General features: G+C 47.5%; 1 protein-coding gene across 2 annotated transcripts; it reads left to right on the top strand.

Annotated features, from left to right (window-relative positions):
- The first annotated feature begins 33,658 nt into the window (after positions 1–33,658).
- RAB4A (RAB4A, member RAS oncogene family) lies at positions 33,659–63,724 on the top strand. Of its 2 annotated transcripts, XM_036277663.1 has the most exons (8): positions 33,659–33,885; positions 45,358–45,438; positions 47,591–47,705; positions 53,965–54,027; positions 55,487–55,641; positions 56,776–56,871; positions 57,543–57,678; positions 62,075–63,724. In XM_036277663.1, the coding sequence occupies exons 1-7, from the start codon at positions 33,855–33,857 to the stop codon at positions 57,656–57,658; spliced, it is 657 nt and encodes a 218-aa protein (XP_036133556.1). In that variant the 5' UTR covers positions 33,659–33,854; the 3' UTR covers positions 57,659–57,678; positions 62,075–63,724. The 2 variants fall into 2 exon arrangements, with proteins under 2 accessions (XP_036133556.1, XP_036133557.1); XM_036277664.1 differs by lacking the exon at positions 53,965–54,027 and having other exon boundaries at positions 33,790–33,885.
- Positions 63,725–71,665: the final 7,941 nt, after the last annotated feature.

The raw sequence follows: 71,665 nt of genomic DNA, 5'->3' as shown, positions 1-71,665 counted from the left end.
GATCCTGAGGGACGCTCAGAGGTCCTGTTTTCCACTTTGTTCTCCGCTAAGAGATGATGCTGTGCCAACTTGCCCAGCAGGGGAGCTAGGTGAGTTCAGGGGACAGAGTTTACGACAGCTGCCCTTGGTGTGACTCAGTTCCTCCGTAAAGCAAATAATTGTCCCTGCTGGAGCTCGGAAGGGAAGAGAATGAAGAGGAATAACCACAAGGGTCCTGGTGTCCGCCGCGGTGTCTGGCTTTGCAGAGGGGAACTAAAGACACTGAGCTCTGATTTCTGCCCCAGCTGGAGGGAGGTGTTGAACTGGGAGGAGAGAGGATGGTGGCCATGGGGGTCAACTTGAAACCTGGAAACGGAAAACATCCTGAGGGGGTTTACAGAGCTTTAGCCTTACTCACCTGCCTTCAGGTGAGGGACTCCAGTGACCTTCTGGCCGTGTCCCCAGGGTTGTGCAAGGGACCAGCTAAGCTCTTGGCAGCACACTGGAGCACGATGTGCCAGGGACGGTCTGTTTACAAAGCACAAAGAGTAGAAGGAAGGAACAAACCATTCTTGTCCCCTGTTCAGAAAGCTCCATTGTGTTTATCCAACATGAGAGAATCGGTTTCATTAAAGACTCCCTCATCCCCAGGACGGTCGAAGTCAGATCCCTCGCGGGACCAGCCCGAGCCCCACCACTGGAGCCCAGCTCCGGGGCTCTGCTCTCGGGAGTAAAGGCTGCTGCTCACATCTAGGAGCTGGGACAGGGCTGGCCGCAGGGCCATACTCCATCCTCACAAGGAATCCCTTCTTTCACTTATCTGAGCAGTGGGAAGGGGGCCTCTGGAAACCAGCTGGAAGGGAGTTTGTTGGGGCCTCACTGTCACTGATTTATGGGGGTCTTTCAGGGCCAGAATGACACCTCCCACCTTCAACCTACCTCCCGCTCATTTATATTCTCTGGGCTTTAAATCATGGTGACAGCCCTACAGGCGCTCTTCCCAAGGGCCCTGCGCACTTCCCCACGGGCCCTGCGTGCTCCCCACGGGCCCTGCGCGCTCCCCACTGGCTCTGTGTGCTCCCACATGGGCTATGCGCACTCCCCACGGGCCCTGCGCTCTCCCCACTGGCTCTGTGCGCTCCCCACTGGCCCTGCGCCCTCCCCACTGGCCCTGTGCGCTCCCCACTGGCCCTGCGTTCTCCCCACGGGCCCTGCATGCTCCCACATGGGCCATGTGTGCTCCCCACTGGCCCTGCGCTCTCCCCACGGGCCCTGCGCTCTCCCCACGGGCCCTGCGTGCTCCTCACAGGCCCTGCGCTGCAGGCTGACCCACCTGCTCCAGAACACACCCTAGGTCCTGCGCTCTCAGGCTCTCTGCTCCATCAGCAGAGCCACAACTTTCTCTTCGCAGACTTAGAAGCTCCCTCCACTAAAAAATACTACAAAACTCAGAACAAAAGGAGCGATGTTATGACTCACCCTTACCATGTGTTAGTGCTGTTTTAAAGCAAACACCTGCTACTGTCAGCAGAATAAAGGTGAACTCACAAAGACACCTACATTCTATGTTAGACAAATCCCACCCCACCACTCAATCTGGGGGGCTGGGCATTTTCCGATAGCCCACGGCGGCTCAGTGCCCGTTATTCCCACCCCCCTTCACACGCCAGACCAACCTTTGAAGTCTATTGCCTCTTGCAAGAAAAAGGAAATAAAAGCCTTATTATTTTTGAGAGCACCTCAGCGGCTCACTCTCCAGACGGTAGCTGCAGTCCAGAGCACAGAAAGCAAGCAGGTAGAAGCAAAATCTAGGCCAGAAATGAAAAGCAGGCTCAATGGAAACTGGGGAGAGGCTTCAGGGAGCAACGGGACAAGGGCAAGGGAAACTGTGGGTGACTTCTCGGAGGTCAGAGCTGCACCCGCCACCAAAGACCAGCCGGGCAATGGTCAGGCAGCCAGTCAGCATCCACTGCGCACCCACGAGATGCTCGCCATTGTGTTTGGAATCAGACGTTGTCTCCGAGTTTATCTAGGCTCTTCCAGAAAAAGAAATCCACCCTCGTAAAGCTAATCCATCCAGGCTGACGACACGGCCTTTCCTCTCCTGCTTCTTACGACAGAGGGTTCTGTTTCTGACACAGGAGACCAGAGATGTTCTGCGACCCATTGATTCAACTCAAGGGAGAAACTCGGGAGCCTAAGACCTTGGCCAGGACGCCCACTACTTGCTGTACAAAGGACGACTGTCCCGTCACTGTCTTCTCCAAAGCTCCGAACCAGAAGTGAGGGCTGTGACTCACTCCCCAGGGCACAGTGGGGAGCCCACACTACCCGTAAAACTCGGGGCACGGGGAACACTGTTCCAGGTCCCGTAGTACTTGGTTGTCCCCTATGGAGTCTGATTTTGAGTTTGATTCTAATATGATCCAAGCAGTAGTTTGGGGGAGGGGTTCATTGTATAAAAGGGGGTCTGATTAGGACTATCTGAGTTTATATGGTTGCTGGGGAAAGTACATCTGAATCATTGATAACTCCAAAATTCTAATGATTCTCTGCGCCGTCGGAACTGGCGACGGATACGTCCTAGCCGAAGTAACTAAGTGCCCAGCTGCAGGTGGAGTGAGACCGGACCACGCAGACGCAGAGCAAGCAGGACCGGGCGTGGCTTCCCAGTGGGGGGACCGGGCCAACGTTGGACAGGACAAGGGAAAAGCAAAGGCATCACTATCAGGGGGACTGTGAACAAAGACATGAAGCGGAAAAGAAACCAACAGGTTTCTGAGGACGGTGGGATGAACCCGGTAGGCGAGGGAAGCTCGCTTGAGGGACAGGAGGAGGACGAGGCCCTCAGTGCCATCAAGGTCCCCAGAGATCTACGAGGGGAAACCACGATAACGAAAGAACTGCTTCGCAGGAGTCAGCGGGTGTCACAGAATGGAAGGACAGAGGTGCAGGGAAGTCCCTGCTGTCACCCAGACCAGCAGCCCGGGACCGCGGGGAGGGGCAGGCGTGTCAGAGGCTTGGCGCAGAAGTGGCCAACGGGTGTCTGGCTGCCAGGAGAGGGCGGGAGGGAAGGTGAGGTGGACCGAACCTGTGTCTACCTCCCACGGCAGGAGTTTCCTTCACAGCCTCGCTGTCGCCTCCAATTCTGCCTTCAGTCAGCCTGACCCTGGACTAAACTCCGAGGCAAAGCTCGGGGGCAACCAGGTGCCCTGATGGCTGTTTTCACTGGGATACATTTCAAGTGTAACAGAGACTCAAAATAGTCAGAATTAATGTGGACACTGACTTCTGTCTCCTGCACAGTCCACCAAGTGGCAGCCCAAGGCGACCAGGGCAGCCTCACGGGTCTCAGACCAGGTTCCCCCTTGGGGGTGCCCCGACATCCCTACGGCGTTGCCCTTGGTGGATTCTCCGAAGTGGTTTGCTCACCCCTCCACAGTCTAGGCAGCAGGACGGAGGAAGGGAAGAGGGGATCACATCCCTTTGTTTTAAGGATATGACCCAGAAATGACCCAATAATTTCACTCAGAGCCCTTTGGCCAGAACTTAGTATGTTGCCACAGCCAGGGACAAGGGGACCTAAGACATGGAGCCTGGTCCTGGGCGCCCCAGGTGAACACCTATCACTACTGAAGAAGGGGGCTCTGTGTCGGCCTGTAGTCCCTGTCCCTGGAGTACGTCACCCAAAGCAACGAGCCTTTTCTGGGCAGTGTGGCAGAATGGCCCAGGAGAATGGTGGCACTATTTACAGAAACCAGAGCACCGCGGAGGGGAGCCAGCCAGTGAAGAGAGATCATTCATCCGGGACTCTTCTAATGAGCCTCCCAAGGAGCACTGGCGAGGTGCCCTTAGAGACCCGGCCTGGAGCTTAGGGGACAAGACAGGTTAGAAGCCAAGGTGACAGTGATGCTCCCCAACAGGACTGAGAGGACGTGCCTTACCTGGGACCCATGGCCTTCATCACAGTTCTGCGTGTTCCTAGACTGTCTCACAGAAGGAAGTGTACATCCACTCTCCACCATTCCTGGTCCCCAGTGGCGCTGGTGACGACCTCGGGTGGGGGGAGGTGTTCCTTTTGTCTACTGAAAGGTTCTCATTGAAGTCAAACACTCGACTGATGACGACGTCTCCTCATGAAGCTGGCACCTTCTTGACGCCGGTCCTTCTGGGGTGAGTGTGCACAGTGGTGGGGGCAGGACAAGAGGAAGGGACGTGCTGCGAGTTCCCCGGTCACCTGCCGCTGCCCCAGCTGTCTTTCCTTGGCTGGCATTGGCTGTTGCGCGCACCTGGAGTGTTTAACGCCCCGTTGTCCAGCCATCCATTTTAAAGTGTTTGCATCCACAAGTAAAATCAGGGGTCAAGGGTCCTGGGCACCAGCCCCTTCACCTGGGAGGAAAGCTGGACCCCTGGCCAGTGGGAATGGAGTTGGCTCCAGGATAGAAAGTGGTCCCCCTTTCCAGGCCGCTTGGCGAAGTTCTAGCTGAACTCGGGAGCCAGCAGCCCACCCCTCTGGAAGGCAGATGGAAATGTCAACTGCACAAGAAATGTGCCCAAAGTATAGCCAAGAAAAAGAGGCAGTATTCCAACCACAAATCAGTGGGTCTCTCAGATCGCAATGGTAAGAGCAGTATGTTGACTGGTGACACTCTGAGCATCAAAAGATAAACGTTTATATTGAATTATTTCTGCCCTGGACCAAGACCAGGAATGTCATATAGGATGCTTAGATTCCCCTGGAGCACAGCGTGAACCAGCAGTAAATGCTTAATAGTTTGGGTTCCTTGCCAATTGATTAGGTACAGTTTGCAGATAAGTAGGATAATGCCCATTTTTAATAGCTTTGTGAACCAATGAGGCAAATGTAATAATAAAGAGGCAACTAATGTCTTTGCTTTCAGCACAAAAGAAGCAGACTTTTACTGATTATGTGTTACATGTAGACACTTTATATAAGCTATCTCACTTACTAGCCCAACAATCCTAGAGATGGAGTTTTTATTCCTACTCTACAGGTGGACAACCTGAAGTTCTGAGAGGTTAAGTCACTCACCTGAGGTCACACAGCTAGGAAGTTGTGGCTATGAGTCATCTTTACACTGTAACTTAATTTTAAAGAAACGTTGTTTGATACTTGCAAACAGGAAAGCTGTCACTGAAGACTGTATTGTTAATCTACTGGCCATGTATCTCTTGAAATCATTTTGTCATGTTTATAGTGATGTACTTTACTGGTAGCCAATTATTAGTTTGAATGTTTAACAATAGTACCTTTAGTAAATTATTTTACAACAGACACACACAAAAGAAAGCGATGTACTGTTGTTTAAATATAACCCATTCTGGCCTGGCCGGTGTGGCTCAGTAGATTGAGCATCGTCCCATAGACTGAGGGGTCCTGGTTCGATTCCCAGTCAGGGCACATGCCCAGGTGGCAGGCTTGATCCCCAGCAGGGGGCATGCAGGAGGCAGCTGAAAGATGTTTCTCTCTCACATCGATGTTTCTATTTCTCTCTCCCTTCCTCTCTCTTTCTAAAATATTAATAGAACATTTAAACAAATAAATATGAAAACTGCCAGAATGACTGACATTCGAGGACTGAAAATACCAACAGTCAGTGAAGATCTAACACAACCGTAACTCTCAGGCACTGCTTGGTTGGAGCATAAACTGGGTTTCTTGGAAAACTGTTTACCATTATCTATGAAAACAAAACATACACCTACATTCAGACCCATGACTCCGCTCTTAGGTGCACACCCCAAGTGAAACGGGGGCAGGTGTCTGCCCAGTACCCGGGTGCTCAGAGCCGGTTTCTTTGCAGCAGCCAAATGCTGGAAACAACCAAATGCTTTAAGGTCTTCCACGCTGTCCTACTGTTTTGTGGGAGCACTTTTATTCCCCATTCCTATTACTTCAAAGCTCGCGTTTCCAGACAGGTGAAGTACCTCACAGAACTGGGTCCCCGTGGCTGGAGGGAGGAATGGGAAGTGTTGGTGAGTCTGCACTTCGGGTAGCTGGTCACAGGATGACGGAATGAGAACGAGACGCCGGAGTTAGAGACAGAACTAATGACCTGGGAAGGTTTGCACTGTTTACATTGCAAAGGGTAACAAACCTGGATTCCCTCACTTCTGTTCCCAAGGCTCAAACAATCCAGGGACACCAACCAGGGTGTGACTTAAAGAAGGAAGCAGTCAATTCACGAAAGGGCTAGTAAATATATTAAAATGTCCGAGCTCACCAATACTTTAAAAGAAATGCAACAATACCTGGTACCATTTTTTGTTTATCAAATTAGCTAAGAGTTTTTAAATGGTTTAATATCGAGGGGTGGAAAAGTAGAAGTAAGTGGCACCTCACACACGGGGGCGAAAGGCTCTGTGGAATAAGTTATGAAATGCCTTGACCCAGACACGCCCTTTGTCCCCTTCTAGAATTATCCAAAGAACATACTAGAGGGTCCACGCAAAGATCGCAGCTCCAGGGGCCTCATCACAGGGTTATCTTAAAATCGTGGTGTATCTGTCTATTTTAAAACGCTGTGGGGAAAATAAGTATAATGTGAGCAGCTGGTCACAGTACATCGCTAAATGAAGAACAAGGTGTAACACAGTGAATACATGTGTAATGCTGGCTGGGCAAAAGTAGCTTTACAGTTGTGAGTATGTGAAACAGTTTATTAGTGCGTTCTTATTGATTAATTATTGTATTTTTCATAGGAACAACAGAAAACCTACATCTGCCCCACCCCGTATATGTATGGAAGATGCCTAGGAACACACTGGGCGTGGGGAACACTGGGAGTCTATACCAATGGTGAGAATGTGGGGTATTTATTTCCTTCCTCCTGCTGACCTAGATTGTCTAAGTTTTCTACAATGAACATTTATGACTGCTGGGGTGGGAGGGAATGGGAAGGAAAACGGGGCACATCTATAAGACTTTCAACAATAAAGATAAATCTAAAAAATAAAAAGTTGATTCACCTTTAAAAATAAAGAAAATCAATAAATGTTACTTTATTTAATAATATAAAGGAGTCAGCTGAGAACTGTATGCAGCCTTGTCATCCCTGACCCCCAGGACCTCTGCCCCCTCACAGTTCCTCCCCCAACTTCCCTGGGGCCCAGAGTAGCCCCTCCTCCTCTGCCCCCTGGGCGTGTGGGGTCCTGAAAGCCCCAAGTAGTCTCTGCACGAAGTGAGGAGCCCACCAGCGCCTGCTGCCTCGCCCCTGCTCCCTACACCGTGGGCAGGTTTTACAGTACTAACAGATCAGGTCCTGTGGGTTGAACCGGATACGTGAGCCGGCAGCCCCCTTACCACAATGTGCAGCGTTGCTTCTGCAAGAGTCATTCCGGGTTCAAAACAACTCACTTCCGGCACGGAGACGGCGAACCGCCAATGTAACACTCTCGGTAACTTGGAAGTGTCCGATCCCAGCCAGCAATGAGGATTCCGCGAAGAGCCACTCCCAAAGCTCCACTGCCCAGGGCTGCTCCTGCTACTGCCCTGGTCCCCACCCTGTGGCAGACGCCTGGAGCCTATAAATAGGAGGAAGACCTGCGATTCCCTACAAAGGAATCAACGGTGCTCACTGACCTTGACCCCTGAGACTAGAGGGCGTGGGGCCCATTCACCACTGCACTGATCACCACCTGGTCAGGGACTCTCAGTGCAACAATGACACCACGCGACCCCACGGAAGCTGTGGTCTCAGGAGGCCTTGAGCACTGACCCCCAACACCGTCCTAAGGTCAGCACCCTAACTAGGAGCAGAGGGAGCCGCCCCAAGCTGAGCTATGCCATCACCCCTACCCCAGCCCCCACCCGGTCTTGCAGGGTTGTGACATTTACCTCCAACTACTGCCCCGACCCCAAGTAGCTCCTGCAGGCCCACTCCCCCACTGGAAAACAATAAACTATTTCCTTTTTCCCCCAGGAAGGTAAAGGTGGAAATGAAAGGTGGACGGCAGCCTGAAAGTCAGAAAGGAAGGAGGCGAGGTCTGCACGGGGCTTCTCTGCCCACAGACAGCCTTTGGCGAGGTCTGCACGGGGCGTCTCTGTCCACGGACAGCCTTTGGCGAGGTCTGCACGGGGCGTCTCTGCCCACGGACAGCCTTTGGCGAGGTCCGCACGGGGCTTCTCTGCCCACAGACAGCCTTTGGCGAGGTCCGCACGGGGCTTCTCTGCCCACAGACAGCCTTTGGCGAGGTCCGCACGGGGCGTCTCTGCCCACGGACAGCCTTTGGCGAGGTCCGCACGGGGCGTCTCTGCCCACAGACAGCGTTTGGCGAGGTCCGCACGGGGCGTCTCTGCCCACGGACAGCCTTTGGCGAGGTCCGCACGGGGCGTCTCTGCCCACAGACAGCCTTTGGCGAGGTCCGCACGGGGCGTCTCTGCCCACAGACAGCGTTTGGCGAGGTCCGCACGGGGCTTCTCTGTTCACAGACAGCGTTTGGCGAGGTCCGCACGGGGCTTCTCTGCCCACAGACAGCCTTTGGCGAGGTCCGCACGGGGCTTCTCTGCCCACAGACAGCGTTTGGCGAGGTCCGCACGGGGCTTCTCTGCCCACAGACAGCGTTTGGCGAGGTCCGCACGGGGCTTCTCTGCCCACAGACAGCGTTTGGCGAGGTCCGCACGGGGCTTCTCTGCCCACAGACAGCCTTTGGCGAGGTCCGCACGGGGCTTCTCTGCCCACAGACAGCCTTTGGCGAGGTCCGCACGGGGCTTCTCTGCCCACAGACAGCCTTTGGCGAGGTCCGCACGGGGCTTCTCTGTTCACAGACAGCCTTTGGCGAGGTCCGCACGGGGCTTCTCTGTTCACAGACAGCCTTTGGCGAGGTCCGCACGGGGCTTCTCTGTTCACAGACAGCCTTTGGCGAGGTCCGCACGGGGCTTCTCTGTTCACAGACAGCCTTTGGCGAGGTCCGCACGGGGCTTCTCTGCCCACAGACAGCCTTTGGCGAGGTCCGCACGGGGCTTCTCTGCCCACAGACAGCCTTTGGCGAGGTCCGCACGGGGCTTCTCTGTTCACAGACAGCCTTTGGCGAGGTCCGCACGGGGCTTCTCTGCCCACAGACAGCCTTTGGCGAAGTCCGCACGGGGCTTCTCTGTTCACAGACAGCCTTTGGCGAGGTCCGCACGGGGCTTCTCTGCCCACAGACAGCGTTTGGCAAGGTCCGCACGGGGCGTCTCTGCCCACAGACAGCCTTTGGCGAGGTCCGCACGGGGCTTCTCTGCCCACAGACAGCGTTTGGCGAGGTCTGCACGGGGCTTCTCTGCCCACAGACAGCGTTTGGCGAGGTCTGCACAGGGCGTCTCTGCCCACAGAGAGCCTTTGGCGAGGTCTGCACGGGGCTTCTCTGCCCACGGACAGCCTTTGGCGAGGTCTGCACGGGGCTTCTCTGTTCACAGACAGCCTTTGGCGAGGTCTGCACGGGGCGTCTCTGCCCACAGACAGCGTTTGGCGAGGTCTGCACGGGGCTTCTCTGTCCTCAGACAGCCTTTGGCGAGGTCTGCACGGGGCTTCTCTGTCCTCAGACAGCCTTTGGCGAGGTCTGCACGGGGCGTCTCTGCCCACAGACAGCCTTTGGCGAGGTCTGCACGGGGCGTCTCTGCCCACGGACAGCCTTTGGCGAGGTCTGCACGGGGCGTCTCTGCCCACAGACAGCGTTTGGCGAGGTCTGCACGGGGCTTCTCTGTCCTCAGACAGCCTTTGGCGAGGTCTGCACGGGGCTTCTCTGTCCTCAGACAGCCTTTGGCGAGGTCTGCACGGGGTGTCTCTGCCCACAGACAGCCTTTGGCGAGGTCTGCACGGGGCGTCTCTGCCCACGGACAGCCTTTGGCGAGGTCTGCACGGGGCGTCTCTGCCCACAGACAGCGTTTGGCGAGGTCTGCACGGGGCTTCTCTGTCCTCAGACAGCCTTTGGCGAGGTCTGCACGGGGCTTCTCTGTCCACAGACAGCCTGTGGCGAGGTCTGCACGGGGCTTCTCTGCCCTCAGACAGCGTTTGGCGAGGTCCACACGGGGCTTCTCTGCCCACAGACAGCCTTTGGCGAGGCCCTGCAAACCCATTGCTTCGATTTACTTCCCCCACTGTCTGTTGAAGGGTCAATACGTAGGATCTTAACTTCCTTAACTGTTTGATAGTAAGTAAACCTATACTTACTTGTCATTATCCTAAGAAAACCCTGTTTTCAAAGGAAGGAAAGGAGTATTTAGCACCTGAAGAAGGAACCCATGGTTTAGCGTGGCTGATTGCGATGTGGGCCCAGGTTAAGCAGGGCCCTCGAACACTTCTCTAGACTAGGGCCTCCCTCCCCTTGAACTATTTCCCAAGAGCCTTTTTGTAAATAAAGTTTTATTGACTCAGAGACACCTTCACTTGTTAACTATTATCAACAGCTGCTTTTATGCAAAGGCAGAGTTAAGAAGTTGCCCCAAAGTGTCCATCAGCAGATGAGTAAATTAAAAAGCTATGGTACATTTGCACAGTGGAATACTACTCAGCTCTTCCCCTTTGCTACAGCATGGAGGGACCTGGAGAGCACTACGCTAAGTGAAATAAGCCAGTCAGAGAGAGACAAGTACCATAAGATTTCACTCGTATGCAGAATCTAATGAACAAAATTAACTAACAAGCAAAATAAAGACTCATAGATAGAGAGCAGGCTGACAGCTGTTGGGGGAGGGGTGTTTTAGGGTTGGGGGTTGGGTGGGGGAATAGAGGGATTGAGCAAAAAAGAAAAAAACTCTTGGACACACAACAGTGAGGTGATTGCTGGGAGGGGGAGGGAAGGGGGAGGGGGAGGAATGTATGGGGACAATAAATGGTGATGTGCAGAGACTTGACTTGAGGTGGTGAACACACAATACAGTGTATAGATGATGTGTTGTGGACTTGTACACCTGACACCTGTATAATTTTGTTAACTAGTGTCACCCCAATACATTTGTTTAAAAAGGAAATAAACAAAAAAACTTGCCACAGAGGTCGTAGGCCACAAAGTCTGAAACCTTTACTCTCTGGCCCTTCACAGAAGCAGCCGGCCAGTTCTAGATGGTGGGGCCCAGTCTGTCGCTTGGGCATAGCCCCCAGCAGATCCCTCAACACCGATCACAGAAGCAGTCCACCAGTTTCCAAGGAGGGGTGTAGAGGGATGGGGGTGCTCATTTAGGGGAGAAGTGGGTGAAAGAGGGAAAGACAACCTAAGATCTTCAGAAAATGAGAAGGCATCTCAAAAAATACATATATTCGTAGAATATGTAATTAGAGACAGAAAAGCATAATCCTCACATAAAGCGTTAGCCAGTGCCTACACCGGAGTACATGTGTTACAAGCCAGTAGGCATAATAAAAGTTACGAGAACAAGTCACCTTGCGTTTCTAGAGTGACTTTCTTCTAGCGAGTCTGAAGCACTTCCTTCCACCTTCTGCCACCTCACAACATTTCTGAGAACTGCTGTCAGACTCATTTAACACCTGAGAAAACAAATCAAGCTAAAACAAAACTGCATCTGAGGTCTCTTAACTCCAGAGGACAATATAATTTTTCATCTAATAAACCTTTTTGTGAGCAAACGGGGGTGCAATGAATAGTTACACTCAGACAGCGAGTGGAAAGCAGAATTTTCCCGGGCACACACTAATTCCCACTTTAAAATCCGTATTCCAGAGAGAAACTGGAATGAGAAAATGTTCGTGTCTATGGGTTCCATATAATACCAGCAAACTGATTTCTGGGAACTTTGGAATGTCGAAGACAGAGGAAACAGGTTGTTCAGAAACCTCTGAAGCCCAGAATCTAGGAAGTGGCTGAGATGCCCAGTTCCAGGCCTAGGGCAACAAAGCAATTAGCCCATCAACCTGTCAGGTGGACTTCCAGTGCAGGAAGAGTTCTGACATGGGAGGGGCCAGAGGCCGGGAGGCAGCACCTAGGGTCACCAAAGGCAGCCTGAAATCCCAACCAATCCTGACCGCTGAGAGGGGGCGTGGGGGGGGGGGGTTACTTAGTTGCGATAAGACTGACTGACAGCCCTCCAAGCCCTCAGTCTGAAATATTTACTGTCCAGCTCTTCATAGAAAAAGTTTGCCAACCCTTGGTCTAAAGCAAAACACTTCAAGTATTTTGGGATTTATAAGATATAAAATACATATGACAATAATAGCACAGAGGGTGGGAGGCAGAAATGCAAGTGTACTGTTGTATGGTTCTTTTTAAAATGTTTATTTATTGATTTTACTGAGAGAAAGGGAGGGAGGGGGAGAGAGAGAGAAAGAAACATCAAACATCGTCACTTATTGATGCATCATTGGTTACTTCTTGTTAGTGCCCTGACCCGCGATCGAACCCGAAATCTTGGAGTATTGGGACAATGCTCTAACTGAGCCACCCTCCAGGGCCTGTTGTTACCCTATACAAGGGAGGCCGGTGAGTTAAAGATGCATATTGCAGGCCCTGGAGCAACCACTAAAGAATGATAACAAAACAAAGAGGTATCTCTAGTAAGCCAAGAGCAGAGACCAATAGAATTGTCAAAAGCATTTAATAAATTCAAAAGAAGGCAGGACAAAAGGAAAGAAGAAACAAAGAACAGATGAGACAAATAGGGGGAAAGTGTGAAATAGCAGATTGTGACCAAGTGCATCAAAAATGACATTAAATAAATGGTCTAAACACTCCAATTAAAAGGCAGAGATTGTCAGGTAGATCTTTTAACAAAGCAAGTCTCAATGTGAGCTATCTACAAGAAACCCACTTTTTTTATATATATATATATTTTTCTTTACTGATTTTAGAGAGAGAGGAAGGGAGAGAGAGAGAGATGGAAACATGGATCAGCTGCCTCCTGCATGCACTTGACCAAGGATCAGCCACAACCTGGGCATGTGCCCTGACCGGGAACCAAACCAATAACCTCCTGGTGTAGGGGTCAACGCTCAACCACTGAGCCACACTGGCCAGAAACCCACTTACTTACTTTATTTATTTATTTATTTATTTATTTATTTATTTATTTATTTCCTCACCCGAGGACATTTTTCTACTTATCATCAGATAGAGTGGGAGGGAGGGAGGGAGAGAAGGAGGGAGAGAGGGAGAGACATAGAGAAACACCAATGTGATAGAGCAACATCGACTGGCTGCCTTTGTGTCCCATGACCCGAGGACAAACTACAACTGAGGTAGGTGCCCTTGACTGGAATCGAACCCGCGACTCATTGGACCCCAGGCCGACGCTCTAACTGCTGAGCCAAACCAGCCAGGGCAGAAACCCGTCTTAAATATAAAGACATTAATGGGTCAAAAATAAAAATAAGAGGCTGGTGCAAGATATGCCTGAGAGATGGCACGGATCTCACAAGCACAGTTGAGGTTCGATTTATAGCAGACAGAGTAAACTTACGGAGAAAGAATTTTGCCAGGGATAAAATGCACATTATGTTATGACAAATGAGTCAATTCCTCAAGAAGACGTAACAAGGCCCAATATGTGTTCCCCTAATAACAGCGCTTCAAAACCCAGGAAGCAAAGGCTGATAGAAAAGAAAAACAGACAATGCAAAGCTGTCATGGGAGAGCCTACCAATTCTCTGTCAGTAACTGAGGGAACAAGGAGACAGAAAATCAGCAAGGACACAGAAGATTTCAATAACACTATCGACCCAATTGACCCAATTGACCCTCAGAGAACACTCTGTCCAACAACAGAATACTCCTTCTTTTCGAGTGGACCGGAACGGTCTACATTCTGGCCTATAAAGCAAATCTCAATAAATTTAAAAGGATTGAATTCATACAAAGCATATTTTCTAACCGCAATAGAATTAAACTAAAAATCAATAACCGAAATAAAATTTGATGACAGCCAATGTCTCGAGCGCAGAGAAACACATTCTCATGCATTGCTGACAGGAGTGGGAATTAGCATAACCTTCCTGAAGGTGAACTTGGCTCTCTGCACCGGGAATGCACGATGTGCACCCAGCCCCTCTATTTGCAAGAATCATGCTAAGAAAGTAACCAGAGATGTGGACAAAGGCCAAAGTACCAGAAGGTTCAACGGCAGCATATTGTTAATAGCAGAGGGGGGAGGGTGGGTTCGTAAACGTAAATGTCTAATATTAGTCATTTAAATAAATTTTGATATAATCATATAGTAGAACACTATGTAGTAATTTAAAATATACTAGCATGGGAAAGTGCTTGTCATAAAATGGTAATGGAAAGAAGTTAGTAGATTATGAAATAAAACATGCAGTATATCTCAATTGTGTGTGTGTATGCACGCATATGTGTATACGTGTGATTAAGTATGTAAACGACTAAACAACATGTATCATAATGCCATCCTCAGTAATCTCCAATTATGGAATAACATACAACTACAATTTTCTTTTTTGTGTTATAAAATCCAAATTCTCTCAACTTCTTATGTATTGCTTTCAGAATCGGAAAAACAAGTTTTATTTAAGAAACATTTCTTTCCTGCCAGTCTGAGATACATTCTGTTTAAACCAAGTCCGCTGCTACATTATGCAGAGATGCACATTTTGTTTCTTTTCCGTTTAAATGAAACAAGTAACTGTTCAGCAACCTGCTAATAATAATCTCCGGGTGGGAGTGGTAGAAAATTAGGGAGGGAAAGAGAGGAGAGAGCTTCTGAGAATTAGAAGAGATGCCAACCATGCAGAGGGGGTTTCAGGCCCAGAGCAAAGGCACACACACAGGAGGCGGGTGTGGTGGGAACTGAGAGACAGACATAGAGACAACGTGAGAACAGAAAGTCTGAGAGAGAGGGAGGGAGAGAGCTCAGGCTATGGCCAGCTCTAGCCAGCGCAGGTCCCTCTTCTTCTTGTGCCTTCTCCCCGCAGCCCCAGGCAGAGCATCTTCTGATTGCGACTCACCCAGCTCTGTACCAGCAGAGCCCGTCCCTGAGGATACAGAGTCACCACAGAGGATTTGCTTGGCCTCTTTCTCAACCGTGAAGCACCTGGAACCCAGAGAGCCCACCCCACTTCACTGTGATGTAAATCAAGGTGTCCAGGAGCACTCCCAGCAGGCGCTGAGCTGGGGGAACAGACCAGATTCCTGGGCCCTAGGATCCACAGGAAGCTTCCCACGCCCTGGAGAATTAGTGAACTCTCAGAACGTTGGCGGGCCATCAGCTGGCTTAGGAGAACACAGAGCAGGGCGAGGAGCAGGAAACAGGCAGGCATGGGGAGGCTCTGGCAGAGGCTGTGATGACTTTATACCCACAGCATCTGTGAGGCTCCGCCCCTCACGAGGTGGAGCCTAACTGCTTACCTGTGGGTGTGGGCAGAATGTCCTTACTTGCCTCTAATGAACTGAATAGGGCAAAAGTAGGGATGGGGTTCAGGGCCAGCCACCCCAAGACAGATACCTCCGGGCTGCAGACCATTTTGAGCTGAAAACAATCAAGGCCTAGAAAGTTCAGGAAGAACCTCTGACCTTCTCTGAACTACTGAATAGAACTCACCACAGAAGGCCTATTCCTGAAGAATTCTCACCACGCCGTGATCTGATGATCTGACGCCATCCCAGCAAAATGTGTTTACTAAACTAGCCCTTTCATGACCCTGAAGACCGCCTTACTTCCCTCTGAGGTTCGGACCGACCCTCTTCTCCCTCAGCCAGAATGACAACTCCACCCCCTCTCGCCTCAGTGTCTTTGGTTTTGTTTTTTGTTTTTTGATTTTTTTTTATCCTCACCCGAGGACACTTTTTTTTTGTTCAGATAGAGTGGGAGGGAGAGAGAAGAAGAGAGAGAAACATCGATGTGAAAGAGACACATCGAGTGGCTGCCACCCGCACGACCGGGGACAAACTGCAACCAAGGTACGTGCCCTTAGTGGGAACCGAACCCAGGTCTCTCGGGACCGCAGGCCAACGCTCTAACCGCTGAGCCAAAACGGCCAGGGCTCGCCTCAGTGTCTTTGGAAGGTTTTGTGCCCATGTGTACTATTCAAACTGGAGTTTCTCCTGTAGACAGATCTGCCTTATGCCATTTTACTCATCCAGCCAGCAAGAGAACCAAGACGGGAAGCGGGGATTTCAGAGACCAGGTCATACAAGCCACGGTGTGCTCGCTCGCTGGCGCTCTCTCTCTTCCCCCTCTCTCCTTCCCCCTCTCTCCCTCTCTTCTTCTCTCTCTTCTTCTTCTTCTCTTTCTGTCTCTCCTTCTCTCTCTCTCTCTTCTTCTCTCTCTTCTTCTCTCTTCTTCTTCTTCTTCTTCTTCTTCTTCTTCTTCTCTCTCCCCTTCTCTCTCTCTGCTCTCTTCTCACCCCTTTCTCAGACCTCTCGCTCCAAGGACAGCATGATGCCATGTCTGTCAGCAGTCCTCGGAGAGGCCCGCAGGGTGTCAGCGACCACAGAGCAGCCCTCCCTGCCCAGTCCAGTCTTCTGATGACTGCATCCCTGGCCAACAGCTTGACCTTGAGAAACCTTGAGCCAGAACTGCCAGCTAGCCACCCCTGGACTCCCAGCCCCTGGAAACCGCGTGAGATAATGTTCATTGTTTCAAGCCCCTGCGTTTTGGGGTAAAGTGTTGCACAGCAAGATAACTAACACAAGAGAAAGAGGGAAGAAGCATGAAGGTTGGGGTGGGGACTATTTCCTCTTAGCTTGGTTTTGGATTCACTTCCTCCGCACCCCCACATCTTTGCCTGTGTGTACCCCCACATCTTTGCCTGTGCTCGGGGAAGAGGCTGAAGGGAAGAAACTCTGTGACCCACATGGGGATCCAAGAGTGTGTCTCACAACACAACCACCAGCCCACCTGCTGGAAATAAGAGCCAGGTTTGAAGCTGCAGGGACGGGGTGGGGGCGGGGTGGGGGCGGGGTGGGGGCGAGTCCATTCATTCATGTAACAAATGTATATGCAGCACCTGGCACCTGGCCAGGCTACCCACTGGAGACGCCACAGGGAGGAGCAGGAGGAACACCTCGCGCGTTCACAGAGGGGTGTGTGCAAGTCCCGGCCCCTCCTCCTGTGTCTGGTCACTAACGTACGAGGGTTCAAAGACATGCAGATTAAGGAAGGAAGTCTCCACTGCCCACCACTCCTGGGTTCAAACAGGACCCGCAGCGGTAGACAAGAGAATCTGCTTTATTTTCTAGAACAGACGTCAATCACTGTGTCTTTCTGGACACAGACAATTCCCGGGACTTAGTGAGAGGAAGCTGGCAGGAAAACTCCAGCACCCAGGCTGCTACCCTCTCTTCCCACCCCAAGCCCTGGGCACACAAGGGCCAGCCTCATCTCCTGGTTAGGAAACCCCCTCCCCAGTCCTGCCCAGCTCTGCACACCTGTTGCGGTGTTTCAGCCGAGGTGCTACTGGAAGTGAAGATGAAGCCGAACCTGGCAGGGAATTCTGCCAGCATGCTGGCTTGCCCGGCCCACCCTGGCACTGTGCACCGAAACGTCTCTGTGCCGCAGACCAGGTGCCAGGACAAGGCCAGATGCCTGTGGTAGGTCCCTCCGGCTCCCTGGATGGGCCGCCCTGCTTCCCAGGTCTGGCTCCATCCCTGTTCCCTTCACTCCCTCCCTCCAGCCTCTTCCCACTGTCTTCCTCAGCTCCTCCTCACCTGCCCGTGTGGTCTGTGGCTTCCTGGCACTGTGTGTGCTCACTTTGCTCCTGTCTTCATGGCTGATAATTCCCCAAGGGGGGCTCCTCATGCCCCAGGCCTGGCCTGTGACCTGACCTCTCACCCATGCCAGAGCCTTGCACACCCACGTGTGATTGGGGACCAGAAGTGCTGGCTTCACTGTAAAGGAGTCTGTGTACCTCAAACAACTCCCCACCGATGTGTTGTATGACAGCAGACCAGGGGACCCTTTTTTGTTCCTCTGGTTGAAGGAGAGTTTCCCTCGATTTCTCAGCAGTGACCAGCCACTGCCGGGTGCTAGTACCTCTGTTCCTTCGCCAGAATCTTCAGCCTTCTGGGAATGGCCCATCCCACTCGCCAAGCAGAGCACATTATCTGTAGCTCCCAGAAGTGACTATCTGCAGTCACTATTGTGCGGAGGCTCCTGATATTATCCCTTTGCTGTGACAGAGTTTCCTGAAGACAAGGTCACTGGTCACAGCCATGTCACTCCCACAAACCACATCCCTCTGTTCTTTTCCTCCAACCTAGCAGGATGCCATTAGGACCAGCTTCTGTGGTCAGTGGATTTAGGTCATCAAAATAATTTGTTAAACCCATTGATTCCTGGGACCTCAGATTCTATGAACAGAAGTCAACAGAGACTGTGCTGTGGGCACTTCGGATGAGAGCCAGCCTCCTGAGTAACTTGGAAACTGGTGTGGATGCAGGGTTCCTACCCCCACCTGTGAAGCAGGCAGAAAGCGAGCCCAGGTTTTGGGTCAATGCTGTCCGGCCCATATCAGGAGGCTGCCTTACTGGCGAGAGTGTCTCTCAGTGGGCTCAGGGCTGCCTGATCAGCCACTCAGGAAGTCTAAAAGCAAGACCCAAGGTGGAAGCATAAATGAAGCAAGTGCTTCTCTCCACCAAAGAGCATTGTTAGTGTACCCATTCTAAAAACAAACAGCTCCACCAAAGAGCATTGTTAGTGTATCCATTCTAAAAACAAACAGCTCCACCAAAGAGCATTGTTAGTGTATCCATTCTAAAAACAAACAGCTCCACCAAAGAGCATTGTTAGTGTATCCATTCTGAAAACAAACAAAATGTAGCGAGTGTCTGCTCTGTGTCCTGCATCACTGTGTGTTGGGGCTGCCAGAACCAGGCCCCAGATTTCCTGCCCGGACAACTCTGTGCTCGGGACAAAAGTGACAGCACTACAAAACGCCGGCTTTGTAGCAGAGAGGACATTTAAGTCGGACTTTGAAGGATGCATAGGAGTTTGCCAGGAATAGACACACGGTCTCACCGTGGAGAGATGAACGGGAGGATCAGTGCAATAGCCAGACAGAGGGGTTGCTCATGCTGAGAAGCTCTGTTTCCCCTTTTTGACAGTCAGGCTATTACTCTGACAATAAATAATGATCTGATGCTTCACCGGAGCCTCGACTTTCAGCTCCTGAAGCTTCATCTGATCCCTTGGAGATGAAAAGTGGCTGTCTTAACTCACGTCTTTTTTTCCTTTACTTTTTAACCTCTGGAGAATACTTTAACCACCATGATTCCTTGTTCTTTCTTACTCTGACGTGAAGTTGCTTAGCAGTGGAATAAGCCATTTCTCTCTTTCTCAATCTCGCCTTCTGGAAGGATTTTGGGTTTTGTAAAAACCCGACTTCTTTTGGCTGTTGTGACTCAGGGGACACGTGAAGGCACCCCGGCGGTAGAGGCGGTTTCCTGAGGACAGAGAAGCTGTGAGCCACCTACAGCTCAGTCCGAGACGGAGCGAAGCCTGCTACGAGGAGCGAGCCCTGCTGCCTGGTTCCCACGAGGCGTCCCCGCAACGGAAGTGCATCACCGCTCAATCAATGGTAATAACCCAACGCTATTCATCTCCCCCTCTCTGTCACCGACTCTGCCTCCTTCTTCCCCTCTTCAGGTGGCTTTAAATATCAGCTACACACTGAAGCCTCCAAAACTGACCTCTCTAACTGACCTCTCTGACACCCCCACCCCCGACTCCGTCCACTGCGCCCTCGACCCCCCCTTGCACTTCGCACATCCTGGTTTCTGCGGCCCTGCCGGGCAGACTGTGTTTCCAACGACGGACATATCGCTCCCGTCCCATACGCTCTTCTGCAAGGGGAGGCTGACACCCCCACTCCGATCGAGGGCTGGGTCCTTATCCCTTCCCCTTGAAATGTATGTGCAGCCCTGGCCAGTGAGCTCACTTGGTTAGAGCGTTGTCCGGATATGTCAAGGTTGCAGGTTCAGCCGGGCCGGTGTGGCTCAGTGGTTGAGCATCGACCCTGCACCAAAAGGTCGCCAGTTCGATTCCCGGTCAGGACACATGCCCAGGTGTGGGCCCGATCCCCAGTGGGGGGCATACAGGAGGCGGCCAACTAAAGTTCTCTCTCATCGATATTTCTATCTCTTTCCCTCTCCCTTCCACTCTCTCTAAAATCAATAAAAAAGAAAAAAATTTTAAATAAGTGGGACAACAATCCATATCTCTCTCTCTCTCCTTCCCTCCCCCTCTCTAAAATCAATCAATCCATCAAATGTCTTTTTTCATGAAATTCACCTTGGTTTTCGGGAGGCTCGCTCTCGGGTGCGGCCACCTGCTCTGCAGCTGCCCCGTGGGGAGCCCAGGTGTGGGAGTTCTGGCCGACAGTCCGGGGGGCCCTGTCCACAGTGGCATCAACTGCAGGCGTGAATTTCAGCCGCCCCAGCGAACACCACCTGCACCCATGTGTCCCCAGTGAGCTTGGCCATGTTGCATTTGTGAGCAGAACCAAGATGTTGGTTTTATTTTTTAGGAAATTATTTCCTTTTAATTTTTTAATATGATTTCTTTATTGCACTTTGACAGAGAGAAGAAGGGAGAGGGAGAGAGAGACAGAAACATCGATGAGAGAGAACATCGATTGGCCGCCTCCTGCACATCCCCGACTGGGGATCAGGCCCGCAACCTGGGCATGTGCTCTGACCGGGAATCAAACCAGCGACCTCTTGGTGCATGGGTCGATGCTCAACTACTGAGCCACACTGGCCGAGCCAAGATGTTGATGTTTTAAGCCACTAAATTTGGGGTGGTCTGTCACTCAGCAGCAGATAACCGGAACACCCCCAAACCTGCTCCTCCCGCCCTGTTCTGCTGGGATAACAGGACCACGTTATCTGTCGCTCAGGTCAAAGCCCAGACGCATTGTCCTCTCCCATCCCACATCTCATCTCTCGGGGAATCCAGTTGATTCCACCTTCAGAATCTACCCAGAACTCACCACTTCCCTTACTTCCCGCCTCATACAAGCCTGAAGCATCTCACATGGTCACAGCAGCCGCACCACTGCCCCGCCCTCTGTCTCCTGCGCCCCAGCCATAAGCCTCTCGCCTCTTGTGAGTACTGCTCTCGGTGGGCGGCCCTGTGCCGGGGAGGGCGGCCCTGTGCCGGGGAGGGGGGCCCTGTGCCGGGGAGGGGGGCCCTGTGCCGGGGAGGGAGGCCCAGCTGCCCTGCGCCCACAAGCCCTGTGCTGGGCCCTGGGCCTTGCTCATTGGCTGTGCTGTGGCCCCGCCTCCCTGCCACTCTTCCAGGCGCTCAGCTCTGTCTCAGGGTCTTTGCCCGGCTCAGCCCCTCCTGCAGGGCTCTCCCCAGACGGCCACAGGGCTCGCTGCCCTCCCGGGGTCCCTGCTCTAACGTCTCCTTGTGGAAGGACCCACCGCTCCCCGCAAGAGGGCCCCAGCTCTCCTGCCCTCCCCCACGCCGGACACCATCTGTCCCTCCACTGCGCACACCACCCTGACTGTGATGTCTCCTGATTGATCTGTTCTGTCTCCTTCCACAGGCAAGTACGCCTCGCTCGCTGCGGTCCCAGGAACCAGAGCGGACGCGGAGTTAACGGGCCCATAGTGAATGTTTTCTAGCCAGACGGATGCAAATGGGTGAGCGACTCCGAAACCAGCGCCGAGGGCACTGCCCATTCGGACGAAAGACTCGGCAGAACCCACCTCTGTTTCTGCTCCCCTAGCCTGGGGTTTTCCCACCACTTTGAAAGGAAATCCCCCGACAAGCTAGCAACAGGAAACATACGGTGCTGAAGGGTTTTCCTCACTGCTGGACGCACCCAGTGGTAGAGTAAAACTCCTAGAAAACAGCCTGCGGCTGCCACCTCCGGGCGCCCTGACGTTGCTTGGACAGTGGGTCTAAACAGCAAGCGCCCAGTCCGACTGAAGTCACCTGCGAGGGGACAGGGCACGCTGACGCCGCCTGGACTTTCTGCGGCTCTGCAAACCGCTTCCCACTCATTGCAAACTACCTGTGATTCTGTGTTCACAAAGAAAGGTCACAAGTTACCATGACAGCGTCTCTCATCCCAGACCACTGTCCTTTTCACAGCAGGCAGACTTCTTCAATCGCAGCATTTTCATCTTCAGAGCCTCAGTTTCCCTAAAGGGGAGCTAATAGCTCCCATAGCTGGGGAGGCACAGAGAAGGTCCGAGGCTTCTCCTCGGGGTGCTGGGCTGTTAAACAGTGGGAAGCAGCAGGGTATTTTCGGGTGTGGCGTGACCCTTCCACCCCGGGCTTCTTAGAGAGCGCCCAGATGCTAAGCCCGAGACTGCCGCAGATCCTGGCTGCACCTAGTCAGAAGCTGGGTCGCTTACGTGCTGGTTGGGTGTTCTTGCAAAAAGGCCATCCATTCATTCATTCACTCACTCTCTCAGCAAACGCGCATGGAACACCCATCCTGTGCCAAGTGCCAGGGAGACAAAGGGAAGAGAGACATGCCCGCCACCTGCCCGCACAGATTTCAGTCTAGTGGTAGGAGACGGGCGAGTCGGCGAGAGCCTCCGACACAGCCTGGCGCCTGGTATGGAACACGTGAAGGGCCACAAGACAGGCCTGGTGGGGCCGCCAGCCGGGAGCGGGCGTCCGCAGAAAGCTTCAGGGAGGAAGCTCACCCTTAGTCCTGAAGAAGGAACAGGACGCCAGACCACAAGGACGAGAGAGGAAGGCTGAGAGGAAGGCTGCAGAAGAGAGAAAAAGATGAGAGGAAGGGACTTTCGGAAAGAGAAAGCCCCTGTGCGGAACACACAGCATGTCGCAAAGTCCGGGTCCCACTGAAGCTCCGAGTGGGCGGGGTGTGTCCAGCAGCAGCCAGGACCGGCCAGAGGAGAGGGTGGGGAGCCTGGCAGGGGCCACTGGCTTGAAAGTCAGAAGGGACTGGGCTCCATCAGAACTCAGCCTCACTTGGGCGGGGGGGCTTGGACCAGCTACATCTCGTCTCCAAGACTTTCCTTATCTCCTGAACATGAATCATAAAACCTACTCCTCACCGTTCTGAGGATTAGAAAGAGTATGAAGAGTGCCTATGACACAGAGATGCTCAATATGATGTTGGCGTTGTTCGTTGTTCGTTGTTCGAAGTAAGCTGGGGTCAGATTACGACAGGCTTGGGAGTTTTTATCCTATGGACAAGCGGGTCATGAAAGGGCTTTAAACAGGGAAATACACAACTAGATTTGTGCTTTACAGAGGTCCCTGTGGAGCAGGGGTACTTAACCTAGGAGCCTCTTGAAATTGTACCGAGGACATTCTGGGTAGATGCTTTGCTGGAGGGAGGGTCCCTAGCTCTCTTTAGATCTCGGGGAATCTGTGTTTCCATACTGGTCAAGACCACTGCTGGAGGGAAGGCGGCGGGGAGGCAGACAGGCAAGGAGGGTGAAAGAAATGGGGAGGGGCCATATCCTGAAAATGCTCAAGCTGACCTGTGGAGAGGACCACCCAGTAAGGAACTGAGGCCTCCAGCCAACAGCCATGAGTGAGCTCTCTTGGAAGTGGGTCCCCTGGTCCTAGTCTAAACTTCAGATAATACAGCCCCAGCCAACATTTTTTTTTTTTTTTTTTTTTTTATCCTCACCCGAGGACATTTTTCCATTTTTTGTACAGATAGAGTGGGAGGGAGAGAGAGAGAGAAACATCGACATGAAGGGACACATCGAGTGGCTGCCACCCGCACGACCGACCAGGGCCAGGGACAAACTGCAACCGAGGTACATGCCCTTAGCGGGAACCGAACCCAGGTCTCTCCGGACCGCAGGCCGACGCTCTAACCGCTGAGCCAAACCGGCCAGGGCCCAGCCAACTTTTTTTAAGAGTTGTTTTTACTGATTTGAGAGAGAGATGAATGGAGAGAGAGACAGACCTCAGTTGGCTGCCTCCTACACAGCCCAGGGATGGAGCCCAAAGCCTGGACATGTGCCCTGACCGGGAATCAAACCAGCAACCTCTGGGTACGTGGGACAACACTCAGCCAACTGGGCGCACCGGCCAGGGCTCCCAGTCAGCTTCTTGACTGCAACCTCCAGATTCCTGACCCACAGAAATTGTGTGACATATTAACTGTCTTCTGTTTTCAGGCACTAAGTTTTGGGGTGATCAGCAGTAAATGACTGATCCCTTTAACTTATTCTAACTCTATCCCTGGGCATCACTACCTTTGGCTCATTTGAGAATCAAGCTTTAACGACATTCTCCTTTACGAGATTTCCACAGGTGGGCCCATGCAACCTAACTCCCGAGCGCAGCTCAGCCCCACTCTGCACCTCCCCCAGCTCCCTGACCTAACAACGTGACATTTGCACAGCACTCCGCAGTATACAGTGCGCCCTGCAGTGTACAGTGCGCCCCGCAGTGTACATTGTGCTCCGCAGTGTACAAAGTGCGCCCCGCAGTGTACAGTGTGCCCCACAGTGTACAAAGTGCGCCCCACAGTGTACATTGTGCTCTGCAGTGTACAGTGCACCCCGCAGTGTACACTGTGCTCCGCAGTGTACAAAGTGCACCCTGCAGTGTACAGTGCACTCCACAGTGTACAGTGCACTCCACAGTGTACAGTGTGCTCTGCAGTGTACAAAGTGTGCTCCACAGTGTACAGTGTGCTCTGCAGTGTACAAAGTGTGCTCCGCAGTGTACAGTGTGCTCTGCAGTGTACAAAGTGTGCTCCGCAGTGTACAGTGTGCTCTGCAGTGTACAAAGTGTGCTCCGCAGTGTACAAGGTGTGCTCCGCAGTGTACAGTGTGCTCCGCAGTGTACAAAGTGTGCTCCACAGTTTACAAAGTGCGCTCCGCAGTGTACAAAGTGCACCCTGCAGTGTACAGTGCACTCCGCAGTGTACAGTGTGCTCCGCAGTGTACAAAGTGCACCCTGCAGTGTACAGTGCACTCCGCAGTATACAGTGTGCTCCGCAGTGTACAAGGTGTGCTCCGCAGTGTACAGTGTGCTCCGCATACAAAGTGCGCTCCGCAGTGTACAAGGTGTGCTCCGCAGTGTACAGTGTGCTCCGCAGTGTACAAAGTGTGCTCCGCAGTGTACATTGTGCTCCGCAGTGTACAGTGTGCTCCGTAGTGTACAAAGTGCGCTCACGTACCTGCTCACACGTCATCCTCACAGGAGCTGTGGGGCAGGGAACACTCTGCTGCCTCCACTGTTTAGTCAGTAAAATCAAGGCTCAGGGAAACTGAAGCGCTTCATCCCAGGCCTCTCAGTAGTGAGTAGCAGCTGGGACTCGACATCCAGACTCTCTGGGTCGGTTTGCTGAGGCCGCCATCACAAAGTCGCACAAACCGAATGGCTTAAAACAGTAGTTTATTCTCACCACTTCCGGAGGCTTGACGTCCAAGCTCAAGGTGTCAGCAAACTGGGCCCCTTCTGGAGGCTCTGAGGGAGGATCTGCTTTTCCCCTCGCCCAGCTTCTGGTGTTACTGGCAATCCCGAACGTTCCTTGGCCTGTAGCTGGACCTAACCTCTGCCTGGTCCTCACAGGGAGCTGCTCCCTGTGTCTGTCTCTTCTTACAAGGCACCAGGCATGTTGGATTGAGAGTCCACTCCAGCGACCTGATCTTAGCTTCATTCCCTCCAAAAAGACCTCATCTTCAATAAGTCATATTCACAGACACCAGGCACTAGGACTTCAACATATCCTTTGGCAGGGACACAAATTCACCTACAACACGTTCATAAATGGATTCTTGGGCCTGTTCTAGCTGGTCTGTTTCCTTTTTCCACAAAGCGCCGCGTGGAGAGTACATCAACATGCCCACCAGGGGGCACCACTTGACCAGAGAATAACACAAATACCTGTGGTTTTATTAAATTCCGTAATGAATTCCTTCCTTAACTTTATTTCTTGAATGAGGATCTTACAATTTGATAGCCCAGAGAGAGTCAAGGATTTTCTGCTTTTCCAGCCACAGATTTCTGAGCAACTTTAAAACTCACCGCGCGCGCGCGCACACACACACACACACACACACACACACACACTCAGCAATAGGGTTGGAGTAGCCCTGTGCTGGTAGATTCTTCAGGAAGATGGGCCTCAGAGTCCTGACCACAGAGCACTCTGTTGGGAAGCCGGGAGACCCAAATCAGAGGGGCCAGGCGCTCACGCTGGATCAGGTTTAAGTGAGATCACACATCAAAAACTGAGTTGAAAGAATAGGATCGCTGGCCCTCCGACTCTGGATCACCCTTCCGTCTCTGGGGTAATTTTCAACTCAAAACAAAGCTACCCAAGAAGAAAAGTGGGTCTTAGGCCACACGCCCTTGCTGGCTGCATCACTCCACCCCCCTTCCCTCTCAGACACGGGTCCCACAAACATGCCCCCAAATCCGGTGCGTGTCGGTTCCCAAAGAGCCCGCAACTTCCAAAACCACGCCTCTCACAAAGCTTCCAGTTCCCTTGAGGGTAGTGGTAAGGAAAGTCCCTTCATTACGCAAATGCACCGTGAAGCTTTTAGGCTGAGTAAGAGAGGATGGAGAGAACACTCAGAAGCATCCTCAGTATAACATCGCTGAGTCTGCCCCCCCCCCCCTTGACTCACCTGTTCCTTGGAATCCTGACTCTTCACCTTAATAGATTGTGGACTCATCTGAGATGCTTCAGAGACTCAACATATTCTCCATGGTTATCTTCAGTGTTTCCTTACAGGAGGTACCAGCACCCATCCATCCACCCATCCACTCATTCCACAAAACTTTGGGGCACCTAAAATGTGGCTAGGCAGGTGCTACAGGAAAAAATAAAAAGGAGAACAATGAAGGGAAGGTGCCCCCCTCCCCCCGCCCCGGAGAATTTACCTTCCAGTGTCAGAGGTCTCTAAGCTCCTTGCCCAGCTAACACTAAACTGTTGCTAAATTATGGGGATGGGGAGTGTAAGAGAGAAAGAAATCAAATACATTGTGCTTCAAGGAAAACATCAACCATCTCAACAGAGAGGATCAAGGGAAAGTCCTGAGTTCAGAGCCTCCCTGATCAGGTTAGAGGCTGCAGGGGGGATGGTGAGACTCGGGAAGGGGGTGGGGACTGCCAGCCACCCTTGCCCATCAGCTTTTGCAGGTTTCTCTTGTCTGCTGAGTGTTGGCTGCTTCCACCACAGAAAACTCTGGCTGACAAAATAATGAATGACTCTTAAAGGGGAGAGGAGTGTCCCACCAACAAATATGTATAGCTTAACAATCCATAGTATATTTCTAACCCATCCATGCTAACTGGTAAGGTGCCAGAGAGTATCTCTGAGCAAAATGTCTTCCGCACTCAGACATGAAGATCCTGCTGCTCACTGCATGTAACCTCCTACCCATTCTCTGCTCCTCTCCACTCCCTTTCCACAAGCTGGTGCCTGGGACCTTTAGTGATAGAACCACTCCCCAGCCCACACCAGGATTTCTCTAGATGTGAAGACCACCCGTATCAGAATCACCTGAGGCGCTTGTTTAAAAACACTTGGGCCCAGCAGGTGTGGCTCAGTGGCTGAGCATCAACCCAGGCACCAGGAGGTCACCAGTTCAATTCCCAGTCAGAGCACATCCCCAGGTTGTGGGCCAAATCCCCAGTGCAGGGGTGTGCAGGAGGCAGCTAATTGATGTTCTCTCTCATCGATGTTTCTGTCTCTCTCTCCCTCTCCCTTCCTCTCTCTCTAAAATCAATAAAGAAAAAAATAAAAGTAAGAAAATAAACATGGATTCCTGGGCACTCACCCAGGCTAGGGACCCAGAAGCCTGTTTCTAACAGGCCCGCGGGGGCTCATGTATGCTCTCCAGTCTGAGCACTGCAGACATCTATCTGCACCTCACTTCTAAGATGACAGCGCCCGCACCAAGGGCGGCGTTGGTGCAGTACTGTGTCCGCGCTTCTGCGGGGCATGGGGTGGATAGTGTTATGTGTTGACTTGTACCTCCCCCACCAAACTCATATGTCGAAGTCCTAACCCCAGTATCTCAGAAAAGGGACTTATTTAGAAATAAGGTTGTTGCAGATGTAATTAGTCAAGATGAGGTCATTAGGGCAGGCCTTAATCCAATATGACTAAGTGCCCTTATAATAAAAGCCCTGGCTGGTTTGGCTCAGCAGTAGAGCATTGGCCTGCAGACTGAAGGGTCGTGGGTTCAATTCCTAGTCAAGGGTACGTACCTGGGTTGCAGGTTCAATGCCCCGCCCTGCAGGAGGCAACCAGTCAACGTGTCTCTCTCCCCTCCCCTCCCTCTTCCCCTTTTCTCCCACTCTGTCTAAAAATCAGTGGGGAAATATCTACAGCTGAGGATTAACAACAAAAAAATTTTAATAAAATAAAAAGGAGCCCTGGCCGGTTTGGTTCAGTGGTTAGAGAGTCAGCCTGCGGTCCGGAGAGACCCAGGTTCGGTTCCCGCTAAGGACACATACCTCAGTTTGTCCCTGGCCTGTTGGGTCGTGTGGGTGGCAACCACTCAATGTGTCCTTTTCACGTCGATGTTTCTCTCTCTCTCCCCCTCCCACTCTATCTGAACAAAATATTGAAAAGTTAATTAATTAATTAATTAAATGAAAAGGAACAACGTGAACAGAGATGCACACCTGGGAGAACGCCGTGTGAAGGTGCAGGTGAAGGTAATACCTGTAGGAATGCCAGACGTTGCCCGCAAACCTCCAGAGGGTAGGAGAGGGGCAGGGCACAGATGCCCTCCCAGCCCTCAGAAGGAACCAACCCTGCTGACACCTTGCTCCTGCCCGCGTAGCCTGCAGGACTGGGAGACAGTGGGCTCCTGGTGTGCAAGCCACCCAGTCTGCGGCGCTTGCTTTCAGCAGCCATGCAGACTGATGGAGGAAGGCCTGCCAGCCCGGACGACGCCCTTTCAGGGAAAGGAAGAGAAATTTCAATGACTCTGAGCTAAATCTCTCTCCTGTAAAGTCACAGGGAGCATCAGTAAACCCAGCGAGCTCCTTCTCTCATAAAGGCACACTTCTCCAAGCTGATGGCTGGAGATGGTACGCCTACTGTTGGGCCCAAATAAAGAGCTGACAGAACACAGACAGAGGAGGTTGAAAGAGGAAGAAGACAGGCGGAACGTCTGGAGATGGAGGATATTGTGGGTGTTCTCTGCAGTGGGAAAATCCCCTCCCCAGGCTCATGGGACATAGTATGTTAACCAATAACATGATAACCAATAACCTCCATCAAAACTTCCTAAAATCAGCCGAAAGAGGATTGCAAAAGGGCACGGAGGGACTTTTGAGGGTGACATAAAACTTCTACATCATGATGATTATAATTGTTATACAACTGTGCAATTTGTCAAAACTCATTGAACTGTATACTTAAAACTGGTGAATTTGGTTGCATGTAAATTATACCTCAATAAAGCTGATCACAGTAAAAAAAAAAAAAAAAAAGAAAGAAAGAAAGAGAAAAATCAGCCCACAAATACAAATCTGGTTAAATGTGTTTGGTTTGGTGGTGATCAGGGAGAAAATTTAAAAAGAAAGGGAAAAAAAAAACAGGCTAAAAATAGACCATTTGATTTAAAACACAGTGTGGAAAAAAATAAAAAAATAATGTTATGGTAATATTATGGCCTGCTATATAATTAAATGAGAAGAAAACACACACATATATTTTAGTATCCTCAGTCAGGTAGTTAATCTGACATAATAAAAAGAAAAGAGGAACCAGAAAATCCTCTTTTTTTCTAAATACAGAACAAAAATTAAAAGGACCGATGAATAATCCCTGAGTATAAATGCTATTAAGTGTAGAAATACGCTGTTAAGTGTTCCCATTTGAACTACTGGGAGATTTGCTGGGAATTTCAGATAACAAGATGAAAGGGAGGCATTACTGTCACTGAATGAACAGGGCCCTGTACCCACAGCTCTAACCTTGACCTAAAATGATATACATGGAGCATTGGCAGCATCGTCCTGTTAGGTAGACAAGAGCTGGTATGTTCTAGGAATAAATCCAAAGCCCCAAGTTCAGTCTTGAAGACCTGGGGTTAAGGTCAGGGTTATTCTCTAGCTCAGAGCAAGCCTGAGCCTCTGCTGAACTTGCAGGAATCGCTCCTATGATCACTTTCTCACTGTCATCTGCATACTGACTGAGCACCAGAGTGCTGTAAAGAACTGCGGTTTGGTTTGGTGCCATCCTGGAGGCAAGGGAGGAGGAGAGCTACTTTGTCCGGGGAGGAGAGGTGCAAGGGAAATGCCGAGAAGCACCCAGAACAGAGCTTGGCTCAAAAGGGCATTATTTTCTCTAGTTTCTCTTCTGTTAAACGATTTGCTGCCCTTTGAAGTCACACCTCTGTGTTTTAGATGTTTTATACTGATTTTTTTTTTCTCATACACATTATAGATGAGAAACAGAGGTGTCTAGCTTAGTTTGGCTTTAGAGAAAAAAAAAACCCACCATTGAGCTATACTAACTATGAGAACTGGGGCAAAATATGTCAGCCATCCAGACCTTTGTTCCTTCATCTATAAAATGGGATGACTCCTACCTCTCGAATCTATTGTAAGGATTAAGGTTTATACTACAGGTAAAGTACTTAGCTCCATACCTAGTGTTTATTAAGGACTCAATAAATTACACTAGTATTAGATGATACTTTTAAATTGTTTTATTACAGTCTTTCTACAATTACATGGTGGCATATAAAAGATCAACTTTTAAATTTCTTATAAATCAACAAGTTTAAAATTAAGTTCATAACATTAAATTAAATCCATACTTAATAGAGAGCTGCTGAGTTTTATTTCATTCATTCACTCATTCAACAACTATTTAATTACTGAGGGTTTACTATGTGCCAAATATTACTTTAGGCATGGGGATAGAGCAGAGAATAAGACAGACGCAACCCTTTCCCTTATAGAGTTTATCATCTAGAAGGGGAGCAGACATCATACAAATAATCAATATATGTGTTCGGTGGTGTTGAATGCTATGGGGGAGGGGGCCCCAAAGCAGTGGTTGTGCTGGGGAGAAGAGGGATTGCTGTTCTATATCTGAAAGAAAAGACCTCACTGAAGAGGTGCCATGTAAGCAGAAATCATGAAGGCTGTGAGGACACTACATGTAGACATCTGGGGCAAGACCATTCCAAGCAGATGAAAAAGCATGTGCAAAGGCCCTGAGGCCTAAACCTGCTTGATGTGTTTAAGACACAAGAAGGCCGCCCTGGCCAGTTTGGCTCAGCGGTTAGAACGTCAACCTGCGGTCCTGAGAGACCCGGGTTCGGTTCCCGCTAAGGGCGCGTGCCTTGGTTGCAGTTTGTCCCCGGCCCTGGTCGGTCGTGCGGTGGCAGCCACTCGATGTGTTCCTTTCACGTTAATGTCTCTCTCTCTCTCTCTCTGTTCCTCTCTCTCCCTCCCACTCTACCTGAACAAAAAAATGAGAAAATGTCCTCGGGTGAGGATAAAAAAAAAAAAAAAAAAAGACACAAGAAGGCCTATATGACTAGAGCCAAGAGAGTAAGGGGAGGAGGGAAGGAGAGAAGTTAGAGGGGGCAGATTATGGAGGATCTTATAGGTCATAGTGAGATGAGGCATTTTGAGCAGACAAGTAGCATGATGAGACTTATATTACACTCAACCCACCTCCAACACTGGCTGCTTTAAGAGAAATGTTCCTTTTGTTATGGTAGATTTACATATTAACTGGATCACTCTAGCAGCTGTGTTGAGAACAGACTGCAGAAAGATAAGGATAGAAGCTGAAAGGTCAGTTAGTTAGGGAGGAAGCGGGCAGGCTTGGACCAAGCAGGTAAAAGTGGTTAGATTCTGGATGTGTTGAAGGTAGAGCCAACAGGGATTGCTGAGGGATCAAATGTCATCCTGAGTGATGAGAGAAGTGAAGAAGCCCCCCCCCAACTACCTTACCCCCCACCTCAGCAATATTTTGTTCCAAGCAAACTGCCATTTACTGAGATAGGAAAAATTGCAGAAGACACAGGTTTCTTTGAGCTATCTGGATGTTTGGTTTTTATTTTATAAGTATTACGAAGTGTAGCAGCATTCAAGTGGAGATATCTATTAAGTAAGCAACTGTATACAGAAACCTGGGCAAGAGCTGGTTCTGTGATTTAGAAGCAAGAATATTTATTTGTTATTAAGATCAGAATTTAGAACCCATCAGCTTTAGATGGTATTTGGACATGCACAGACTGAGTTCCGTGGTCAGAGGTAGGAAGCAGCAGCAGGACTCTCTGAGCTGGGAGTAGGGAGGCAGAGAGGTAACCAGAGCCCTCAGGGCCCAGGAAGTAGAGAACAGAGCTGTGCAGAGAGCACCACTATTTCCTCTTCAAGTTGACAAGTTTGGCTTTTATATTTGCAAATTAAATTATTTCTTTGGGCAGCTTTTCCAAAACAAATAGTCTTTTCCAGAGGTCTATCTAAGTCTTTGTTTTCCACGAAGAATAGAAAACTGCTCTCGGCTTTGAAATAGCAGCTTAATTTTTATTTCCATCACCCTGTCCAGGTTTCAGAGATCTCGAGGTCCAGTTTCAGTCAATAACCCAAGCAAGCGACCACTGTAACCCAGTGATACCTCTCTTATCCACAGAAGTTTCTGGTAGGGAAAAACAAACCAACTTAGAGCTAAAGAATGGGATCCCTGTCTTTCTTCCGAAATAGTTTTAATCAGAATCAGTCTGCTATGCTCAGGAGTGTGAGCCAAACCCAAGGTGCAGAAAGCCAAATAAGAAAGCAATCAAGTATCTGAGCTATTGAACAAGAAATATACATGAAATAATTCCAGACAATTACAAGTCTCACAATATTTCAGCATGGGGCCTGTTCTGTGACTTAGAAGCAAGAATATTTATTTGTTATTAAGATCAGAAATAAAAATGTAGAGCCAAGTAGCCACTGAGGGAGAGGAGAAATGGCCTATATGTGGAGGATGGAACCAAATGAACTTGGTGAAAAAAAATGTACATACTGGCATTTCCCTCACCGTCCAAGTCGCTTGGGCGCTTAGCCAAGGCATATTTTTAGTATTCTGCCGTGTTTTGTGAACAAGATTGGGTCTTATGAGAAATAACATGACCCTGATTGTGTTCAGATGAAGCAAACTCCCAACCAAAACTTTCTTCCCAATAATAGTTTATCTCTACATTTCCAACACAAGAGGATTCTGAATTCAGTTTTGAAATCCTAACCTTAGAAATGCATCCCCAGCTGAGGGCCAGGGTGCCTCTGCCCACAAGCCACGTTCCCCTAAAGGGGGACGCAGAGGGACCACTGTCTGCAGTCCTCCGGGGACACGTCTGCACAGGGACACGGTCTGATCCTGCCGTTTTCCCAGACTCCAGCTCAGCCCGACCCGAGAGGCCCTGGCAGGTGCAGAGCGAAAGGTGAGCCGGCCGCGGCCCACCGGGCTGGCCTCCAGCTGGACACGTGTGCTGCCTCCTGGTTACACGTTAACCACGGTCCCGGCTTGATCTCACAGCCGAAGGAACGTCTTTTCCTGTCGCACGTGACAGCGACAGCCTCCCTGCTGAGGCGGGTCCATTAGGCGAGAGGACTGTCTTCCGCCCCAGGGCCAGGCACTCGGCCGCCTCTGCCCAGAAGCTGCACCCCTGCCCCCAGCCCACAGCACCCGCGGGGCAGCTCCGCCCACCCTGAGCCCCGCGCCGCCCGGCTGGGTGCGCATGCGCGACCGTGGGCGGGGCCTCGCGCGCCCCCTCCGGACAGTCCTCCTCCTCTTCCTCCTCCTCCTCCGGGGCCGGTCCCGTCGGCGCGGGGCGGAGTGCGCCTGCGCGGAGCCGGCAGTCCGGCGGGGCAGCAGCCGCGGGGTGGCTGGCGGTTGCCGTGGGGACCGCGGGCCCCTCCCTCCTCCGGTCCCCGCCCCACGCCGTTCCCCCGAGACGCGGCCGACGACCCCGGCCCTCCCCTCCCGCAGCCCCGGCCGGAGCTGCAGCCGCGACCGCAGGAGGCGGCGCCGCTCCCAAGATGTCGCAGACGGCCATGTCCGAGACCTACGGTACGCGGCCGGGCGGGCGGGGCGCGGGCCGAGCCGGGGCGGGCGCGACCTGCCTCCAAGTTTCTGGTCTCGGCTTACGCCCGGGGCTTTTCCTCCCTCTGCTCTCGGGGGCTCGGGGGTGGGGGCAGTTCGAGCCTCAGTTTCTCCCGCGGCATTGTCCCCAGCGAGGGATGTGAAGGACTTCGGGCGTCGCCTGTATGGCAGCGGGAGCCGCAGACCTTCCAGTCCGACCTGCCCGGTCTGGGGTCCCTCTCTTTGCACCTGATGGGAGGGGAGGTGGCGGCGGAGTGACCCGGTTCCTCCCCGGCCGCGCGCGCGCGCTCTCCCTCCCCCTCTCCTCTCTCTCCGGGATTTGAGCCCTTTCTAGTTGTATGATGACTGTTTATAAATGTCTTTTGAAGACCGTAAACACCTTGGAGACATAGTCCTGTGTTTGATTTTTGCTTCCCCTATGAGCACGCACACCTGGAGGTGCCCACAAATATATATATATTTTAGTAAATGAAAGCCTTCCCGATACATATGCAGTGTTTTTCTGTTTTTGTTTTAGTCCTGCGTGCTAAAAACAAACCACTTGGTAGACCTGCACGCCCCAGTCTCTAAGCGCTCTTTCAGATGTGTGCATCTAGACTGAGTTGGAGTTTTACAGCCCCAGGGATGGGCTCAGATTCAAGAGTGTATTCCTCCAGCCCAGTCAGTCGTGTCTCCGATGGTGCTGGCACACTGCTCTTTGCCCGGGAGTGTGTGCAGGGGCACGTGAACCCGCATGCTGGAGGGCACCCACAGCAGGCACTGCTCTGGTTTCATGGAGCTTACTGTCTAGTGGAGGATACAGTGTTAATCCAACTATGACACTAATGAATGGTTAAAAACCCTGGCAGGAGTCCTGAAGGAATGTGTGGTCCATGAAAGTATGTTACAAAGAAACCTAACCCAGACTGGGGGCCGGGAGACAGTATCCCTGAGCACAGCAGAACAGTACATGCCCAGGCCCTGAGGGAGATGGAGTTCCAATAAGGGGAGTGTGCTTTTGGCTCCACAGCCCCTGGGAGAAAGGTGAGGGTGAGGCAGAGAGGATCTTGAGGTCCCAAAAGGTCACAGTGCATTTGCTCCTTGTTGAGCCACTCCTGTGATTGGTTCATGCTTGGTGACACTGGGGTGGCAGGGTGTCTGTTTTCTAGAAGGCTTTGGAGATCCTCCACCAAGTTGCTGGCTTCGTAAGGACCGGTGTTGTCAAAGGTGCAAATGCCATAGTATGTTGCATCTACATGGTCTGGTTTTCTCTATGGAGAATCACAGTCTGATTTTGCAATTTTTGGTTATACTTTTGCTTATTTTATTTTATTTTATTTTCAAGTGGTCATTACTCCACCTCTTTTTTTCTTTAACCTTGATGAGGTTAACAGGGAGGGGTAGAAAGTCCAAATAAGTAAACCAAGAGGGGACTGTGAATTAGTAAGAAATGACTGGAAGAGTTCAGGAAATAGAGCTTTTATGTTTCATTTGTCATATGTGAAATGGTAACCTGGATAAAATGTAGCATAACTTTGGCATCTCTACTTCCCTTCACACAGTTAATTGCACTTTTCAGCATCACAGTAACTGAGTAAATTCTGGTCATGAGGCTTTGATCATTAAGATTCTTACTTCATGGTAGCTTCCAAATATGTTTTTACGTTTTACCAACTGAATTTAACCTTTTCCTCTAATAGGGGAAACCACTACTAAAAAAACTAGTTTTAGAAAGAGCAAGTGTGGCAGTTGAAAGTGTCAACCTAAAATTAGAAATCACCCCAAACCAAGACCTAAAGCTGTCACCTTCCCTTCTCATTGACCATATTTGCACAGCATTGTTCCCCAAAAGTAAAACATCAAGGGCATTCCAGACATTTACCTCTTCAGTAGCTGGTAAATATATATATATATATTTGCCTAACCTTTAAACTCCTTTCTACTCTGGGCTCATTTTCTCTCATCTGGAAAAGAAGGCTCTGTGTACCTTAACTGTGATAAAATGAAAAATAAAGAGCCAGTGCTTACGATGTACTGTTAATGAGTTGTATCTACCTGCTTTTCAGCATGTTAAAGCAATATTCCACCTTTCATAGACTAGTGTTCAAAATTTTGGTGCTTGAAACCACTAACCACATGAAAACTATATAATTCATATACTATTGTAATACAAAATTGCGATCTTAAATACCTAGGTTTCAGATTGAAACCCTCATTCTGAATAGTCCTAAACTGAAACAGTGTTTCCCAAATATTGTTAGATTCACAACATTCTTTTTTTTAAATATATTGTTATGGATTTTTTAGAGAGAGAGGAGGAAAGAAACACCTATGTGAGAGCCTGGCTCTGCTGCCTCCTGCATGCCCCCTACTGGGGATTGAGCCCACAGCCCTGACTGGGAATCGAACTGGGACCTCTCAGTCCATAGGACAACGCTCAGTCCACTGGGCCACACCCGCCAGGCGTATTCACAACATTCTTTTTTTTTAATCCTCTCCCACATGTTTTTCCATTTATCTTCAGATAGAGTGGGAGGGAGGGAGAGAGAGACATCAATGTGAGAGAGACACATCAACTGGCTGCCTCCCCCATGACACCCGGACCAGGGCTGGGGACTGAACTGCAACAAGGTATGTGCCCTGAGCAGAATCAAACTCGAGACTTTTTGGTCCACAGGACGACGCTCTGACTGCAGAGCCAAACTGGCCAGGGCAATATTCACAACACTCTTAAAGCCATGGCCAGTTAGCCCTGGCTTGTGACTTCCTAAGGAACCCCAACCATCTGAGACTTGGGAGATCACATATTGACTTTAAAGTCATTTCTGATACCAAGATTTGTGAGACAGAATAACAAATTAGATAAGTAATACCAAGCAATGATGTTCAGAAAAAAGTGATTACTGGGGTATTGAACCTTACAAAAGAATTCTGTTATGGGTAACTCTATAGAAAGGGGCCCAAAGGGTGAGACATTTCCAAAAGACTGTTGGTAATATGATCAATAACAGAAGAGGTATTGCCATTGTTATAGCTAGAAGTTCACATTTATGCTTACATGAAATTGTGTTGGTGATCTTTGCTCTGGATATTTCTTTGGAATGAGAAGAGAGCTGTTTTTTCTTGATTTTCTTCTCTTAACCCATCATAGAGATTGATCTGGTTGATGTTATAGATTCCCCCCCCCCCCCGCCCCTCCTAATAACTCCATTAGAATACTTGCTGGTGGAAATAGTTTGAGGGGAAACCCTTGAATACTCTGCATCCTGTTACACTTGCCTTTGAACGTCACTGTTTTCTCTGCCAGTCTAGTCTTGGTAATGGACTGTGTTCCTTTTGTTTGAAGAACACTTGACTTTTGCTCCTCCTTAGCCGTGAATATGGATTAAAGCTAAAGTGATGTGCAGGGTACTGTTGTTTAAAGGCCAGATGCAACCCTGGCTGGTTTGGCTCAGCAGTTAGAGCATCAGCCTGCGGTCCAGAGAGACCTGGGGTCGGTTCCCGCTAAGGGCTGTACCTCGGTTGCAGTTTGTCCCCGGCCCTGGTTGGGTCATGCAGGTGGCAACCACTTGATGTGTCCCTTTCATGTGATGTTTCTCTCTCTCTCTTTCTCTCTCTCCCTCCCACTCTATCTGAACAAAAAATGAAAAAAATAAAAATAAAAGCCAGATGCAGTCAGGCAGGTTGAAGGGAAGGGATAGTGTAGGATCACCCGACATGCAAGGTTAACCCTGTGTGTCTGCACAGTTTCTCCCTCGGTAATCCCCGTCACAGCTTTCAAAACAAAAATAATCTGTGTTGGGAGAAATCGGGCCAATACACATATCCCTGATAGTGATGGATAGTGATAGAGAAAAAAGCCAAATGCAGTCCTACACTGTTCCAATGGTGAACTCTTATATGACAGTACTCAGTGGTCTTCGTCTTATAATTCTTGCTACTTCTCTTCTATGCTGTGTTTTTGGCACTTAAGTCTAAAAAGCAGCTGACAATATTCAGATATGGGGAAAGGCCAATATTCATAAAGTGCTAATAAATTATGAATGAGAGAATATATTTTAGAGGGAGGTTTGTCATTTTCAAATGAATTTTTAATCATGCACAAAAGAAATTGGGGGCTTAAAAACAAAGCTTCTCTCTTTGTTATAATTAAAAATATTATATGTAGTGTCCTCGGTTTGAATATTATTACTGTTGTAAACTGTTTACACTGGTTATTCCAGGAATCCTCACCAAACACAGACCACATCTTGGCACTGCCTGTGGGGAGTTTGCAGATCTGTTCTTCAATTCAAGCAGCTCTCGAATGTGACAAAGCAAGTCCTCTCAAGACCAGATAGTAAGCTCTTTGAGAGCAGGGGCCTGCTTAGGTGGCTTTCTGTGGGCTGTGCTGTGTGCAGTTCCTGAGCCAGCCTCCGGGTCGCCGGAAGAGCCAGATTGGATTCCATTTGAGAAGTGGTGTTTTCCTCTCAGTTACAGAACGTGCAGCAATTGCCAGGATGAATGGAAAACCCCACTTTAACACATAGGGGAAACTTTCCTTTGTGGCGGAAGTCTAACAGCTCTTTACATTGTAATAATATAAATGCAGCTCTAATGAAGACCTCTCTCACAGACAGCATTGTCCACATTAAATAGGTCACACAAGGCATCCTTGAGAGAAATAATCCAAATCTGAAATCAGTTCACGTGCATCAGAGCAGAGATTCGCAAAGGTCCTTTGCTTTCCGGAGCTGTAGGGCTCAGCTGCTGCCCAGCTGAGCATAATTTTGTACCTGCAGAGAGAACATGATGATCAAATGGAAGCTGGTCAGCCGTGGAGGTAAAAGATCAAAAAAACAGGCTCTGGTGTATCCATCAAGCACCCCTGTGGGGACTGGTGCCAAGCCTAGGCAGAGCCTGGGGCCCCCGGGGGCCGCATATTGTGGTGGCAGATTTTATCAGGTGATCTGAATCTGTGGTCACTAAACATTCAAATGCTGACATTTGGTAGTGAAGTAAATATTTGCTGAATGAACTCTCCTAGTTCTAAATCCATACTTAACAACCTTCTGATTAATTGACTGTATTTGAGCAAGAATAAATATTATGCTTAACAGAAAGTTTCTGTTTAATAGCTAATCAGTTATTAGCTCTTTTGATCATTTAATCAGGTAGAATGCTTCCAACTGCAATTGGCAGAAAACCCAACCGAAAATCCTGTAGGTAACATAAAAATGAATTTTTTCAAATAAGCATAGATGAGGCCTCAGGGCTGGTTGATTCAGAAGCCCCACTGTGTCAGCAGGGAACTAAATTCTTCCCATCTCTCCTCTGGTAGGATTCTCCTTATCTCCTTAGTCAAAGTCCCTGCTCTTTGTAATCTGGGTATGCTTCTGTTTGCAGCCATAGAAAAGAGTAGTGCTTGCGTGCATTTGTGAAATAAGTCCTTCCGACTTCTCTGATTGGGCCATGGTAGGTCAGGTGCCTGCCCTGATCCAGTAATGCCTTACTCTGATTGGTTGAAGCCTGGATTCCTAATCCAGTCTCTGGCAGGGAGGAGGGGCCTGGGAATGACCATGATTGGTTTAAAATAACTAGCGCCTGTCCTCAAGCTGGGCTGGTGTTTGTTATTCAGTAGTAAAGTTAATTTTCCCTACTTAGTTTACCCAAGAACGGTGTCATTTCTAGCTATCATGTGACTGAAGAAGCTTTCAAGTCAGTCGCCTTGAATATGTACTGATCAAAGATTCTAATGATATTGACCTGTTGTTTCCATTGTGGTACCAGGAAATCTTCCCTTATTCAAAAACCATGGGTGTGTCCAGGCAGAATAATTCTAACCTCTAGATAAGGTTGCACTGAGGGTCATCTGCACAAAGTTCTCTGTGTCCAGTGTCTCTAACCTTCACGACAGTGCAAGGTCAGCAGTGGGACCCACCTGTGAGGAACCTGAGAGTCAGGTGCTCTGCCCAAGGTCTATGTCCCTAAATAGCTGACTTTTGCTGAAGACTGGTTTCTAATCATCTGATATTTTTCCTATCATCTCGTTTAATTCTTCTCATGAAAAATTAAATGCATTAGTAGCATATACCCATTTTAGATGCTTTATTTTGGAATATGATCTTTCCCCACCTTCAAGCTTAATTCATGCTGATGAAACCTTCATCAGGTGAATGTAATTATCATAAATTGGATGCAAAAAAAATTTGTGATTTTGAGCTCACAAATTAACATTCAATATAATAAAACAACATCAAATCTAATTAAAGTAGACAATTATTTAACTAGTTAAAGTTAGTTACATAACCCAACTGGGCATTTTCCCTTCGTTAATTACTTTGTAATATGTAAAGCCTTCTTGGAGCTGTTAAGTAAGCACTGTGTATACCTGACATATAAAACATTTGCTCGTGCAATGTGATGTCATTCAACTTCGAGCGAGGAAAGAAGAAGAAAGAAAAATCCCACAGATTATAGAAACAAGATAAGTTAGTAGAACCAATGCAGATTCTACCATCCCCATGAATATGGGGGTATGGTGTGCGAGTCTCACTGTTGTAAAAATCTAGCAAACCTCAGGTACCCCGAGGACAACACGAGGCTGTTCCCCGGCCTCCAGTCTTGCGGTTGATGCACGGGGCCCCTGCCTCCTAGAGCTGACCTACAAGGAGGTGTGTTAAGTCCAGACCCCCTTGTTTTCACGGAAACTCCTCATCGAGTTGGGTACTTCTCACCTACATGGAATACTTCATCTCCCATTGTGCTGCCTGTTTGATGAGTGTTAACCAGACGTGTATCTCCAGACAGAAGGTGTGGACAGCTTGGCGTCTACCCTGAAGCCCTTTCTTCCCGAAGCACACCTTTTGGTGGGCCCTTCAGTTTAGGACTGTGCATAGTAGACTATTTTTTATACAACTTTTAATTTTGAGATAATTATAGATTCAGACAGTTTTCAGGGAAAATAGAGATCTTGTGTACCCTTTACCCTGTTTCCCCAATGGTAACATCTCACAAAACAATCGTTAGATCTCACACCCAGGATCCTGACGTTTCCACAGCTGCAGACAGGACATTCCCGTCACCCCCTACCTCGCCCTGATGCCTTCAGAGGCACACACTCCAGCTTCCTGCCCGCCGCCTTAGCTCCACTCACCTGTTCTCCACGTCGATCATTCTTTCATTTCATGCGTGTGGTATAAATGGACTCCTACAATGTGCAGTCTCTTGGGATTGATTTTTCACTCAGTATAATTCTCTGGAGAGTCATCCAGGTTGTTGCACATGTCAAGTTTATTGCTTTTTATTGTTGACTAGTATTCCTTGGTTAGCCATTTACCTGTGGAAGAACATCTAGATTGCTTCCAGTTTGTGGTTTTTTTGTTGTTGTTTTGGGGGTTTTGTGGGGCTTTTTGGCTTTTATGACTAAAGCTACTATAAACATGCATGCATGTACAGTTTTGTGTAAACACAAGTCTTTGTGTTTTGCTTGTTTTTTTCTGGGATAAATGCCTGGGAGTGCAACAGCTGAGAGTTTTATGTTTTGTTTTAAAGAAATTTCCAAACTATTTTCCGGATAGCTCTGCCATCGTTTGCTTCCCCCAGCAGTGTGCACATGCCCATTTCTCTGCACCCTCCCCAGCATCTGGTGGGATCACTGTTCTCTGCTAGCCATCTGAGGTATGTGTGTTGACACCTCATTAGGGCTTTAATTTGCATCTCCCTAATTATTGTCTAATGATGTTAAAAATATGTTCATGTGCTTATTTGCCATTTGTATATCCTTTTCGGTGAAATGTCTCTTCATGTTTTATGTCGAAGATTGTTAATTTTTGTACTGTGGACTTTTGAGAGTTTTTAAACATGGATAAAGTATAGCTGCTACTAGTCCTTTGATGAATATATTTGGCAAATATTTTCCCAGTCTGTAGTTTCTCTGTTCATTATCTTAGCTAAGTTTTCTGCAATGCAAAAGTTTTCCATTTTGATGAAGTCCATTTTATCAGTTTTTCCTTGGATTGGGGTGTGTGCGTGCATGTGTGAAATCTAAGAACTCCTTGATTAACCATAGATTCTGAAGATTTTATATTTTTTTCTAAAAGTGTTAAAGTATTATGTTTTATCTTTAAGTCAGTGATCTATTTTGAATTAATTTTGCATAAGATATGAGAGTTAGGGTCAAGGTCATTTTTTTCCATATGGATGTTCATTTGCTTCAGTACCACTTGTTAAAAGGCTAAATTTCTTCCATTAATTTGTTTTGCATTTCCGACGTTGGTTGGACATATCGGTGTCTGTTTATTAGTTCTCCCTTCTGTGCCAGTGGTGTGGCTCTGTCCCCTGGAGCTCCACACAGTTGCAGTTGCTGTGGCCACATGAGTCCTCCAGCCAGGTGCACTGATTCCTTCCACTTCGTTCTTATTTTTCAAAATTGTTTCAGCTGTTCTAGTTCCTTGGTCTTTCTATATAACTTTTAGAATGATCTTGTCTGTGTCTACCAAAAAGTCTTGCTAGGATTCTAATAGGAATTCTATTTAACACGTGTATCATTTTGGGGAGAATTGACATCTTAAACTAAGTCGAGCCTTCCAATCCATGAACATAATTTTTTGGTACCCACATGTTTGTTGTTAGCATATAGAAATACAATTGATTTTTGTATTTTAATATCTTGACCTTGCTGAACTCACTCATTGGTGGGGGGGGGAGGGGGGCTTTGTTTTTTCTTTTCTTTCTTTTTTTTTTTTTGGTTCCTTGGATTTTCTATTAGACAATCATATCTGCCAATAAGAAGAATTTTATTTCTCCCTTTTTGATCTGGATTCCTTTGTTTCTTTTTCATGCCTATTGTGCTGGCTAGAACTCCTGTATGATACTCAGAGTGGTGAGGGTACATCCCTACTTTGTTCTAATCTTAGGGGTGAAGCAGTCTTTCACCATCAAGACTAGCTGTACACTAACTCCTGTAGCCTTTATAAACACTTTACATTTAGGCTACACTAAATTTATAAGAAATATTTTCTTAATTCAGTGATGAATTACCCTTAGCTTACTGTAAATTTTTACAGCTCTGTTATTTGATACATGAACATTTAGGACTCCTGTCTTATTGGTGGATTTACCCTTTTGCCTTCTATAATGACCCTTTCTGTTTCTGGTAATTTTCTTTGAGGTCTGTTTTGTCTGATATTAATAATGCTTTCCTTTAATTAAAGTTTGCATGGTACACCTTTTTCCATTCTTTCACTTCCAGCCTGCGTATGGCATTATAATTGTAGTGAGTTTTTGTAGATAGCATGTAGTTAGTGGGGTCTAATCTAATCTGCTCATCTTTACCCTCTAATTGGTATATTTATAGTTTGCATTAATTATTAATTACTAGGACTTTTGTCTTCTTATTTTTTGTTTTCTGCTGTTTCTCATTTCTCTTTTTTTTTTTCCAGTTTTTCTGTAGTTTAAGTGTACATTTTTTAGAATTCCATTTGATTGTCCTATAATGTTCTTTAGTGTATTTCTTTGTATAGTTTTGTTAGTGGTTGCTCTAGGTATTACATTACATATACATATCACATTTACTGGTGTGATTAAAAACTAATGTTGTTATGTATTGTGTGTGTAGTAAAATATATATAACATAAGATTTGTCCTTTTAACCAATTTTAAGTCTACAGTTCTGTGGCGTTAAAGTGCTTTCATGTTGTTGCACAACCATCACCACCACTTGTCTCAGAATTTTTTCATCTTTCCAAACTGATACTCATATCCATTAAAACACTAATTCTCCTTTTTCCTTCCCCCAGCCCCTGGCACCCACCATCCTACTTTCTGTTTCCATGAGTTTGATGACTCCAGTGGAATCATACAATATTTGTCCTTTTGTTACTGGCTTATTTCCACTTAGCATAATGTCCTCAAGATTCATCCATGGTATAGCGTGTGCTGAGTAATATTATATGGTATGTTATACCATGTTTTGTTGATCCATTTGTCCACTGATGGATACGTGGGCTGCTCCCATCCTTGACTATGAAGAGTGCTGCTATGAGCATGGATGCAGCGTGCTTCTAAAACATGCAATGAGAAGCATAAAGCTGTTGGTATTTTTAAATGCCATCAATTCTAATAGCACTATTTTATAAGCTTAATTGCCTGTAATCACTTAAAAATCATGAGAGGTTGTGCCCTGGCCAGTTTGGCTCAGTGGTTAGAGCGTCGGCCTGCGGTCCGGAGAGACCCAGGTTCGGTTCCCGCTGAGGGCATGTACCTCGGTTGCAGTTTGTCCCCGGCCCTGGTTGGTCGTGCGGGTGGCAACCACTCGATGTGTCCCTCCACATCGATGTTTCTCTCTCTCTCTCTCTCTCTCTCTCTCTTCCTCTCTCTCCCCCCCCGCTCTGTCTGAACAAAAAATGCAAAAATGTCCTCAGGTGAGGATTAAAAAAAAAAATCATGAGAGGTTGAATAGACTTAATCTTTGAGTGATGATGAATGTACTTCTTAAGAAACAAGTCTAAGCCAAGCATCAGCGAAGAAATGGACTATTTGGGCTCTGCTGGAGGAGAGAGGGAGGCAGGGCTAGAGAGTACTTGGTCTGGGTCTGGAAAAGAGTGTGGGGTGGCCAGGGAGGGAACCAGATGTACAGAGCAGGGCCCCAAAATGAGTCTAGCAGCGTGAGGGTTAGTGGTGGGTCTGGATCAAATGCAAGGGTGGGAGAGGAGTTGGTGCTCTACAGCTCCTAGGCTGAGCAGAACCGAAGTTCTTTGCTAATAGCAAAAGCAAAATGGATCACCAAGGCAGCATGAGGCTGCTGAGGCTTCATCACACTAATTAACAAATTCCGTTCTGAAAATCCTTCATTTCCACTTGATGGAAAATAATATCCCAAATTAAATATATTACTCTATGTAAAGAAGAAATGAAGAGCTCTCTCTGTACCGGGTGAGACAAATTTCAGACTTAGAATATGGACCCAAACTTGGCTTAAGCCATTCTTCCCATGGGGTACAGATGAGGAAGTGAAAACAAGGCCACAGGAATCTCCCAGGGAAGCCACACCTGCAGAACCGCAAGCAGGACGTGGACTTCTCGAAGCCTCAGGTCTACCAGGGTTTTCTTTCCTACAGAAAACACTTGAGATCTCTAGGCCAGTTTTGCTTATCATTGCATATTCGTATTTCAGAGTGGCTGGCAAAGGGACACATTTTATTTATTATAAGAGTAGTTTTCAAACTTCCAAAAACAAAGGAAATTGTCCCAAAGGCATGGTCTTTAAAAAAAAAAAAGCACTGAATTAGCATGTAAGCCAAATATCCAAAAGGTGAAAAGGTGAGCCTACATGTTTACTATTGTTTTCACAAAATACTGTTGCCTCTTTTTTGTCTTACTAACAACTAAGATTTCATTCAATTTTATGATCATAATCTGAGAAAAAATGTATAGCACCTGTTTTAAAGTTATTTTTCATGGTCTTTTTATGTTTTTCAGATTTTTTGTTCAAGTTCTTGGTCATTGGAAATGCGGGAACTGGCAAGTCTTGCCTGCTTCATCAGTTTATTGAAAAAAAATGTAAGTGCCCTCAAACAGTCCGTGGTCCGTGCATGTCTTCTGAGAGCCCTCTCTTGCTCAGCCTGTTTATAGCCAAACTTCTGGATGTATTCTTCAGGAAAAAGGTCATAGTTTAGAGTGTTTGCAAATAACATTAAAAGTTTGTTATTAAACTTTTGTAACATGACTGAGTTTTTATCACGTTAGCATTTCAGTTTTACCGTGGTTCATTTTTCAATATATGGTTACTCATACTGTACATTTTCTACTAAAGTACAATATGATGATGTGGGAAACAGCAGAGGTATTTCATTTCCTGGCAGGGAGGGGCCCATAATTCCTAGTAGTACATTTTGGGCAAACCAATAACATCTGGTCCTCAGTGGCCTTGTATTATAGTTAAGGCAGTTATTGTCATCAGTTCTGGTTTCCAGGTAAAGAAACAGAGGTTTAGAGAAGTTGGTATGTGCTCTTGGGATGGGCATCTAATAACTGGCCAGCTGGTACCAGGGCTTCTGACCACAGTCCATCTTTGCCAATGACTTGCACTGTTTGGGTGAGGGAGGTGGAATGTTTTATTCCAGACTATTTAAAAAGCTGTAAGTTTGAAATGCCTTTATAAACAGTGCTTTTGTAATAATGATTAGAAAGAATTTGGGGGAATGACCTGTCTATTCAGTGGGAGTCAGGTAAAGGTATGAAAGAATTAATTTCATTTATTGAAGTGCTTCTTAAGCAAATGAGTGCAGAGTGGGCAAAAGTAGGTTTACAATTGTGATTACGTGAAACAGTTTATTCTTGCGTTATTATTTGTTGATTACTGTATTATTTCCCATACAAACCACTGTAAACCTACTTTTGCCCCACCTTGTATGAGATAGATATCTTAGGTGATGGGTAAAATGGAAGGAAGAGGCAGCATAAGATGTCCTGGGAAAAAGAATAAAATTCTAGAAATCTATTCTACTTCCGTTTTCATGAGCCAGTGCATGACCCCCGAAGGGCCGAGTCACAGGGCCAGTGTTGACTGACTGGCACTGTGCAGGCCAGGTCTCCTCACCAATGCTGAGACTTGGCATCGTAATGTCTGAAAAATGCCCCGTAGGACCTTGGGTCAGGGGCCCAGCCTCCTCTCCCTGGATGGTCGTCCTCCTAACTCCTGACACGGCTAGTCAGCATGGTCTGCAGCAAGGACACACGTTTTCACCATATTTCTCCTGCGGCCGTGTCGAAATCAGGATACCCTTCGCCTTTAGTCATCACCTTTGAAGGCTTTCTCTGAGGTTTCTGGTAGCTTAAGTCTAGCGGCATGTCCACTAGTTCCCTACGGACTGGGCATGAGACCTGCTGGTGTTCGGTAATACCTTTTATCCCCACACGGCCAGGAGACAGGAACACACTGTCACGTGGCACCCTGATTTCGGGTGCACTTACATTGTGTCTCGCAGTTGTAAAACTACACCAGCAGTGGACTGTGGGCCATGGCAGCTTCTCGCTTACCCTTTCAGCATCCCAGCTTCTTGCAGCCAGCTTACAGCAGGTGTATTTATAAACAACGTGTTTCGCCTGCTTCCCTGTCCATTCAGACAGCGTGTGGATTTCTCTAACAAGCCCATTCCAGACGATTGCCACACGGTACCAAAATCCATGGGAACTCAACAGCGACAGCATGCAGTTTGGTTTTGGGGGTTTCTCTTTTGTTCTGTTTACTCTCCTTTTCCTCTTAGTCAGTGATCTCCATTAAGTTGGGGGGGGGAGCACTTTCTATTCCCTTTAATTTCTTTAGAATATTTATCCATTCAAGTAGCTGAAACTCTCACTCCCTCGTTATTGACAGAGTGGCAGATCCGAGCCCCTGGGCAGTGATTCCCTGAGGTGGCGCCAGGTGGCCACTGCAGTCCACCGTGAGCGCCTCACCAGCTCTTCATTCAGCCAGCTCCACGCTTAGGCTGTAAAATGCATGGTTTGTTTCAGGGGTTTTGAGAAAAAGCTTTATTGTCTCTTTGAGAATAGGGACTGTGTGTGTTGTGTTTAAAATAGGGACTGTTGGAGAAATGAATGGCTACAGTAAAATGACATTTTCCATTGATTAACCCTTGATTGTAGTGTTGCTTATTTAAGCCTGTTTCCTTAATGTTCTAAAATTAAATGTCTTGTTCTTTTCCTTTTTCAGTCAAAGATGACTCAAATCATACAATAGGAGTGGAATTTGGTTCAAAGATAATAAATGTTGGTGGTAAATATGTGAAGTTACAGATCTGGGATACAGCAGGCCAAGAACGATTCAGGTAGCTTTTTCTCTAACATAGTAAAAACATTGGAAAATTGCATTTGAAAAATCAATCACGGTATTCTGTTAATATATGTGGCCCCCAAACTCCCTCACACACATGTTAGAAACTTCTCCCCTGGAGACTTTAAGACAAGCTAAAAGTCTGTTTTGAGTGACTGTGTCCTAATTTCAAGGCTGATTTGTTCATGGACAGTGAGGCCGTTGGGGTGTGGCATTGCATGTTCTACAGAAACTTGTAGGCACAGAGTCAATTAATAGCACAGGCAATTTTTCTCTATATTTTGCTTCTTAAAAAGAAATTTAAAAGAATTTTTAAAAATCTCTTTAGAACCCTGGCCGGTTTGGCTCAGTGGCTAGAGTGTCAACCCATGGACCGGAGAGACCCAGGTTCGGTTCCTGCTAAGGGCACGTACCTTAGTTGCAATTTGTCCCCTGCCCCGGTTGGGGTCATGTGGGTGGCAACCAGTCGATGTGTCTCTCTCACATCAGTGTTTCTCTCTCTCTCTTCTTCCCACTCTATCTGAAGATAAATGCAAACATATCCTCAGGTGAGGATTAAAAAAAAAAAAAAAAAACCTCTTCAGAGGTTTTGTTTTACATCAACTAGTGTTCTGATGGTTGATACACATTCCACAGAATATTCTCTCCTCCATGATCGGATTGCATAATGATCGGAGTGGTGACCCTACATCTCTGTAGACTAGGTTACGTGTTTCATATTCTGTAGCTCCTAAAGCAAAGGTGGATTAATATTTTAATTATATTATTTGAGCCCTGGCCAGTTTGGCTCAAGGGATAGAGCATCGGCCCGTGGACCAAAGAGTTGCAGGTTCAATTCCAGCCAAGGGCATGTACCTCGCTTACAGTTCATCCCCGGCCCAGCCCCGGTTGGGGTCGTGTGGGTGGCAACCAATCCATGTATCTCTCACATTGATGTTTCTCTCTCTCTCTCCCTCTCTCTCTCTCTCTCTCTCTCTACCTCCCTCTCTCCCTCTCACTCTATCTGAAGATAAATGTAAAAATGTCCTCGGGTGAGGATAAAAAATAAAAATTATGTTGTTTGAACACATTCACAAAGTCAAAACAGAATATTCTCTGTTTCAAAATTTGGTTAAATAAAATTAACTCCCACTACAAGCATTTCACTTAATTATAAACATGACTTTAGTCAGGTATGTTTTATATTTTAAATGCTCAGTAATTTTTCACTTTAAAGAATACTGTAACCATTTTTAGTCATTAAATATGACTTTTATGTCTTCTCAACCCCAAAGCCCCACTGAAATTACTATAAAATAATTGAGATAGTATTAACTAAAATAAAATAAAATGATTTTTAAGGGAGAGTGCTTAATTGTGATTCAGACATTTGAAAAGACAACGTTCAGGGCGGGAACGCGGGGGGCTGACGTAAGGCAGAGGGGCTGCGTCTGGGTCAGTGCTGTCGGCGAGGCCGTGGGGCAGGTGGCACTTCGTCCTGATGAACCCCAGAGAGGGCGGGTGCGTGCGGGGAGAGGGCCGTCTCTGAGGGGACACCTAGACCCAAGGTCAGAAGGCACACAGAGGGCAGGGACTAGGCAAGGACCGAAAAGAGGGAAAGTAAGTGCAGTCTGGGCACCCGAGTCTCTCTTCCCACCTCTTCCTAGCTGCCGGCAGCCAGGCGTTGTGTTTCCGGACGGAGAAACGATTCTTCTCTGCAGAAAGATGAAAGCCCCGAAAGGAAGGCCTAAAGATACCAACATTCGGTTCCCCCAATAAAACAGCCCATCTGTCCAGCCACCTTAGAGGGAGTCTCCAGTCTTGCTTTTGAATATAAATGATCAACCAAGGATCACCAGGCATTTGAAGAATGTCTCTAACTAAAAGAAAGAGCCCAGCCCTGGCCTGTTTGATTCAGCGGTTAGAGCATCGGCGCATGGACCAAAGTCCAGGGTTCGATTCCGGTCAAGGGCACGTACCTCGGTTGCAGTTCGTCCCTGGCCCTGGTTGGGTCATGTGGGAGGCACCTAGTCGATGTCTCTCTTTCACGTCGATGTTTCTCTCTCTGTCTCCTTTCCTCCCTTCCTCCCTCCCACTCTATCTGAAGATAAATGGAAAAATATCCTTGAGTGGGGATTTAAAAAAAGAAAGAGACCAAAATAAAGAAAATAGGAATTTTCAGGGGACTAGGAAAAAAAACAGTAAAAAACTACAGTATCATCAGAAATAGCAGAGATTACACTCAAGTAATGCGAACAAAATTATATTTTAAAAAGAACAGTGAAAGTACAGTAAAACCTCCATATAATGGACTAATTTGGGTGGGGGAATGTTTATTAAAGCTCAAAGTCCACTATAATAAAATAGGTTTTCCAAAAGGATATGTTAAAAAATTGACAAGTTAGTTTACCTGTTTTACTTATGTAGATAATGTTTGTGTGGTTAAAATTAAGTATGTGTGAAAAGTTTACTTTCACAGAGAAGCCATCTATATGTAGTACAGTCATTTTCAGTGTATACTGAATAGGGCTCGTCAATGCGTGCATTCACTCGAGTACACAAATGCACACGGCCGGTGGGGCTCAGCGCACGCGGGAACACTGGCCCGCATGAGCTAAGACTGCTGCCGAGAGTCACCACCGCCACAGAACCAGTCACCACGTGCCGATCATTCCCTGAACAGTGTTTACAGGCGGCAGTGACTCTTGGATTTAAATATGTAGACTATGGTTGTAGCCCAATAGGGCGTTAATTTCAACGTATGACATCCGGACCCGAAATGTCCGTTAAATCCAAAGTCTATTAAATCGAGGTCCGCAAAATCGAGGGTTTACTGTACTAGAAATAGAATAGTGCTCTTCCCGAAAGTTAAACAAGAAATTTGAGATGAAAAGGGGAGAGACACCATTAAGAAAATACAGAATTCATCCAGGAATTCCGATGTCCGGCTGTGAGGAACAACCAGTCAACAAAAACTTCCCACTGAAGGAATGAGTTCCAGGTGTACTGGCCTGCCTGACGCCCGGTGCCAGTGACTGGGGAACCTCCAGACGGCGTCATGGGAGATTTCAGAGCACAAGCGAAGTGAAAATACGAAAAGATTCCCGGAGAAAAAGACAGTCTCAGTCAAGGCCTAGGACGGGAACGGCGCTGGGCTACGCGACACAACGATTGGCAGCTCGACAGTCTTAGAGCCTTACCCTCAAAGCTCAGCAGAAAAACTCTTGCAACGTAAAATTCTCAACTTTACCAAACAATCAATTATGTGTGAAAGTAAAACCAGAATTCCTTCAAACATGCAAGAAGGGGGGTGGAGGTTATCTTAGAAACTTCAGGAGCTTATTCTTGACCAACACAAGTGAGCCCAGAAAGAGGAAGAGGAAGTCAAGCCAACAGGGACCGTCCTGGGAGGGCACAGGAGTGTCTTTTGGAATCCTCACGGACGATGCGGCTGACCAGCAGGGTGGGGTGGGGTGGTGCATACCTGAGTTAAAGATTCTTTATCAAAGCGGGAACGTGATAAGCTCTAACGTTAATCATTCAAATCGTTTCTTAAACATTTTTAGAGCTACAGAAGCAAACGCCAGAAAAATGAAAACCATAAGCTTCCTGAAAGGAAGGATTTTCATATTTTGCGCTTGTTTCTCCAGAGCCCAGGGTCGTGCCTAGCACATAGGTGTTCAACATGATTAAGCCATTAATCAGCCCAAGAACAACAAATCAGTCCTGAAGGAGGACTCATCTGGGGGCAGGATTCAGAATGAGGCAGGAGACAGCGGTGACTTTTCAGCCTGTTAGCAACATTTTACTTTCAGACTGCGCACTTGTATTACTTTCGTTTCAATAACTTCTGCAAAAATTGAATACGTCAGAAAAGTAGTCTTCAAGGCTTCAATTTGTATACTTGAATAATTTATGTAAGAAGCCATATGTCCAGATATAACATAAAATATGTTTTAAAATAAATTATTGAGAAACATGTGAATGTGATGTATCTTGCGGAGGACTCGTAGATGCTTCTAGAAGCCAGGTGCCTGCTGAAGCTGAGCTCCACGAGTGGCCCCGTCCTCCTCCTCCTGGCCGCCACGTCGTGCGTGTGTGGCCTCAGTGACAGCAGTCTGGGTGGAACGAGGAGCTGCTCCCACACACCTGCCTTTGGAGTTCAAGAGCTAAAAAGCAAATTTTAAAATTACTGCCTTTTCAGAATGTGAAAGTAATAAAGGGTAGTTCTGAGGTCTTCGGAAGTTTCCTAGTCTCCCCCACCTCCCCTGAGGGAGCCAGTGGTCATTTCTGTGGTGTCTGTGTTCTGACACCAAACGAGTGTGGTCTATCCAAATATTCTGACGCCAACTGTGTCCAACAATTCAATTCGATTCTGACACTGTCTGGAGTTGGCTTCAGACCCCGCAGATGAGGGCTCAGTCCACAAGACTGCCCCACTTCCGACCCCACTCAAAATAGGACGCCCAGGCACATGGCAGATTCGGGGGGTTGCTTGGCCCCTCCCCCAGCTTCAGAATTAACTGGAATGACTCACAGAACTGAGGAACGCACCGTCACCTGCTTATTATAGAAGAGACCATTCCGAAGCCGCGGAACGGAAGCAGTGCACAGGGCAAGGGAGTGGGAGGGAGTGCTGGGTTCCGGGCCCTCGGGGCACCCCCTCCCTGCTCCTCCCTGTGTTCACAACCTCGGAAGCTTCCTGAACCCAGCGCTTAGGGTTGTGGTGGGGGTGTCACAGATTAAATCACTGCCCTTGGACACTGAGCACAGCAGGCCTGGAAGCCTTGGTGAGGAGCTAGGTGGCCCTGGAGAGTGGGCTGAGGGACTCAGGTGGCGGTGGGGACACCAGCACTAGGCAGCCGCAGAGGTCCCGGCAAAGAGCAGGTGGTTGGGTCCGGGTGGGCGGGAAGTCGTGCGCAGTGTGGTCACTTAGGGCCTGCAGTCCAGTATGGAGGTGGGTGGGAGGGAGTCACGTTTATCCAGAATCGGGCAGTGTGAACACTGCCCACCGTTCCCACCAGGATGATCTGGAGGCCGAGAACCAGAGTCTGTCTTACAGACGTTAGTGCCACGTGTTCACTAGGCAGTCACATGGGGACGTTGGGTCTTACAGTAGCCTGAGCGAAGGTTGAATCTGCGTCAAGAGCTTTCACAGAAGGGAACACGGAGGGCCCAGCCCCGGGGATCCAGTACCCCAGGGCAGGTTCTGCAGAGCCAGCCGGCCTTGGCGGAGAGGCAGCACTGCGGAGGGGCCGGGCCGGGGCTGCAGAGGCGGGGCGGCGGGCAGAGCCAGGAAGAGGATGAGGACGAGAACGCCCTGGGTTCAGAGGGCGAGGTTTGGGGCCTCAGCAGACTGTCCCAGTGGAGCAGCGGAGGTGGACGCCAGGTCAGGGGTGACAAGAAGGAGGTGCTGGTGGAGTCGGCTCCTGAGATCTGCATGTGGGAAGAGCGATGGGCTGGTCGCTGAGAGGACGGTGTCCTCTCTTGTTGTTTAAGATGGAAGGTGCCAGAACAAATTCTGTTTTGCTAATGGGAAAAAGGGGACGCGAGGGAGCTTGATAATGCAGGGAGAAAGTGTGTTACCAAAAGAGCAAAGTCCCCGAGAACGTGACAGGGAGGTGTGCCCAGCATGGGCCGAGATGGGCGAAGGAGCAGGGCCTCCTGTTAGTAATGGGGAGGGCACAGGGCTCTGCGTTCGTGGTTCCAGGCACCTGTGCATCGGGACTGGGACGATCGGACCCTGGCGGAGGCGGAGCAGGAGGCCCAGCGCCACTTCGGGTTGTGGTGGCCCCTTTCTGCCTTCGGGAGACTCAGCCCCCTTGTAAGTCAGGTGTTAAGTCCTGTGGAAGAGTCACCCACCGCCCTGTCATTCCTGTGACCTCAGTTCAGACAGAAGGGCTCCTCATTCATGTATCTAGATGTCTTGGAATCATGTCTCCTCTTTTGTTTTAATGCTCAACGGAGGATATTTTTGCCTCTCAGAGTGGGAAGGAGGGAGGGAGGGAAACATTCATGTGAGAGGGACACATCCACTGGCCGCCTCCCGCACGACCCCGACCAGGGCTGGGACCAACCGCACCCGAAGTCTATGCCCTTGACCGAAATCGGACCCGTGAGCTCTGGTCCGCGGGCCAGCGCTCTAACCGCTGAGCCAAACCGGCCAGGGCGAATCGTGCCCCAGAGCACGTGGCTGTGCTGTGGTTCAGAAGCTCGGCGTAGAGCAGGGGGGGCGCGGAGCCCGACCGGGAAGTAAAGCAGTGCACCTCTTCCAGGTCCGTGACCAGGAGTTACTACAGAGGCGCCGCCGGGGCTCTCCTCGTCTACGACATCACCAGGTAACGCAGCCCCCGCGGAGCAGCAGCGGGCACCCCCGGAAGTCCGACCTGGGCCGGGCGCACCTGTGCGTGGTGTGTGCCGTGGCCGGGAGTCAGGAAGGCCCTCAGCCCTTCCGTTAGGTGTCGTGGAGGTTTTGAGCCAGCCCCTGCCACGACCTGACCGTATAAAGGCATATGTGCTCCAGGGTTTACACAGGTGGCATTAGGTTTCTTAACACGGTGCTTTGACACTTGCCTTAAGGCTCACAAAGCGAAGCTTCACATGTGCTAAATTATAAGAAATAATTGACATGGATCGAGGTTGAGGGTGCAGACTATGGGCTTAGCCAGGCTGCGGATCCCAGTCTGGGTGGGTAGCAGAGTGACATCTCAGGCCAGGTGCCCCGGCAGTCTGGACTTTAGTTTCCTTGGCCAAAATGGGGTAGTGGTAGTCACGTGATACTCGTGGGGTTACTGGGCAGTTAAATTAGTTCATATAAAGCTCTTGGCACATCATAAGAATCTAAGTCTTCACTGTGCTATGTGTAGCTGTCTTCCACATATCGTAACTAAATGACATTAAAATTCAGTCCCTTGGTCTCCCGCACCCCATTTCAAGCTCAGGAGCCATGCTGGTGCAGAACTTGCCTGTCCTGGCACAACGTCCTATCCAGCAGCATTGGCCGGGGTGTTTGCGAGCACTGCCTCCGAAACCTGTCCTAAACCGTACCCCCTGGGGCCCTTTGGGTAGGAACTTGTCCCACTGGAGGGTGTTACTCTGCTTGCGTGACATACACCTTGTCTGTGTGTGGGAATGAGGGTTCCGGCAAAAATGGGCACAACTGTGGGCCCCACCCCACCACACTTAGCAGGTGGAGAAAGTGTGGGGTCACGAGGCCATCTGGGTGCCGGGAGAAGTCTGTCCCTAGACATGCGAGGGCGGGAAGCAGCAGGTCTGAGGGTTGGTCCTGGGCTCAGAAAAGGCCTGGTCAAGTCCCTGCTCAGGCACTGGCTGCGCTCTGACTTTGGCCAACTTCATTGATCTCTCTGGGCCTCAGGTTTCTCACGGAGAAGGGGTGCAGCAGCAGAGTCTGTGTAAAGGATCAGTGTGATGACTCCTGTAAGCAGTACCATGAACTGCACCGCTGTGTTAAATGGTGGCGATTAGCTGTTACATCTTGCTTACCAGCGAGTTTCACATACTGTGAGCTCAATAAATATTTGTAAAATATTTTGCACCTTGATTGGGCAAACAGAAAACAACAGAATATCTGACTTGCTGTCTCATTTTCCTGGAAATAAAACAAAACAAACCCTGTGAGTCTGGTGTACACTTGGGGTGTTCAGGTTGCCTGAGTTACCTTAAAGGTTGCTGGCATTACCCTAACGTTTAAAAGCAGTATAAGTAGTGTGAATGACCAGAAAGAGTTGCTAGTTTTATAAAATACATGTATTATTTTCACAATCTTATATTATGCAGCCGAGAAACGTACAATGCGCTTACTAATTGGTTAACAGATGCCAGAATGCTAGCAAGTCAGAACATTGTGATCATCCTCTGTGGGAACAAGAAGGACCTGGATGCAGATCGTGAAGTTACTTTCTTAGAAGCCTCCAGATTTGCTCAAGAAAATGGCAAGTGACCTTTGACCTATTGCTGCTTTTCTAATGGCAGATTGGAGGATAATAACATTGCTTCAGCCTAAAATAGCAACTGGAGTTTTAAGATTAAACTATATTTAGGAAATGTAGCTCTTCAAATTGTTTATTATAGACAGACTTATTTAGCATATTTTTACAATATTGTATTCTGCCTGTAAAAGTTACTATAATGGTCAAAGCAAACATATTCATATTCTATAATGGCTTTTCAGTCTAGGATCTTTATTCTTATAGATCTTGGTTTAAAGTGAAATTGATCACAAAATTCCTAAAGGCTTTAATCGATGATGCCATCTTTTTTAAGGAGTTCGAAGTTAAGATGGTGAAATATTAGATCTAAATAAAAAGAAGCAGTAGAAGTATATTGGGCTTATTGGCTTTATCTTAGTCACATTAGATTTAAGTCATTTAATCACAGACGCCTTTGAAACGTCTCTGAATTTCCATGTAGAATACATGAGATCTGTGCATAAAATTAATGGTTGCTTATAGATAACAAAATGATAGGAATTCAGACATTTTAAATAATTTTTAGAACCAATCAAAAACTAAAATATTCTAATACCCATTTTCAGTTCGACTCTAGAACTGTCAGGTTATATTCTTACACATTGACTGGCTTTCTGCTAGGAAAATAAACATGAGAGAGAAAAGCCATCATGAGTTTGTAAAGGAACTATTTAGAAATACAGAAGCTTAGAACGTTGAGGCTCAGAAAGAATTTAGATGTCATTTAAATGCACCTCATTTTTACAAGTGAGGAAACGGGCCCCAGAGGTTGAGGTTCGCCTGCAAGAACACGGAGAACCGGGCTTCCTGCTGTCCTAGTGACCGCTCTGTAGCGCAGAGTGAGCTCATATACGACCTCTGCGTGGTCGGAGTGACGGGCTGCACGCTAGTACTTTTCAGAAAAGGCTAGGCTTCTTTTAACATTTAAAAATATATATTGACATTTATTGATTTTATATGTACAGAGATACATGGTTTTAAGTAATAAATTACATTTCACCTGCTACTCTAGGATAATACTAAACAAGCTGTTAGTAATTAAATAATTATGACCGTCTTCTAAATATGGCTTTGACTTTTGTTTGATGTCAATTTTAGAGCTGATGTTTTTGGAAACAAGCGCCCTAACGGGGGAGAATGTAGAAGAGGCCTTTGTACAATGTGCAAGAAAAATACTTAACAAAATCGAATCAGGTAAACTTCATTTATTGGACCAGTCTACTTTGGACATTTGGGCTGTTGCCAGTATTTTGCTGTCACAAATAATGCTGCAGTAAATAACCTTTTGTAAATCATTTCACATGTGTGAATGTGTGTAGAATACAGTCCCAGTAGTGGAATTGCCGGGTCAGAGAGCACAGGCTCGTGGAATACAGGTGAAGGCTGCCCCGGTCCTCCTGGCTGGGTTGTAGCCGTTTGTCATCCCCCAGTGATGCATGAAAGTGCCTCCTTCACGGAGCCCGCCCACGGGGTGTACTGTCATACTCGGGTGTACTTTTACCAGTCTGATAAGTGAACAGTGATGTCTTGGTAGTTTAATTTTACATTAATTTACCTTAGTATACATAAAATATTCACATAATTCCTGTCAAAAAGTACAAAAGAAACGATGCAGTGAGAGTCACCCTCCATTACCACCCCGCTCCTGTCCCCTAGGCGTCTACAACTCCTTGGAGTCACTCATTGTTATCAGAGATACTTATGCCCATGCAAGCAAACATATATGTATTTTTCCTCTTTATTAAAAGCAGTGGTGTATATACACAGTGCTCTGCAGATTTTTTGTGTTTTTTTTTTTTACTTAATATATTTTAGGGATCACAAAAACATGAAAACTTTTTTTAAAAAGCTTGCTTGTCCCTCAGGTGAACTGGACCCAGAAAGAATGGGCTCAGGTATTCAATATGGAGATGCTGCCTTGAGACAGCTGCGGTCGCCACGTCGCACACAGGCCCCAAGTGCTCAGGAGTGTGGTTGTTAGAGCAGTACGGGAGTGCAGAGGTAAGGTGCTCACGCCACAGTGTCTCTGCTGGCCCTTCAACCTCGTACTCTGTCCGAAACCTGGCGTTCCACACATGCTTTATGTAAACTGCTTTTTGCAGCTACATTATGAAAAGGAGAAGTGATTGCATAATTAAATGCTAGATATTCTCAATAGTAGAATACCCATTCTTGTCAAGCTCACATGGAATATTCACCAAGGTAGACCCCATTCTGGGATATAAAACACATATTAACACATTTAAAAGAACACAAATCATACAGTGTCTTCTTAGACCACAATGGATAAACTAGAAATCAATAATAGAAGGATAACTGGGAAATCCAAAATACATGGAAATTAGATTAAACAGCATACTTCTAAATAACTCATGGGTTAAAGAAGAGATCTTAATTTCTAAATTTTAAAATATTTTAAACTAAATGAAAATCAAAACATAAAATCAAAGTTTGGGGGGGGATGCAGCAAAAGCAGTGCGTAGAGGGAAATTTATAGCATTGAATGCATATATTAGAAAAGAAGAAAGATCTAGATACACCATAGAAAACTAGAAAAAAATCCACAGTAGACAGAAGGAAAGAAATAATAAGAATTAGAACAGAAATTAAAACTAAGAACTCAGTAGAGAAAAATTAACAAAACCAAAGCCTCTAACCAGGCTAAGAAGGAAAAAAAAGAATGCAAAGTATGAATATCAAAAGTGATAGAAGGAACATCACTAAGCAGATCCTGTGAAATTAAGATAATAAAGGAACACTATGAACAACTTTAAATCCTAGATGAAATAGACCAATACCTTGAAAGATATAATTTGTCAAAACTCATACAAGAAGGAATGGACAATTTGAATAGGTCTATATCTATTAAAGAAGTTGAACCAATAATTAATAACCTTCCAAAACAAAGCATCAGGCCCAGATGGGTTCACTGGTGAATTCTACCAAACATTTAAGGAAGAAACTATACTGGTTTTCTATAGTCTCTTTCATAAAATACATCTTAACTTATTCTATGAAGCCAGCATTACCCTAATTCCAAAACCAGACAAAGACATATACAAGAATATTACAGACTAATATCTCTCATGAACATAGATGCACAAATCCTCAAAAAAAAAAAAAAAAAAAAAAAAATATATATATATATATATATATATATATATATATATATATATATATATATTAGCAAATCAAATCCAACAATGTATGAGAAGAATTACACACCACCTTTAAGTGGGATTTATCCCAGGTATGAAAGGCTGGTTCAACATTCCAAAATAAATTAATGTAATCTGTCATATCTATAGGCTACAGAAGAAAAAACACATAATCATGTCAAAAGAGGCAGAAAAATCATTTGGCAAATTTCAACACCTATTCATGATGCAAACTTCCAGTAAACTAGGAATAGAGGGGAACTTCCTCAACTCGATAAATAATATCTACAAAAAAACCCTACTACTAACATCATACTCAATGGTGAGAAACTTGAAGCTTTCCAACTAATATTGGGTACAAGGTGAAGATGTCCCCTCCCACCACTCCGTTTCAACTTCATACTGAATATTCTAGCTAATGCTATAAGACAAGAAAAGGAAATAAATGGTATATAAGTTGGAAAGGAAGAAATTACTGTCTTTGTTCACAGATGATATAATTATCTACATAGAAAACCAAAAAGAACCCATAAACTCCTAGATTAAATAACACAGTTGCAGGATACAAGGTTAATATTTAAAAGTCAGTCACCCTTCTATATACCAGAATGAACAAGTACAAGTTGAAGTTAAAAACACAGTACCATTTACATTCGCATCCCCCAAAAGGACGCTAGTTAGGTATAACTAACAAAATACATACAAGAGCTATATGAGGAAAATCAAACAGATTCTAATATCTTTATGGAGTAGCAAAAGACCCAGAGTAGCCAACACAGTATTGAAGGGGAAGAGCAAAGTTGGTGGAATGTCACTACCCAACTTCAAGACAGTACAATAATCGTCAAGACAGTGTGGTATTGATGAAAGAATAGACTAATGGATCAATGGAATAGAAGACAGAAATAGACACACATAACTAGTCAACTAATCTTCAACAAAGGAGCAAAGGCAACAATGGAACAAAGATCGTTTTTTTCAAGAAATGGTGCTGAAACAACTGGCTGTTCACATATAAAAGGAAAAAAATGAATCTAAATACAGATCTTCCACCCTTCATAGAAATTCACTCAACACGGATCATAGACCAAAATGTAAAATGAGAAAACTTCTACAAGGTGAAATAGGAGAAAACCTAGATGACCTTGGGTATGATGATGACTTTTTAGATAAAACACCAATTAATAAACTGGACTCCACTGAAATTAAAAATCTGTTCTAAAAAAAAAAAAATCTGCTATATAAAAGACAATGTCAAGAGAATGAATTGGCCCTGGCCGGTTTTGCTCAGTGCTTAGAGCATCAGCCCGTGGACCAGAGAGTCCCGGGTTCGGTTCCTTCTGAGGGCACGTAACTTGGTTGCGGTTTGGCCCGGCCCCGGTTAGGGTCGTATGGGTGGCAACCACTCAGTGTGTCTCTCTCATATCGATGTTTCTCTCTCTCTTCCCCGCTCTCTCCCTCCCGCTCTTTCTGAATATAAATGGAAAAAAAAAAAAAAATGTCCTTGGGTGAGGATAAAAAAAAAAAAGAATGAGAAGACAAGCCACAGACTGGGAATAAATAGTTCCAAGAGATATATCTAATAAAGGACTGTTATCCAAAATATACCAAGAACTCTTCAAACTCAACAATAAGAAAACAAGCAACCCAATTTAAAAATGGGCCAAAGATCTTAGCAAACACCTCACCAAAGAAGATATACAAAGACGATAAGTATATGAAAAGATGCTTTCAACCATATGTCACAAGGGAAATGCAAATGAAAACAACCAGACACCACTAGGACAAACCTATTAGAACAGTCCAAATCCAAGACACTGACACCACCGAGTGGTGGTGAGGATGTGGAGCAGCAGGAACTCTCATTCCCTGCTGGTGGGGTGCAAAATGGTACAGACACGTGGAAGACAGTTTGGAATTTTCTTACAAACTAAATATACTCTTACTATGTCATTTGGCGGTCTTACTCCTTAATATATACCTGAGGAGTTGAAAACTTACATCTGCACCAGAGCCTGCGCACAGACGTTTATAGCAGCTATATTCGTTATTACCGAAACTTGGAAGCAGTCAAGATGTCCTTCAAGTAGGAGATAAACAAGCTGCGGCACGTCCAGACAACGAACTATTATTCAGCACTAAAAAGAAATGAGCTATGAAGCCATGAAAAGACATATAGGAACCTTCAATGCCTGTCACTAAGTAAAAGAAGCCAATCTGAAAAGGCTACATACTGTATGATTCCAACAGTATGACATTTGGTAAAAGGCAAAATTATGGAGACAGTAAAAAGGTCAGGGGTTGTGGGTAGAGAGGGCTGAAGAGGCAGAGCACAGGATTTGTAGGGCAGTAAAATACTCTGTATGATATTATAATGATGGACACATGTCATTATATACTTGTCCAAACCCATAGAATGTAGAACACCAAGAGTGATGTAAACAGTGGACTGTGGCAATATATATATATATAGGTTCATCAACAACATACCACTCTGGTGGGGGTGTTGATATGGGGAGCTGTGCATGTATGAGGGCAGGGGGCATATAGGAAATCTGGGTACTTTTCCCTCAATTTTGCTGGGAACCTAAAACTGCTCTAAAAAAAAAAATAAAGGCTTAGTAAATTACAAAATCCCAAAGCGACCATTAACTAAAATAACACGATAAGGAGTTTTGGTTAATAAGCCAACATAGGAATTAAAATGGAATACAATGAATAATGTAAATAACCCAAAAAAGGCAGAAAAAGAGAGGAAAAGGGAGTAAAGAACAGATTAGACCAATAGAAAACAAATAGCAAAATGATAGATTAAACCCAACTTTACCGATTAAAAATAGTTAGATATTCTACTTGAAAGAATTTAAAGTACGGGAAATCCTCGCACACTTGCTCAGGAAGAAAGGAAGGGCGGTCGTCGATGGGAGTGACGGAGACAGATTCTTCTGCCTGATGTCAGTGGGGAGTCTTTCTTGGACTGATTGAAGTCTAAATGAATGTGCCTGTTGCTACAGTAGGAGGCTCATTTCTAAAGTTTGCAAGTGGAGATTTTAACTTGTTAAAGCTTCCGTGTTTTCCCATTTATTACAGCGGACTTTTTACATATAGCAACATTATCTAATGGGCTTAAGTTGAAATAAAAGTTGGAAGTATTCCCTATTCCCTTTGGAGTTTTAAGCTAGATTTGTTTGTACATTTATAGATATGCATATTTCTAACTTGTTCTCAATCATTTTTAGGTGCTCATACAGTCGGATCTGGGACACAACTGTTGGAGCTCAAGGAAGTTTTTTACCACCATCTTTTTCTACTTTATACAGAAGTAGATCTTTGTGCGGAAAGAAAAATGATTTGGGTGTTAGATAAGCTAGTAAACGTGGCACAGCAAACCACGTGGTAAATCTAATTCAGTGGACAATACCTTTAGATGTATACATATATGTCATTTCTGTTCCATAGTTTCCCTTCACCTGGGGTAGGTCCTGGCTGTGCGCTGTATATACTCTAGCCTACTAGGACTCTGCAGCATGGTACCTGATGTATGATATAATAGAATGTTACACTAAATGTGGTCCAATATTTTATTTTTTTTAATCACATGAACTGAAATCTGCTGGTTGTGCGGTGCGTTGATCGTCGTGTTGGTCGTGTTGCGCAGCTGGCCGTACGTGTGACCTGCCCCTCTAACTCGGGCGTTGGTGGCAGAGCAGTGCCCACTCCATTCCACTCGCCCCTGCCCACGAGATGTTCACGGGACCCACACTGGAAACTGGCTCAGTGGTTACTCACATACCAAAATAAAATCCAAATGGAGTTTTTCTACGAACCTGACTCTGTCCAGCACTCTGTTGATTTTAAAGCATCTTCATCCAGATCAGTTCAGGAAGGGAAGCCTGAATACCTCAGTTCAGGCACCGTGATCAACACTGAGGACTCTGGGACCTGTAACCACACTTCCCGGGCAGCTGATTCTGCTCAGTTGTTGGGAAGTGTGACAGAGCCCGTCACCTGGGGCTGCATACCTGTTCCCGGTTCGCTGATCTGTCTGGTCTTCCTGCTAGAAAACACTGTTTGCTACTCTGCTTTTTCTGGGATTCGGTATTATAGCATCACTGCCTCTTTTTAAGCCTTTTATCATTTTGTGTTCCTTTAAAGGAAACCCACTAAATCAAGTGAATATTAAAGGAATACCACTAAGAAATCCTGTATAGCTTTTGCTGAATACTTAAATGCCTTAGTACAGTTATTAAGTCAACACATTTTTAATTCAGGTGAGGTTTACTGAAGTATAATGTATATTGTATTGCAAAGACTTGTTTTAATATTTTAAAGTGTTGATGCAAAAAAATATATAAATAGAACGTTTCTTTAAAGTTGAAATACATCATTAAGGCTGAAAAGTTTAAAAGCATTCTTCACCTCATGTGTTCTTCCGCTCAGCTTTTAGTTACAGGCTGATTGGTAAATGTCCTTTTACCGAGCAGCTTGCGTTGTTCTACATCATTCAACAGAGCACAGCAGTGCCACCGGCTCTGGGAAGTAACTTGGATAAAAATATCAGTATGTATCTGTTTTAGATATTTTAACTTTGCTTTTAAAAAGCCTTGAACATTTTACTTTGAAAAGATAGAATATGAAGCAAAATCTCAGACTGGACTGTTTCTTGGACCGACCTCGCTGGAAGAATGTCTCATTTCTGATCGTGTTGCAGGCTGCTCATTTGAACAGCTTCTTGCATGGGCTAGGAGCATGTCCGTTCCACCACATCTGTTTATTCAAAAGCAAGAATTTTTTAAAATAAGATAAATGTTAAGTTGGTTTACAAATGAGCCTGTTAACTAAACCATACGCATTGCATATAAATTCCACATCCTTTGACCAATAAAAGTTGCTGGAGAACCAAACCATGGTGGGTCTTAATGAAAGCCTTTAGGGAAAATAAAGGGAAGAGGATTTGGTATTGGTCAGTGCAGTGTTTCCCAACACACCAACCAATTCTCTAGTTTTCCAGTCACCAGCTGGGTGTCCTACACTTACTCAGCTCTGACACGATCCACTGGAGACAGTACCAGATCCCACAGGTTGCGGGCTTAGTCTGCCCCACACACACTTTAGGTGCCAATCACAAGTCCAGGTCGTCACCCATGCTTCTGACCAACTGGCCATAAATCTGAGGTTCCCACAACCCCTGCTTTGGGATCCATTGATTTGTTACAGCAGCTCACGGAAACCAGTTTCAGGAAGACAAGTAGCCCGGTGAGCTGTCAGCCATCAGTCTTCAAGATTAAAAAATACTCATTACTGCTGGAAAATAGTGTGATCAGGGAATCTGTCTGCATTTATGTTCTTTTCAGTAGCTTTATTACGGAGGTTTTCACACATGCACAAGTATGAAGAAAACAATGAGCCAGCTTCCACATGGTCTACATTAGGCCAGCCTTTCGTCCACCTTTGTCCCAGTTACCTAGGCCACAGCATTTGGGAACATCCAAAGCATCTATCTCATCCAAAAGGAATTCAGTATGCATCTCTGACAATGCTGTTTTAAAATATTTTTTCTCTATTGATTTTAGAGAAAGAAAGGGAGAGAGAGAGAGAGAAACACCGATGAGAGAGAACATTGATTGGCCACCTCCTGTATGCCCCTCATTGGGATCAGGCCCACAACCTGACCAGGAATTGAACCAGTGACCTCTTGGTGCCTGGGTCAACACTCAACCACTGAGCCTCACTGACCAGGCTCTGACAATATTTCTTCAAATTTTATATAGTCTCCACACCATTGGGAATTTCTTTAAAAATACTATTGCAAAGCCAAGAATGGTTATATATTTATTCTTAATTTGCAATTATATAAAGTTAGTTTTCTGGCATGTGTTGAAAAGCAAAATGCACGTTTTTTATACAGTATTATTGGAGATTTCCCAGCATGTTGCTAATGGTACCAGAGTGCTGTCCCTTAGCCCAGGCAACAGTCGTACCTTCAGCAGGGACAGCAGGGCCGCCAGCCTGCTACCACGGCCAGGGCAGCTTCCGGGTGTCACCCCTGCCAGTGTAACAACAGGAGGGATACATAGTATCAGTCATCTCAAAGTGTCTACAGCCCATAGGAACAAGGTATTTAATTTGGAGCCGTGCATCTCTGGGACGTAGGCCAACCAAGTAGGAGGTGGGTTGAGCCGCATCGTACACTTGCAAAAACCTGTGTGCTCCTTCGTGGGAGAGGATGTTATCCCTGCACTCCTGTGGGGAACGAGGGAAACAGATAAGCCTGTTCTCTCATTGCTCCTTTCTCTAACTTTGTGATGTCGTGTGTAAGTTTTATTTTAAAGAGGACTAGCATTAAGGAAATAAACTTGCACCCTGCCAGTGAGGCTCAGGGTATTAAGCGTAGTCCCATGGACTGAGAGGTCCCGGTTGGATTCCCAGTCAGGGCACATGCCGGTTGGGGGTTCTATCCCCAGTAGGGGGCGTGCAGGAGGCAGCTGATCGATGATTCTCACATCAATGTTTCCACCTCTATTCCTTCTCTCTCTAAAAGAGAGAAGTCCTCTGCAGCTACAAGAGTACAATACGCCAGCCTAGGTGCCCAAGGCTGACCCCCACTGCACTGACACCCTGTGGCTGGCCCCTCCAGCTGTGCACTGGCAGGCTGCCGGCCTGACCCTTCACTGGCCTACCCGTAGCCACGGAAGTGCACGCTGACAGCCAAGCCCCATGGCTGCTTATGGGCCTGGATCTGGCTTATCTCCAGTCACTGGTCTGCCCCACAGATGCCCCCGTCCTCCTGGCTATGCACCTGCACACCCCCAGCCTAACCCTCCATCACCAACCTCCACTGTTGTGTGCATGCCCTCGGGGAGACTGTGCAGACATGGTAGAGCACACCCACAGCCAGGACCCCCGTAGCTTCTGTGGGCCCACAGTTGACCCAGGGGCTTGCCAGCTTTTTCCCCACTGCTACAAGTGTGTCTGCAACCAGTTCCTGCCATACACAGGCACCTGCATCTGGCCTCCATAGCCAAGTGTGTGCTCCGGCACCCATTGTTGCCTGCCCTGGTCCCTAGCCACTGGGGACCCCAACAGTGCTTACCAAGGACAACAGAGTTGATGCTGTGGACCTCGGTGGCCTGAACCAATGAAACATGCACACACACATACACACACACACACACACAGAACTGGAGCCACCACGCACCCCTGCACTTGGCACTCTGCACTACTGCCCTGGGATCAGAGCACACTCCAGCGGGCCCCACCCGCAGGTGGAGGTCTTTCCTTACCAAAGTCAGTCCATAAAGTCTGGAAGAGGTGACTGCTGCTTAGTGCACTGCTTCTCAAGGCTACAGGGATCACAGAGAATCAGGAAAATAGGACGCAACCAAAGGAGCACAGTCAACTTCCAGAAACAGACCTCAAAAAAGTGGAGATACATGAATTGCTGACAAAGAATTCAAAATAATTGTTCTAAAGATGCTCAGAATGCTACAAGAGAACAAGATTTAATTAAATCAGGAAAACAATATAACTGCCCTCTCTGGTTTGCTCAGTGGTTAGAGCGTTGGCCCATGGACCAATGAGTCACTAATTCGATTCCGGTCAAGGGCACATACCTCTGTTGTGGTTCGTCCCTGGCCCTGGTTGGGGTCTTGCGCGAGGCAACCAGTCGATGTGTCCCTCTCACGTCAATGTTTCTCTCTCTCTCTCCACCTCTCCTCCCCACTCTATCTGAAGATAAACAGAAAAATATCCTCAGGTGAGGATTAAAAAGAAAAGAAAACAATATAAGAACAAAATGAGAAGTTCAACAAGAAATAGAAAACATAAAAAAGAACGAAAGAAATTTTGGAGCTGAAGAATACAATGGTTGAACTGAAGAATTCAAAAGAGAGCTTCAACAGCAGACTGGATTGAGCAGAAGAAAGAACCCGTGAGCTTTAACACATCATTTGAAATTATGCAGCCAGTGAAGCAAAAAGAAAAGAATGCAAAGGAAAGAAGAAAGCCTACAGGACTCATGGTGCACAGCTGAGAAACAGTCTACGCATCACTGGAGCCCCAGAAGGAGAAGATGGGGAAAGGAGGCAGAAAGCTTATTGAAAGAAATAGGTGGGGAACTTCCCAATCCTGGGGAGACATTTTGTCATTCAAGTTCATGAAGCTAAGACTCCCCCTTAATTTCAATCCAAAACTCCAAGACACATTATTATAAGATGGTCTAAAACCATATCTCCTAGAGAAAGCCTGCTCCCTTTGTGAATGTTGCCTTCAGTACAGTTACCACATTACATTCCTGGGTTAAGAACTGTAATGTTTAGGCTGCCGATTTTGTGGTTTGGATAAGTATTTCTTGGGCATTCTGTCTGTGCACCCTTAGCTTCTTGGGGCTTCATGGACAGCCTGTGGGCAAGCAGGCACCCCGACGGCTGTGTTCGGCATCCTCACCGACCTGTCCCCGTGAAAACGAAGCTCTAGTCCTGAGGACTGTGAGAAGCAACTGAGGGCATAACTGTCAATCAACTTCTGCTCTCCGGCCTCGGCGTGCTCAGCTGTCCAAGTATCCGTTGTGAGACGGGGCGAAAAGTGTCACACTCTGTTACAGTTGACACATCCCCATGTTGAACCAGAAGCCAGAGCTACTGTCCTCAGGTCTGGAAAACTTCACACCTGCTGCCTTTTCAGAGGACACGTCTAGGAATGGCAAACAGTGGTGTTCCTGCCAGTGTTCTATTGTTTGTGTTGTTTATGCACGTTTTTACCTGGTGTTTCAGACTCTCGGCCTCTGTGAGCCACGAGAACTAGTTTTTGCACTTGGAGAAGTGTGGCTGCTGAGCACTCCTTAGCTTGTTCACGGTCTCGATCAACGTTTAGAATTTAACCCCCATTTTTCTTCTTTAAAAATCATAGTTTATTGGAGAAATTGCTAGGGAATTTTTGGCTTAACAAGCTCCTCATTTTTAGCAGTCAATTGAAATGTCCGGAATGAAAACTTGAAAGGGCATACGGCCTTTTTTACAACTTAGAGATGTTCTCACATGTAACATCAGATTTAACCTTCAAAGCAATCTTTGCAGTGGTACAGAGCAGATCTTAGGCCCATTTCACAACCGAGGGGCCCCAGCCTCAGAGGCGGCGTCTGGCTGCCCCCAGGAGGTGGACAGCAGGCCCCTGGGCAGCCCACGCTCCCACGCACAGAGCACTGGGCTTTCTGTTGGCTGAGATGCTTTTTTCCTTCAAAATTATGTAAACTTCAAACGCTTGTGTTTATTGGAATTTTAAGGACCATAAACCATTCTCATTTTAACTTTTTGAAAATGTTTAGTGCTTAATAGTTAGAGGTGGGGATAAGTTGATTTAATCACTGTGAGACTATGTTTCGATTTTTTTTAAACTTGCAAGTTGCTTTCTTATCCCTGCCATCAGTAAACTGAAAATAAAACCGAAAGTGCAGGACTGGACATACGTGCTAGCTGGTTTCCAGAATGCTTGCCCCCATTTCTTGTCCTTGGCCTTTAAAACTGTTCGGTACCCAAGTTGCTTGTGAGCTCAACATTTCTCTCCAACGCTAAGCGTGTGCCTGTGACACCTGTGCTGCCCTCTGCTGGTGGGGAGGTTGTTGCCTTGGGAGGGAGTTTGCACCCCTTGCCCACAGCATTTAATGCTCACGATGGCAGCACTGCTGGGCTGTGTGCCAGTGAACTGCTGACCCAGGCTGGCCCTTGCCTGTGTGGCTTCGCATCTCAATTTACTCGGTCCTTGAGCAAGAACAGAAGAACATATTTATTACTTAGCAGGATTTTTTTTCCCATTTAACCTGTAGCATCAGATTACCTTCCTCTGGCCATCCTCTTTGTATCTCCAGGAGTGATTTCAGCTCGAAACGCTAGCCTGTTGCTTCCGACTTTTATCTGGTTGCCTTGGGGGACAATCCAGGCCCCGTCTTGAGGCCAAGCCTGGTGTTTGTTCACAGGGCTTGTCCGTTGAGACGTCAGGTGTGCCCATCACGGGGGACACTGCACCACAGGGCACTCAGCAGGCCGTGAAGCGAAGGTCAAGTCCGACGGCCGGCTTTCTGGACAGCTCAGCAGATGCACTGGAAGCCTGAGTGTTGGGATCGCCCACAGGGAGCACGGCCTGGGGCTCAGCGGGCAGCCGTGTGCCCTCCTGGGGAGGGGGCCCCAGCAAGGTGAGCTACTGCAGGGCCTTGGGGCAGGAAGCAACACTTGGTCCCAACTCCCTGGGTTCCTGCTCAAAGACCAGAGAGCAGCACAAACACAGGACACCCCACCCCCGCCCCGTTCTCCCGAAATCCTTAAGCCACCAACTAGGGAAAGAGAAACGGACTCGGTGCTCATCACCGAGGTCAGAGAAACGGTCAGAGATCGTTCCTGGCAGTGGGTGTCTCCACAAAGGAGTCCCTCTCAGCTGGTCTGGACCCCCTTTTCTCGCCACCCAGGCCAGTGTTTGATGTAAATTGAAACCATACAGCCCTGGCTGGTGTGGCTCAGCGGTTAGAGCGTCGGCCCGCAGAACAATGAACTGCAGATTCGATTCTGGTCACGAGCCTGGACCTCAGCTGCAGTTCGTCCTCCGCCCTGGTCAGAGTCCAGCGGGAGGCAACCAGGCGATGTGTCCCTCTCCTGTCAATGTCTCTCTCCCCCTCCCCCTTCCTCCTTCCCACTCTATCTGAAGATGAGGATTAAAATAAACAAACAAATAGAAACCACACACACAGCAAGGTCCCACGCCCCGGCGTTGGCTCAGCTCCCGCGGGCCACCCACCAGAAAGCGGAGCAGTTAGCCTGGGAGCAGGGGGCTTCCTTTGCCTTCGAGCTTCAAGACTGCCCTGAACTTGCCTTTCTCCTCCTCCCTGTGGTCGAGCTCCTTACCAAAGGCAGGTGGGCGGTTGCGCCCCATCTGCCAGGTGTGCCCCATCTGCCAGGTGTGCCCAACACGGCCCTCGTGGGCGTGGCAGCCAATGCTCAGGAGCGGGGCTGCCAAGTCAAAGGGGCGACCTTGCTCAGACAGGCGAGCCTTCCGGAGAAATGGGCCCGTTCACAATCCCACCGACAGAGCAGGGGGCCCGAGCGCAAATCCACAACACTGGTTTATTTCTCAAATTAAGGTTTCCATTTCGTCTTTATTAAATTTGAACTTTTGCCAATGCTGTGGCAGTCATGAAGGAAGCGTCCTTTTATTCTGTGAGCAGCAGCCCCGGGCTGGGGAGCCCCGCTGTTCGGAGCAGAGCCACGGGACCCCTGGGGACACGGGATCCCTGGGGACACGGGACCCCTGGGGACACGGTCCCCGCGGGAGGAAAGGGGAGCCGCCTGGCGGGGCATCGGGCAGCCACGGCAGGAAGCCGGCAGCCCTGGCCTACTGGGGCACGAGCCCTGGTCCTTCTGAGAAACCCTGATGCGTTTCAGCCCTGTTGTTGGTTTAACAGACTTATGTTAACATTTCACTCTTTAGAAAGGGTTAGTCTTTTTAGAGAAATTTCAGGATTTATACCTCACTACTCAAAAATCTCAGCATTTTAAATATGGTCCCGTTCAAAGCACCCTCCCAGCCAGGTTCAAGACCTGACCAGGCGGAGCAACCCGGTGCCCACCCCCACGCCCCCAGCCCGGACTCCAGAGGGGCCACCGTAGACGAGCCCCCAGGTGGTTCTGCAATCAGCCTGGCTTGAGAATCGCACAGCTTAGAATCTTCAGGGGAGGACATGTGTTTGAAGAGCGTGTTTTCTCTAGGATTTTAAAAACACCTAATACAGTGTTGCGGTTCAAAAATCAAAGCAGTATGAGAGGTCAACACGGGAGCCCCCTTCCCCCATCACTCCGTTCCTTCCCCACCCCACGGGTAACCACCCAGTGTCAGGGTGTAGAACAGTTTTATTTCTTCCCGTTCTCAAACAAAAGGGGACGTATTACACACACTATCTTTTTTCCATCTACACTGCATCTTGGGGCTCTTGGCACATTTCAGTACATTGAGAGTTTTCTTATTTTATTTTTTGTTAACCCTCACCCAAGGATATTTTTTTCATTGATTTTTAGAGAGAGTGGAAGGGAGGGAGGGAGGGAGGGAGGAGAGAAAGAGGGAGGTGGAGAGAGAAACATCTGTGAGGCACCTGCCCTGACTGGGCTGCGGATTGAACCAGGTACGTGCCTTTGACCAGGAATCAAACCTGTGACCCTTCAGATGGCGGACCGACGCTCTAACCACTGACCAACATCTGTCAGGGCTAGAGAGCTTTCTCCTTATCAAAAGGCTGCACAGTGTCCCATTGTGTGAATATGCAGTTGTCTTTAACTAGTTTCTTATTCATAAACAATTGAGTTAACTCTCTGGGGTTTTGTTTTTTTGTTGTTTTTTTTGAGGTAATTTCAAAATATTTTATTAATTACAGCATTGTTGATGTTTCTGTTTTCACCCACAGTCTCCTTTCCTCGTTTATCAGAAAAAAGTCTTAACATTCCTTCCAGTTTACTCCCTTTCTGAGGCATAGACAAGACCCATTTAGAAAATTTAATGGAAGGGGGCTAAAATCCAGCAAGAACTGTGCAAGACTTTTTTAAGATGTTTTTTTAATTGATTTTAGAGAGAGAGAGAGGAAAAGAGAGAGAACATCAATTTGTGGTCCCACTATTGATGCATTCATTCGTTGATTCCTACTTGTGTCCTGACTGGGGATCAAACCCGCAACCTTGACATATGGGGACGATGTTCTAACCAATGGAGCTACCCGGCCAAGGACGTGTGAGACCTTTTGATGAAAACTTTAATGAAATAAATATAAGACCGACTCAAATGGAGACTTTACAGTAGAA

This window comes from Molossus molossus, unplaced genomic scaffold (genome assembly GCF_014108415.1).
Source record: "Molossus molossus isolate mMolMol1 unplaced genomic scaffold, mMolMol1.p scaffold_m16_p_23, whole genome shotgun sequence".
Taxonomy (NCBI): Eukaryota; Metazoa; Chordata; class Mammalia; order Chiroptera; family Molossidae; genus Molossus; species Molossus molossus.
Note: the sequence above shows the minus strand (reverse complement) of the source record. Positions and strands in the feature narration are given on the sequence as shown.

Coding starts and splice junctions, on each gene's coding strand:
- RAB4A (XM_036277663.1), top strand. CDS start 33,855: ATGTCGCAGACGGCCATGTCCGAGACCTACG. Junction 45,439..47,590: donor TCAGTTTATTGAAAAAAAAT/GTAAGTGCCCTC, acceptor TTCCTTTTTCAG/TCAAAGATGACTCAAATCAT. Junction 54,028..55,486: donor CTCGTCTACGACATCACCAG/GTAACGCAGCCC, acceptor TATATTATGCAG/CCGAGAAACGTACAATGCGC.